The sequence below is a fragment of the Arachis stenosperma genome, chromosome 1 (assembly GCF_014773155.1).
Source record: "Arachis stenosperma cultivar V10309 chromosome 1, arast.V10309.gnm1.PFL2, whole genome shotgun sequence".
NCBI classification, from domain to species: Eukaryota; Viridiplantae; Streptophyta; class Magnoliopsida; order Fabales; family Fabaceae; genus Arachis; species Arachis stenosperma.
Window position 1 is genome coordinate 56,837,011 of NC_080377.1, and position 72,089 is coordinate 56,909,099.

Here is a 72,089-nt window from a genome sequence, read left to right on the forward strand (position 1 = left end):
CTTAAAAGTTTGCTCGTCCTCGAGCAAAAGAAGAAAGAAGAGAGTAGAAGAAGAAGAAATAAAGGAGATGGAGATGGCTTTGTAGTTCGGCCAAAGGGGGAGAAGTAGTGTTTAGGTTGTGTGAAAATGAAGGAGTGAAAATGGGTTTATATAGGGGTGGAGAGAGGGGTATGGTTCGGCCATTATGGGTAGGTTTGGGAGGGAAAGTGGTTTGAATTTGAATGGTGAGGTAGGTGGGGTTTTATGAAGGATGGATGTGAGTGGTGAAGAGAATAGTAGGATTTGATAGGTCAGGGGTTTTTGGGGAAGAGGTGTTGAGGTGATTGGTGAATGGGTGAAGAAGAGAGAGGGTGGTGGGGTAGGTAGGGATCCTGTGGGGTCCACAAATCCTGAGGTGTCAAGAAAAATTCATCCCTGCACCAAGTGGCGAGCAAAAATGCTCTTCATGCCAATTCTGGCGTTAAACGCCGGCCTGGTGCCCATTTCTGGCATTTAACGCTAACTTCTTGCCCTTTCCTGGCGTTTAACGCCAGTCTGGTGCCCCTTTCTGGCGTTAAACGCCCAGAATGGTGCCAGACTGGGCATTAAACGCCCATTTGCTGCCCTTATTGGCGTTTAAACGCCAGCAAGATCTTCCTCCAGGGTGTGCTATTTTTCTTTCTGTTTTTCATTCTATTTTTGCTTTTTCAATTGATTTTGTGACTTCCCATGATCATCAACCTACAGAAAACATAAAATAACAAAGGAAAATAGATTAAATATAACATTGGGTTGCCTCCCAACAAGTGCTTCTTTAATGTCAGTAGCTTGACAGTGGGCTCTCATGGAGCCTTACAGATACTCAGAGCAATGTTAGAACCTCCCAACACCAAACTTAGAGTTTGAATGTGGGGGTTCAACACCAAACTTAGAAGTTGGTTGTGGCCTCCCAACACCAAACTTAGAGTTTGACTGTGGGGGCTCTGTTTGACTCTATTTTGAGAGAAGCTCTTCATGCTTCCTCTCCATGGTAACAGAGGGATATCCTTGAGCCTTAAACACAAAGGATTCTTCATTCACTTGAATGATCAATTCTCCTCTGTCAACATCAATCACAGCCTTTGCTGTGGCTGCCAAGGATGATGGATTCATCCATGCACTTCCCAGTCTCTAGGACTATGAAATCAGTAGGGATGTAATGGTCTTCAATCTTTACCAGAACATCCTCTACAAGTCTATAAGCTTGTTTTCTTGAATTGTCTGCCATCTCTAGTGAGATTCTTGCAGCTTGTACCTCAAAGATCCCTAGCTTCTCCATTACAGAGAGAGGCATGAGGTTTATGCTTGACCCTATGTCACACAGAGCCTTCTTAAAGGTCATGGTGCCTATGGTACAAGGTATTGAGAACTTCCCAGGGTCCTGTCTCTTTTGAGGTAATTTCTGCCTAGACAAGTCATCCAGTTCTTTGGTGAGCAAAGGGGGTTCATCCTCCCAAGTCTCATTACCAAACAACTTGTCATTTAGCTTCATGATTGCTCCAAGGTATTTAGCAACTTGCTCTTCAGTGACATCTTCATCCTCTTCAGAGGAAGAATACTCATTAGAGCTCATGAATGGCAGAAGTAAATCCAATGGAATCTCTATGGTCTCATTATGAGCCCCAGATTCCCATGGTTCCTCATTAGGGAACTCATTGGAGGCCAGTGGGTGTCCATTGAGGTCTTCCTCAGTGGCGATCACTGCCTCTTCCTCCTCTCCAAGTTTGGCCATGTGGGTCATGTTAATGGCCTTGCATTCTCCTTTTGGATTCTCTTCTGTATTGCTTGGAAGAGTACTAGAAGGGAGTTCAGTAATTTTCTTGCTCAGTTGTCCCACTTGTGCCTCCACGTTTCTAATGGAGGACCTTGTTTCAGTCATGAAACTTTGAGTGGTTTTGATTAGATCAGAGACCATGGTTGCTAAGTCAGAGTGGCTCTGCTTAGAATTCTCTGTCTGTTGCTAAGAAGATGATGGAAAAGGCTTGCCATTGCTAAACCTGTTTCTTCCACCATTATTGTTGTTGAAACCTTGTTGAGGTCTCTGTTGATCCTTCCATGAGAGATTTGGATGATTTCTCCATGAAAAATTATAGGTGTTTTCATAGGGTTCTCCCATGTAATTCACCTCTTCCATTGAAGGGTTCTCAGGATCATAAGCTTCTTCTTCAGATGAAGCGTCCTTAGTACTGCCTGGTGCAGCTTGCATTCCAGACAGACTTTGAGAAATCATATTGACTTGCTGAGTCAATATTTTGTTCTGAGCCAATATGGCATTCAGAATATCAATCTCAAGAACTCCTTTCTTCTGATTTGTCCCATTGTTCACAGGATTCCTTTCAGAAGTGTACATGAATTGGTTATTTGCAACCATTTCAATGAGTTCTTGAGCTTCTGCAGGCGTCTTCTTCAGATGAAGAGCTCCTCCAACAGAGCTGTCCAGTGACATTTTGGATAGTTTAGACAGACCATCATAGAAGATACCTATGAGGCTCCATTCAGAAAGCATATCAGAGGGACACTTTCTGATCAATTGTTTGTATCTTTCCCAAGCTTCATAGAGGGATTCACCTTCCTTCTGTCTGAAGGTTTGGACTTCCACTCTAAGCTTACTCAATTTTTGAGGTGGAAAAAACTTTGCCAAGAAGGCATTGACTAGCTTTTCCCAAGAGTTCAGGCTTTTTTTAGGTTGTGAGTCCAACCATATTCTAGCTCTGTCTCTTATAGCAAAAGGGAATAGCATAAGTCTGTAGACTTCAGGGTCAACCCCATTAGTCTTGACAGTGTCACAGATTTGTAAGAACTCAGCTAAAAACTGATGAGGATCTTCCAATGGAAGTCCATGGAACTTGCAATTCTGTTGCATTAGAGAAACTAATTGAGGCTTAAGCTCAAAGTTGTTTGCTCCAATGGCAGGGATAGAGATGCTTCTCCCATAAAAGTCGGGAGTAGGTGCAGTAAAGTCACCCAGCTCCTTCCTTGCATTGTTGGCATTGTTGTTGTTTTCGGCTGCCATGGGTTCTTCTTCTTTGAAGATTTCTGTTAGGTCCTCTACAGAGAGTTGTGCCTTAGCTTCTCTTAGCTTTCGCTTCAAGGTCCTTTCAGGTTCATGGTCAGCCTCAACAAGAATGCTTTTGTCTTTGCTCCTGCTCATATGAAAGAGAAGAGAACAAGAAAATATGGAATTCTCTATGTCACAGTATAAAGATTCCTTGAGGTGTCAGAGGAAAAGAAAAATAGAAGGAAGTGGTAGAAGAATTCGAACTTATCAAGTATGATGGAGTTCGAATTGTGCATTGAGGAGGGGTGTTAGTCCATAAATAGAAGGATGTGAGAAAAAGGGAAGAAATTTTCGAAAATAAATTAAAAAGATTTAAAAAAACATTTTGAAAAATTGAAGAATGATTTTCGAAAAATATGATTGGGAAAGAAATAAATTGATTTTGAAAAAGATTTTGAAATTAGAAATCAAAAAGATATGATTGAAAACTATTTTAAAAATGATGTGATTAAAAGATATGATTGAGAAAATATGATTTGAAAAACAATTTAAAAAGATTTGATTTTAAAAACTAATGACTTGGCTAACAAGAAAGATATGATTCAGACATTAAACCTTTCTCAACAGAAAAGGCAACATACTCTGAGATGTTGAATCAAATCATTAATTGATAGCAAGTATTTTTGAAAATGGAAAGAAATTGATTTTGAAAAGATATGATTGAAAAGATATGATTTGAAAAAGATTTGATTTTGAAAAATTTTGAAAACTTGAAAAAAATTTGCATTAAAAACAAAATCTTCCCTCTTGTGCCATCCTGGCGTTAAACGCCCAGAATGGTATCCATTCTGGCGTTTAACGCCCAAAACACTACCCTTTTGGGCGTTAAACGCCCAACCAGGCACCCTGGCTGGCGTTTAAACGCCAGTTTGCCTTCTTCACTGGGCGTTTTGAACGCCCAGCTTTTTCTGTGTAATTCCTCTGCTGTATGTTCTGAATCTTCAATTCTCTGTATTATTGACTTGAAAAGACACAAATTAAAAATTTTTTTGGATTTTTAATGAGGTATAATCAAAATGCAACTAAGACCAAATAAACAATGCATGCAAGACACCAAACTTAGAAGTTTGTATACTACTGACACTAACAAATTGAGAATGCATATGAGACACAACAAAATACTCAAGACAAGAGAATTTAAAGATCAGAGCAAGGAAATCATCAAGAACATCTTGAAGATCAATGAAGACACATGAATGAATTCAAAAAATGCAAGAAGAAAAGAAACATGCAATTGACACCAAACTTAAAATGAGACACTAGACTCAACAGGAAACATAAAATATTTTTGGTTTTTATGATTTTATAATTTTTTTGGATTTTTTTTTCGAAAATTAAGTGAAAAAGAAAATAAGGATATCAAAATTCTTAATGAGAATTTCAGGAATCATGCAATGTTAGTCTAAAACTTCAGTCTAAAGAAATTAGACATGGCTAGCCAAGCTTCAGCAGGACATTACATTCAAGAGCTAAATTGATGAGAATCAATCAGCTTTGGTGATGATAAGAACATCACCTTGAAACACTAGAATTCATTCTTAAGAACTCTGGAGAAAAATACCTAAGCTAAGCAACAAGATGAACCGTCAGTTGTCCAAACTTGTACAATCCCCGGCAACGGCGCCAAAAACTTGGTGCACGAAATTGTGATCATCAATGGCGCCATCAACATGGTACGCTCAATTGCAATCTCAACTCTTTATCACAAATTTGCACAACTAACCAGCAAGTGCACTGGGTCGTCCAAGTAATAAACCTTACGCGAGTAAGGGTCGATCCCACGGAGATTGTGGTATGAAGCAAGCTATGGTCACCTTGTAAATCTCAGTCAGGCAGATTCAAATGGTTATGGATGATTTATGAATAAAGCATAAAATAAAGATAGAGATACTTATATAATTCATTGGTGAAAATTTCAGATAAGCGTATGGAGATGCTCTGTCCCTTCCGTCTCTCTGCTTTCCTACTGTCTTCATCCAATCCTTCTTACTCCTTTCCATGGCAAGCTGTATGTTGGGCATCACCGTTGTCAGTGGCTACAGTCCCGTCCTCTCAGTGAAAATATTCAACGCGCTCTGTCACAGCACGGCTAATCATCTGTCGGTTCTCAATCAGGTTGGAATAGAATCCAGTGATTCTTTTGCGTCTGTCACTAACGCCCAGCCTTCAGGAGTTTGAAGCTCGTCATAGTCATTCAATCATTGAATCCTACTCAGAATACCACAGACAAGGTTTAGACCTTCCGGATTCTCTTGAATGCCGCCATCAATTCTAGCTTATACCACAAAGATTCCGATTAAGGGATCCAAGATATATCCACTCAATCTAAGGTAGAACGGAGGTGGTTGTCAGGCACACGTTCATAGGTGAGAATGATGATGAGTGTCACGGATCATCACATTCATCAAGTTGAAGAACAAGTGATATCTTAGAACAAGAATAAGTTGAATTGAATAGAAGAACAATAGTAATTGCATTAATACTCGAGGTACAGCAGAGCTCCACACCTTAATCTATGGTGTGTAGAAACTCCACCGTTGAAAATACATAAGAACAAGGTCTAGGCATGGCCGAATGCCAGCCTCCCAATGATCTAAGATAGCATAAGACTACTCAAAGATGGCTACCCAGATCTGATCTAAGAACTAATTGTCCAAAGATGAAAATACAATAGCAAAAGGTCCTATTTGTAGAGAACTAGTAGCCTAGGGTTTACAGAAATGAGTAAATGACATAAAAATCCACTTCCGGGCCCACTTGGTGTGTGCTTGGGCTGAGCATTGAAGCTTTCATGTGTAGAGACTTTTCTTGGAGTTAAACGCCAGCTTTTGTGCCAGTTTGGGCGTTTAACTCCCATTCTTGTGCCAGTTCCGGCGTTTAACGCGGGGCAGTTTTGAGCTGATTTGGAACGCCGGTTTGAGCCATCAAATCTCGGATAAAGTATAGACTATTATATATTGCTGGAAAGCCCAGGATGTCTACTTTCCAACGCAATTAAGAGCGCGCTAATTGGGCTTCTGTAGCTCCAGAAAATCCACTTCGAGTTCAGAGAGGTCAGAATCCAACAGCATCTGCAGTCCTTTTCAGCCTCTGAATCAGATTTTTACTCAGGTCCCTCAATTTCAGCCAGAAAATACCTGAAATCACTGAAAAACACACAAACTCATAGTAAAGTCCAGAAAAGTGAATTTTAACTAAAAACTAATAAAAATATACTAAAAACTAACTAAAACATACTAAAAACATACTAAAAATAATGCCAAAAAGCGTATAAATTATCCGCTCATCAATAAACTATACTAATTAATCCACTTAATATATAACTAGTAAACTAAGGTGCAACTTAAGCTAAAATATCCAAGATCTATACAGCCCAAAGTACATAATGTAAAAGTACAACAAAAACAAAAGAGAGAAAAAATGTGCAAATAAAATACAGAAAATGGACAAAATAAGATAAGAGTCTCTATGGTTCACCAAAAGAAATAGATGCTAGAGATGGCGACCTCTCCACACTTAAAATAAAGCATCGTCCTCGATGCTCACTCAAGCCGGGTGTGAAGGAGTGTCACCACTGGAAGGATGGGCTGCTGGAGTCTTGGTGGTGGTCTGAGGATCTACAGACTGGATAAAGGTAGAAGGATCTGTCTGTTGTAGAGGAGGCTCTGACTGGATAGAAATCTCAGAATCTGCGGCCTGTATCTGGTGTGGCTCCTCAGGATTTGGTGCAGCCTGCTCCGGGTCTGTCTGCTCAGCCTGGGTGGGTGTCTCCTCCTCATGAGCGCTCGCCTCTGCCTCAGATGTGTCAGAAGGGGTGTCAGGCTCGGAGGGGATGTCGCCGTCGGACCGGATCATCAACTTGAGGTGCTCATAGCGTCACTTGTTGCGACGCTCCATACGATCCAAGTGGGCGAAGAGTCGATACACCAAATGGTAGATAGGCTCAGGAGCAGCTGGAGGTGTAGTGGGCGGGGCAGGTGCAGCAGTGGAAGAAGAGGGAGCAGCTGAAGGTGTGGCTGTCTCATCAGAAGCAGTAAGGAATGAAGGTCTGTAGCCTAAAGCCAGAAAATTCCTGCTATGAGGATTCAGATCTTCTTTCAGTCCACAGTAGGTGGCTTCTCATCAGCATCCTCCCAAGGCACGTCAGCTCGACGGCCTAGCTGGGTGACCAGATAAGGAAAGGGGTGGGTGCCTCTGATATAGACCCTGGCCATATAGTGTCGAATGAATCGTGGCAGGTACAGGTCCTTACCCTCCATCACACACCAGAGGAGGGTGATCATAGTAGCAGGCAGCTCTGTCTCATGAGTGCTCGGCATAATAAAGTTACTCAGGATCTGGTGCCAGAGCCGAGCCTCATCATTCAAGTATATTCGCTTGATTCCTTTAGGCATGGTGGTGTTCTTACCCATGACCCATGGGACAGTAGGGTCAAGGGCTATTCTCTCCTTGACAGCATCCCAGTCAAATCTCAGAAAGCGCATGTCTTCTTCAGCCTTTTGGTAACCGTCAGGCTGATCTGACTTAGGCTGAAGGCGCAGAATATCCTCAATGGCTTCTTCAGTGACCAGTATCTATTTCCCTCTGAGGTGCACTGCATCCAGGGAAGTCTTGAAATAATTGCAGTAAAACTCTCTTACCCAGGAAGCATTTACCTCAGTCAAGTTTCTCTCCAGGAAGAACTAGCCTCTTTGTTTGATCTGATCGGAGGTGTACTGCTGTAGTTCTTCTGAAATTTTCAAAGTCCTCTCCAGGTACAAATTTCTGGAGGTAGTAAACATTGGAAACTTCAGCTCACAGTATCGGTTTGCAAACTTAATTGGATCATTGGCAGGGAGGAGCTAGTCAGCCTTCTCCTATGCGGTAAAGTGCTTTTCCCGCCAGGATTCATCATGCAGAAGCTCCAGGAGAGACATAGAGGATTCACCTCTTTTCTATTTGCCAGTTGTTGCCTTTCCTTTTCCCTTTCGCTGAGAGTCAGACATCCTGAAAAAAAAAAAACAGAAATCTAAGATATAATAAAAGCAGAAAAACAAGTAGGCAAATAACAAGATAAGCACGAAGTGGCAAAGGAGCAATAGAAAATGAAATGAGTTAAATAAATGTATATTTTGGATTGTTTTGGAGTTGAAAAGCTGATATGAGAAATCACATTCCAAAATATGTTAGAAGTGAAAAGCCTGTGGTGCGGTGGTGGGGTTCCGGTCGTGGTGGGGGCTGGCCGCGGAGGGAGCAGCGGCGGTGGAGGGAAGAAGAGAAGAGAGAGAGAAGAAAGAGAGGGGAGGAAGAAGGGGGTGGTGTGGCGGCAGTCGCGGTGGTCTGGGGGGGTTGTAGGTGGTGGCTGGGGTGGTTGAGGGAAGAGGGAGAGTTGCAGAGGAGAGGAAGGGGGGTTGGGGTGTGGGGCACGATGGGATAGGGTTCGCGTGACTTGGGGTTAGTGATCGGGAATCCACACGAACGCATGGAGGACGCGATCGCGTGAATAGGGTGAAATAGGGTTGACGCAGATGCGTGGTCGACACAATCGCGTGGCTTGGGTAAAAAAAAAGATAGGTGACGCGGACGCGTGAAGCACGCGAATGCGTCACTGGAATTTGTGCTAGACGCACGCTTCCAGCGTCGTTTCAGCGCAACTCTCTATCTCCTTTTTGGGGGTTATGGTATCCATGCGATGCGATCGCGTCGCTTACGCTTTCGCGTGGGATGGGTGTTGGGCAAGTGACGCGTTCGCGTGATGGACGCGAACGCGTGGGATGTTTTGTGCTAAACGCACACCAGCCGCACGATTCCAGCCCAACTTTCTGGGCATTGGATCTTTACGCCGATATCTAGATCACGCGTTCGAGTGGGTGACGTGAACGCGTGGGAGGCATTTTCCACAATTGACGCAATCACGTGTGGCACGCGGTCACGTGAAACAATTTGTGCCCAAGGCACGCCTCCAGCCTTGTTTTAGCGCGACTTTCTGTTCACTTTCCTTTTCCTTTTAATGCACTTGTGACGCGGACGCGTCAGCGACGCTGTCGCATCGCGTGCTCTTTCTCTCTCCCTTTTTTTATGCAGTATGCAGAACTTAGAATGCAATGAATGTCATGTAAAAATTCCTGGTTCAAAGAAAATTAAAAAATAGAGTAGAATGGAGAAGGAACGATCATGCCATGGTGGATTGTCTCCCACCTAGCACTTTTAGTTAAAGTCCTTAAGTTGGACATTTGAGGAGCTTCCTGTTATGGTGGCTTGTGCTTGTATTCATCCAAAAATCTCCACCAATGTTTGGAATTCCAGTAGCCTTCGGGATCCCAAACAAGATATGTAAAACCTTTGAGCAGTTTCAAACAGGTTTCTAGGCTCCCGAGGTGTTGAATATCAGAAGAGATTCCAGGATTCCAAACTCTACTTTTACACCCATTTTTATCTTGATTAGCATTTTTCCAGCCGGGTGATAAGTAATATGAATCCTCACTGTAGTGACCAAACAGCTTCTGAGATCCGTTCGATTGAGCTTGACACCAATCCTTGCACCTCAAATTGAAGTGTGAAATCTCATTGAATCTCGCATACCAGCGTTGAGTGCGAGTCATTCGCCTTTTGCTCTTAAAGCCGCAAAGAGCTCTAAGCTGGCCATCTGTTTCAAGTAAACCATATTCAAGTGGAAAAGTAAAGATAAAAGCTAAGGATTTTACCCACTTGAAGTTTGTGTTGGGTGGTAATGGCCTTGGGATAGGTGTTTCCAGTGGTTCTGCAAGCTCTACTCCCTTGTGGTCTTCAGTGAATTCCTCCACATTTTTGCAAACTTCTTCAAATTCAACCATGTCTTGATCAAAGTCTTCGATATCTTCCTCATCACTCGAATCATAATTAGGAGGTTGAGAAAAGTCTACCTCTGCATCATCTTCGTATTCACTTGGGGAAGATTCTTCCATCTCAAAGAATTCACTTGCGGATGCAAGTTCATTACTAAGGGAACTTTACTTGTGATTATCAACATCAAGGAAACTTGTGTCTTGGGTTATTCCGTCCAATTCATCATAAAATGCCTGCTTTGGGGGTTGTGCACTATCCTCCTTAGCATCAATTGTAACGTCTTCGACGGAATTCTCCACAACTCTGGATTCTGGCGGAGGTTCGACGTCTCCTAAATCTTCAACCAACTCTTCTTCTTCTATAGTGACACCTTCCTCTACTTGTTCTAGTACGGGGTTATGCTCTATACTATCCACTGGAGTTTCTAGTGTCTCCTTCATGCTACGTTCTTCATTAGATTTTCCACATGAAGCTATGGGAGTTTGCTTAGTGTCCGAATGTCTGGAAGATAATTGATTTATTGCTTGCTCCAGTTGATGAAGGATTGCATGAAATTGATCTACTGATTCTTCGAAGCGAACCTGTGATTCTTGGCTTGATGGATATGGACATGGTGCATAGGGAAGTGGTATTTCTTGGGAGTAATTGGATTGGCATTGGGGCGGATAAGGATCATACGGTGGCGAATGGTGAAAAGAAGCTTGTGAGTGTGGTGGTTCGAAGCTATGTCGAGAGGATGGTCTCTGAGCATAGGGTGGGGCTTGTTGGTAGCTACAAGGGGGTCCACCATATCTATCAGTTTGGCATGCATTGTAGAATGGTCTCTGTCCATGATATCTTGGAGGGTGTTGTTGGCTCAGGGGTTGATCATATCCTTTTGGCTCCGTCCATCTTTGATTACTTAGACCGTGATGCATATTCCTGTTATAGCTTCCATTCCTTTCAACAAAATTAGAACCAAACTCAAAGCAAAAAGGGTGAGAATTCATAATAGCTATCAGAAATAAGAAGGGAAAACAAAAACAAATAAACAAGTAAAAGAAAAATATTTACAATAACCAATAATAAGGCACACGTTTGCAATTCCCCGGCAACGGCGCCATTTTGAAGAACTGAAGATTGATGGTTTAGAAGTTATAATAAATTCTCGTTGCAAGTATAGTTTCTAAACCAAGCAATCAACCTTTCTTACAAACGTTTTGGTTGTCACAAGTAACAAACTCAATAAAATTTATAAACCGAAGTATTCAAACCTCGGGTCGTCTTCTCAAGGAATTGCAGGGAAGTGTGTTTTACTATTGGTTAATGAAAACAGAGTTTTTGGGTTTTAAAAAGGTTTTGAACAAGAGAAATAGATTGCAAGAATTAATAAATTAATAACTAATAAAACTCTTGGCAAGGTATGAAAACTGGAAATCCTATCCTAGTTATCCTTATCAATGGTGATGAGAATTATACTTTTGCTCCCACTAAGTCAACCTCTAACTATGAAGGTCAGTTAAGTGGATAAACCAATTTAATACCTAAAGTCCTAGTCAACTCCCTAAGGAAAGACTAGAGTTATATGAATCTAAATTAATCAGCAAGAATAATAATTATCAATCACGATGAGTTTGACAACTCAAGAGTCACCAATTAATCAACCAAAGCCAATAGTAAATAATCTAAATTAAAAATAAGGAAAAGCAATCATGAGTCTGAAAATACCTCAAATTATATTTAAATAAAGATGTCAATTCTAACATGGACAAGTTCATAAATCAAATTGGAAAGACAAATAAAAAGGACATTGAACCTGTAATTCAAGAAGATGAAAATATTCCTAAGTCCTTTAAGAGGAATCCTAATCCTAATCCTAAGAGAGAGGAGAACCTCTCTCATTAAAAACTACATCTAAATCCTAAAAAGTGTGTATGAATCCAGTATTTAGTCTCTAATCTCCATCTCCTCCTGAATGGATGAATTCCTCCATTTATAATCTTTCAATCTGTGTTCTCTGGGCTTGGATCTGGGCCAAAAGGGGCCCAAAAATTGCTGAGGACGACTTCTGCAAATTCTGCAGATCGCGCATGTCATGCGTCCGCGTGGGTCACGCGGTCGCATCATCTGGAGTGTTGCTTTTCCACACGGTCACGTCAGTCATGCGCCCGCATCAGTTGTGTTTCGCAGGTCACGCGTTCGCCTCATCCATGCGCTCGCGTCGATTCTCTTTTGAGCGAACCACGCGTTCGCGTCGTCCATGCGGACGCGTCACTGTCAGTTTCTTCCAAGGACTCCAATTTGTGCTTTCCTTCCATTTTTGTATGTTTCCTTTCCATTATTTAAGTCATTCCTGCCCTATAAAACCTGAAAGTACTCAACACACAAATCATGGCATCGAATGGTAATAAAGGATAATTAAATTTGGTAATTTTAAAGCATAGGAAACATGTTTTCTCATATATCAAATTCCAAGGAAGGAATTGTAAAATCATGCATATTCATATGAATAAGTAGGTGAAGAGTTGATAAATCATTCAATTTAAGTACAAGATTTATCATAAAATAGTGGTTTATCATTGAGCAATTGGTGACACTTGAGTTATCAAACTCCTTTGTTGATTGATAATTGTTGTGTTTGCTAGTTGATTTGAATTCCAATAACTCTAGTCTTTTCTTGATAATTGACTAGGACTTCAGGAATCAAATTGATTTATTCACTTGACATACCTTCATAGTTAGAGGTTGACCAAGTGGGAGCAACGAACAATTCTCATCACAATTGATAAGGATAACTAGCATAGGACATCCGGTTCTCATACCTTGCCAAGAGCTTTTCTAGTTGCTAGTTTACTTCTTTTAACATTTACTTTCCTTGCTCCTTATTTCAAAAACCCCAAAAACACACTTTTCCATAACCAATTATAAGCACACTTCCCTGCAATTCCTTGAGAGACGACCTGAGGTTTAAATACTTCGGTTATCAATTTTATTAGGGGTTTGTTACTTGTGACAACCAAACTTTTGCACAAAAGGATTCCTTGCCGGTTTAGAAGCTATACTTTCAACGATACTTTATTTGTAAAATTCTTTACTAGCAAAAATACGTTCGTCAATCCTCCTTGAGAATTGTATTAAATACTTCAGAAATGAGTTGGATTGGGCCTAAAATTGGCCTGAAATCGCAACCCATGTGTTCACTTAAGCGAAATCACGTGCTGACAGTCATGCGTACGTATGAGGCATGCGTACGCGCAAATTGGTGAAATTCCAGGTCCATACGTACGCGCAAATTGGTGAAATTCCAGGTCATGCGTACGCATGAGGCATGTGCATGCGCAAATGCACAGATTTCTAAAACTTCATTTCTTCATGAATTCTCCACTTTTACATGCTTTTTCTTTACTTCTTCAAGCCATCCTTGCCTTCTAAGCCTGAAAGCACTCAACAAACACATCAAGATGTCGAATGGAATAAAAGTGAATTAAATTTAGCGATTAAGAGTCTAAAAAGCATGTTTTTAATCATTAAGCACAATTAGGAGAATTTCACAAAACCATGCTATTTCAGTGAATAAATACAAGATAAGTTGATAAAATTCACTCATTTCAATCCAAAATTTACCGTAAAATTGTGGTTTATTAATGTAGACAGCTCTGAAGTTATAAGATGAATTGGATTCAACACTCTCATATGTAGCTCTCTATCTTCTTTGATGTAGAAACACTGTCCAAAACATTAAGCAAGAACAGTAGAGAAGCTCTCAATGAAGCTCAAACTTTGGTTCACTCTCCTTGAACAAAACTGAAGTTGATTTTTCTTTTTGTAATAAGTTCTATTTCCACTACTAGGGCTTACTTCCCAAAGTCAGCTCCTTGAATCTTGAGCCAACTGAAGTCTCCCTTTCTTTTTCTTCCATCAAACCAAAAAATCAGGGATTAGATATGAAAGTTAAGCACAGCAAAGGAGAAATAAGCAGTAGCAACTTGCTTTCTTAATGAATTTTCCAAATCCAAACCCTTAATCATGTGCTTTGCTCCCAAGTTTCAATATTAGCCATTGATTCACAGCAAATTAAAGTAATGTCCACTTTCTTCATGTAATCCAAAATGGTTATGCAGACGAGAAGGTGAAATCAACAAGTAATTAACTTGCATGTTTCTGGAAACATTTTACCTTTTTCTTTTAATTTAGCTTGACTTGAACGTTGTGCTTTTGGCTCCAATTTTTATTTGACATAGCCACCAGAATTTTGCTTTTCCTTTCTTCCTCTTTGGTGGTTAATGAAAAAATGATCTTATCTTTCTTCTTTGTGCCATAACCAAATCATCATAGCACACCATCAACTATATGTTATTCTTTTCATGAAGGTAACAGGCTGGACTAGAGGCTTGGTCTGTCTCAGATACATGGTTTCATTGTTTGAGCTGCACAATGACATTTGGACCTACAATACTAAATAAATCATCAAACAAATTTTTGGACTATCAACCTAATCAAATTCATGTTTGTCATCACCAAAAATATTATTATTGTTTACTAAACTCAACAATCTTCTCTTTGACGACAAACATTATTTAAAGTGGAATTAAAGAGAACTAAATATATATTTTAGATTAGAAACTTTCCTTGATGATATTGATTGAAATGAGATTTGCTCCCCCTTTCTCTCATAAGTGATACTTCCCATTAATGTGAGCTTCTTCACAATCAACACACATGTCACATTGGCATACAACTGGAAGTTTAATAACGCATATAAGAGAATATCATTAAACATAGTCATATGCCCATATGTCTCTATTTATCCTAGTCATGACTACTCCCCTTTTTGTTATCAAAGAAAGAAAGGGTAACCAGGTCAAACCTACAAGAAATAGGTTAGACTCCAAAAATAACACAGCTAAAAAAGTAATTATCTAGTTAAGAGATATAGTTACCCATAATGCCAGCCTTAATCACTATTTTTTATGCTACCACAAAATTCACTTTCATAAATATTATAAAATACTATTTACAAAGACGTCTACGTACTATTAACCTGTATTTTTTTATTGAGAAGGGACCAAAAACCCAAAAACAAAAACTAACTAGACATTCACAATTCTAGCAAACACCATCTGTCTTTTATTAGCTTCAATTGTTAGCACCAGAAAAGGGAGAAGCGAGATAAATAGGTGGAAACTCGCCAGAAGATTGTGGGCATGCTTGGCTAGAACATCGGTACTGAAATTGGCTTCCCTCAAGACATGGTTCACTCGAAAGTCACCCGAATTTACTTGGAGCTCTTTAATTGCACGGATAAGGGAGGTGCTATCATGGAGGTCCATAGATACATACTGCAACATATTCAATGCACAGGTAGAATCTGTCTCTACCTGTACCTTTTGCATTCCCATATTAATTGCAATTTTTTAAGACCTGTATAGATTGCCCATATAGTTCTGCATTAATGATGGTTACCTTTCCAATGTTCATCATGAATCCTACCATAACTAGGCCGTTTGAATCTCTGAGAATGCCACCACACGAGCCAAAATTTGAAGCTTGGAGGATGGTGCCATCAACGTTAAGTTTGCTCTAGCCAGCTTCTGGTGGCTTCCAACCAATTAGGATCAAATTTGTTACTCTGAAGGTTTTTATGCTTCTCTCTGTATGTTCTAAAATTTCTTTATAGTTTCTGGTCATCCCTTTAATTTCTAGAATCACTCTTTGAAAAGAGATATTATCTTTATTGAAAATTAATTCATTTCTCTTTCGCCAGATGATATTGCATCAAGTGAAAAAGAAAGTGGGCCATGAAGTCTAACAGTTAGTGCGAGAGGTCCTGGACAGGTTATTGTGGAGCCAGTCTTGGAGAGTCTTGGAGATTCTGGCTGAAGAAAGGGTCCTACAGGTCGTTGTTTGAGTTGCTCATCCAAATTCCTTGGACGTACAATTCCTCAGCACATGGAGGAAACTCTCTTCAAGATTCAGACATCTTGGATAGCATCCAATATCAATAAGTCCCCGAACTCTTCTTTTTAAATTAATTAGAAGCACGTTATGGCTTAGGAGCGAAGCAAAAGTTCTCAGTCTTTGGAGAATTCTGGGGTTTCAATAAATCCTGTAAATCTAGTCTGGATTCCTATCTTTAAAATAATAGTTTTTGTAGGCTGATTTGATAGAGAAACTGCCTTGAAATTTTGGTAGTCATCCTAAGAAATCAGGTCTAAGGGCGTGGTGGGAAACTTTAAAAATACGAATCATATCTATAATCTCCTCTGGAAGTAGTTGGGCTAACCTCACCAAATCCCAACATCCTTCTGCTGTAGCATAGCTTGCTAAATCCTCGTCAGCTCTGTCTTCTTCGAGTTGTTCCAGTGATAATTTGTTCAGTTCTAAAATACCAAAAATCCAATGAGCTTTCCAAAATCTAATGCTCTTTCTATTTTCAATCCTCCACATTAAGTTGCTTAAAATTAGTTCCAAATTTTAACAATACCTTTCTAAACATTAAAACACTTTGCTTTCTAACAACTTTTGAAATAAAACTGTCCCGACAATCATACTTCATCTTCATTACTTTCACCCAAAGAGCTTGATCATTAACATATATAATTGTCCGTGTGATACTGTATATGTAGTTATTGTGGATTTATACTATTACTATTCACGAATATTGTTTTTTATCAAATTTATTTCTCTATCATTGAGGTTAATTTTTGATGGAAAATGGAGTTGGTACTTCCAATACGCATAATTTAGACTCTATTTCCCCCCTAATTTATGTTGTTAATGAGCTTTAAATAGAAAATAGTTAGCCGGGCAGAAGGTTTCCTTTTACCAAATAAAAGTATAGAAGGTTAATTACACGTGATGAAGTTGTAGAGGTTACATGATTGAGTGACGTTAAGTTCGTTCATGAAATTATTTATTTATTTGTCTACATACCCCAACAAATTGCCCAAGGTCTTTTATTCAGTATAAGCAATAATTCAAGTGCATATTGCTGATATTGCATTTTGATCACACTCATAAGGCATTATATACTAACATAATTTATTATTTTTAATTATTAATTAATTAATGATATTTAAAAGTATTAGATAAAAATAAGATGTTAAACTTTTGGATTAAAAATATTGGATTGCTTATAAATTTAAATCATTAGTCTTTGAGTTTTTCTTTTTTATAATTAGTATATAAATCAAATCAAACTAACTTCGCTTGATCAGTTAGCTCACTTGTCCACTCAAGTGTTGAGAATTTGAATTTTATTTTGTATATACAGTAATTTATTAGTTAACGACAAACTATTAAATGAAATTTAAATTTACGACAAATTAATTATTAATTTACCAGACTGAAAAATATAATTGACAACAAAAACAAATTATATAAATCAAATCGCTAACCCACACAACCTTTATTTTTCAGCAAAGAACAAAATCCTAGTTACCTGCTGATGATAGCACTGAATATGATCCTCCTCCTTAAAAAACGACAACTCCCAAGTCCCACCCATCACGAAACTCATGCACTCACCTTCTAGCAAATATCATGAACTAACACAATTACGTAATAAAATTGGATACTATAGGCATGCACATATCATCCAAAAACCATTATATCAGCAAAAATGTCACTGGGGGAAGACGACCAAACCATAACCGATAAGGTTAACCAACCACATGTACTGTCACATCCCTCCTCACCACCTCCACAACATCCTCTTGTCAAGATGGTGCTCGCGGAGCTTCGAGCTCAGCGTGGAATAGCCCTCCCTCTAGTGGCCATGAACTTGTCTTGGTTTGCCAAGGCAACCATTACTACAGCCTTTTTAAGCCGCCTCGGCGAGCTTAACCTGGCAGCCGGAGCCCTCGGCTTGTCTTTCACTAATGTCACCGGATTATCCGTGTTGAATGGTCTATGTGGCGCCATGGAACCTCTTTGCGGACAAGCTCATGGAGCTAAGAACATTAAGCTCCTTCACAAGACCCTTCCTATGACAACTCTTTTGTTGCTAATGGTAACAATTCCTATATCTTTCTTGTGGCTTAACATTGATAAGATCTTGATTCTCCTTGGCCAGCAACAAGAAATAGCAATTGTCGCCAAATCGTATGTTAGCTATCTCTTACCTAACTTGGTTGTCACCTCATTACTCTGTCCCTTGAGAGCATACTTGAGCTCTCAGTGCATTACCCTGCCTACCTTGTTCTGCTCCGCTATATCGCTCGCTTTTCATGTACCGGTTAACATACTACTCTCCAAGGCCATGGGGCTCCGAGGAGTCGCGATGGCAGTTTGGATAACCGATTTGGTGGTTGTTATTCTGCTGGCTACTTATGTTTGGATTCTTGAATGTAGTAAAAGAAATGGAAGCAGGTGGAAGGAGGGAGGGTGGTGGGATCAGAATATCATCGACTGGATTGTGCTTCTCAAGCTTTGTGGGTCATGCTGCCTCAACACATGCCTTGAGTGGTGGTGCTATGAGATTCTTGTCTTACTTGCCGGGCACTTGTCGAATGCGAAGCAATCGCTTGGAGTTTTAGCCATAGTGCTCAACTTTGATTACTTGCTTTACTCAGTGATGTTGTCTCTAGGCACCTCTGTATCCACCCGTGTCTCAAACGAGCTTGGTGCAAACCAACCCGGCCAAGCTTACCGATCAGCATGCGTGTCCATGGCAATTGCCATCGTCACAGGAAGCATCGGCAGCTTGGTAATGGTTGCTGCAAGGGGAACTTGGGGTGCAGTGTTCAGCCACGACGCCAGCATTATAAAGGGAGTGAAGAAGATGATGTTGCTGATGGCTTTCGTGGAAGTGTTCAATTTTCCATTGAATATTTGTGGTGGCATAGTCCGAGGAACAGCGAGACCCTGGCTTGGCATGTATGCAAATCTTTGTGGATTCTATTTCATAGCACTTCCTTTGGATTTGGTTTTTGCGTTTAAGCTTCACCTAGGTCTTGCTGGATTGTTCGTAGGGCTCTTGATTGGTGTTGTTAGCTGCTTTACTTTTTTATTAACATTCATTGCAAGAATAAATTGGATGGATGAAGCTGCCAAAGCTCAAATATTGGTTTGTGCACAGGTGCAGGAAGTTCCAAGACATGACGTAAATCATGTCCATGAAGAAGTTTAGAAGTATATTCTAACATCCTTATCACCCATTTAATGCATGTATATCTCCAAATATTTGGTGTGGGGCTGAGAGCAAATTTGAAACGTCTCAAACACCCCATGTGTTTCTTTGATCTAGGATTTTCTTGTATAAAAAACTAACTTTTTCCTCACCATTTCTTGGGCAAAAAACCAACTTTTCTCAACAATTAGATCAGGTGTAGAACCTACCTCATCCAATCAACTTGGTATCCAATGAAAATGAGAAACAACACATTGTTTTTTCCCTAAAAACTATTGAAAAAGGTGAATCCTCCAAAAGTTATCAGTGGATACAGTGAGTGGGACTTCATCTTTGGAAACTAGTAAATTAACCAACAGGGCATAAAAAGCCCGTTTATCCAACTATTATACAATTACATCAAATTAATTATCACAATACACTCAAATCAAATTTATTTTTTCATAGATCTAAAAGCTCAACATCAATCATCCTTGAAACCGGGTTTAGAAATTAATGATTGCAGCTCTTTAGCTATTTCATCATTAAAGCCAAGGATGGACAATATCTTATGACCAGGGGATTCCACTTCAGACCAAACCCCAAGAAGTATATGGGCTGTGGTTATTTCACCACCATCACCTGCAAGTCAAAGATGGATTTAGGAAATATGTTATTTAATGTCTTATAGCTTTGTGGATAGAACAGTAGATGGGAATCATATCATTTGATGAATCCCAATTATTGGCAAATAAGAAAATATTGCAAAAGGATATTATCCTTGAAAATGTATACAAAAGCACTATATACCTGTAATGGAAGTTGTTTTCTAGAAATATTGAATAATTTGTTACTTGTATCCAACATAGCAATGAAATACAAAACATGTGGACAAGTAACTAAAAGCAAACACGTGCATTCTTTTCTTTTCTTTTTAGCAAAAAAAGGAATATGATTAAGACCATCATCACATTATAACAAGACTTTTCTAATAAGCAAACACCGTCTACAGTTAACCGTAAATATGATGCAAAAAAAATGTGTCAGCACTTTAGGGAATCAAAAATGGTTTTTGGTTAACCATTAGAAAGATACGCAATTCTAAATATAAGTTAAAATCAAACGAAATCATTCTTAAATTCATCAAGACTCCAAAGGGGATTTACACTGGTTTTAATCAAAGATCATGATTGTATTGTGGTCTCATTTATTATTAAAGTCAGAAAGACAATTTATAAACTAAATAAATTATCAGTGAACTGCAAAAGAAAATTTTGACAGCTATTACAAACAAATCTGTCATTTCATAGAAAATAACTGAATGAACTAGAATCATGGGCAATACCTCTGATGGAGGAAACATAAAAATGTACCAGGCAAACTCAACTATTACCACATTCTGTTCTCTTGTGAATTTTATCTATGTAATTTACTTAGATCCTAAACCCCAAAAGTGAACATTTTTACACAAATCATAAATATAAAATGAGCAAGCAGGGCCTAAAAGTATCAGGTTCCATACACAGCATGGGTTACTGGTTAGTGCAATGTCATGTTGATCCTACATCAGACATCTCTCCTTATAATAATAATTGGGAAACAGAACAAACTACCAAACTAAATGTTGGAGAGAGAGAGACAGAGAGACAGAGACAGAGACAGAGACAGAGACAGAGACAGAGACAAAGACAGAGAGTGAAACAAAACAAACTATCAAACTAAACAAAATTTAAACCTCAAGCAACTTATATTTCAAATACAAAACTAGGAATGCATAAATTATATTGGGAACACAAGAAGCATTCAAAAAATAACAACGGATAAGAAAAGGGTGAGAACTAACCAGATTTTAATTTTTCATCAACCGCCCAATCAAGGGCCCTCTGGGCTTCTTCAGTCAATGGAGGATGCTCAGGGCTGAAGAAAAACCTATCAGCTTTCCCGAGCAACTTCACAGTTTCATCACGCACTTTAAAAAGTGTAATCCCATTCGCTCGCAAAAATTTAGCAGCTACATTAGTTCCTACAGCCCGGAAAAAGATCTGTCACTTTGGCATCTAAAGATAAAATTGAAAGACATAGTAACATTGCAAGGGATGCAAATAACTAGAATACACTGAAACATAAGAAATGCCATAAAGGCATAAACACAAGAGAATGTATGTTGTGGGGTGCATATATAAATGAGTGCCTTTAGATGGGACGTACATTGCAACTTGCAACAGTGGGATTTTCCAGCTCAAATGAAGTCACTCAGACAGATAAAGTATCTTTGATCCCTTGAATTTGTTTGGGGAGGGAATTAACTCCATAAGTGTTTTGAATACAAACTAAGTAGATGACTTTCCAACTATAGTTGTCAGATAAGATTCTAATTCTATCAAAGAGAACAGGCAGTGAAAAAAGTGAGAAAGGAGGAAAATAGAAGCACAAGAAATTAGATGGCTAAATGGTAAAATAAATCGAAAATTAAATTATAGAACCTGACATGATTAGCACAATTTAACAATACTCTCCTATTTCAGGACTAACATGACTAAACCAAGCTGTTATCCAAAATTTCAAGGCCCTGCACATTTATCTATCTCAATTTTCATCTAGTGGAGGAATAACGTTGTATCCCAAAACGATACCCTAAACCAAGAATCGATTTTAAATTGCAGCTGCAGTCACAGGTGCAGTTCTCTTATGATATGAAAAATTGTACCAAATGCAGCTGCAACTGCCGCCGTGCAATATTGTGGCAGCGATTATGGTAACAAGCCCTTGAATGCAACAGAAGATAAGCAAATATTATGAGGAATGGTATATGAAAATGCAATCAAAAAAGGGAAATTGGAGAGAAGGAAATGATATTATTACCTTCAATGAGAATTCCCATTATAAGGGCTTCGGTCCCCGTAGTGGGATACTTCAATTTCCTAGCCTCCAACTCTCCCATCGCGAATGACTTTATAGCCTTCCCAGACCATCTCCTCTCATCAAAACACAACCAACCAAACAATGCCAATCAAAATAAATATAAAAATAATAGTGGGTTATATTTGGAGATACTCACTTGGGAACGTTGTCAACCGAAGAAACTCGCTCTGGATTTCTGCACAACAAATCTGAACAACTCGATAACTTGGAGAATTGGGGAGAACCGAAGAGAAGAAAGAGAGAAAGGGCTTACGCGGTGGGGAGGCTGAAGGAGATGGCGGTGGAAGCGAGAGGGTGGCGCCGGCGATTGGTGTTGCAACAAGACACGAATTGAGGTGTTAGGGTGCAAGGCTGAACGCAGAATAGCTTGGCGCCGAGAAACGAGCGCTTGAGTGGTCTCGGCGTAATCGCCTGAGCTGAAAGTTCTCTGTAATGGAGTTTATTCTGACGTGGTAGATTGGTTGCCAGAACTTTCGAGAAGGAGTGCGCAGTAGCATTAGCAGCAGCAGCAGCCGCCATTTCTTCTATTTCAGTTGCTGCGAACACTCACCTTGATGATAGATAGAAAGTTGAATTCTTTTTTCTTTTTGGCAGTTGAAAATAGAAACACTACACAACCCCTCATACGGCGTCGTATATAGAAACATCAACTCAGACAGTCAAACCTCACCCTTTCTTCTTATTTTTTTGGAGACTTCCTGTGTATGGAAATTGGGCTAAAATATGGCCATAAAGACAGAAGGGTACTGGGGCCCGTGAGTAACCTAAATCGTTCCTGACATACCCAATGTACTCAAAGTGCTACTGCTATCGATATATGACGTTACAGCGTGTCCAAAAAAAAAAATTATAATCTTACAAAATCCCTAATCTCTCAATTACCAATAGAAAAAAGACTTAACCTAAACATTATGGTAAACAATGAACAAAAAAGGTCCAACATACAGTGAAAGAAATCAAGACCAAAACCACAAAAAAAAAAGTGAAAGATATCCGCACACCTCGTCAATGAAATTCCGGTAATAAATAAACATGTTTTTAATCAATTTGGATGAGTCGAGTAGTCAGTTCATTCGTCTGCTTAAACAAGTGTTAGGGGTTCGAATTCCGCCTTGTGCATGCAGCAACTCATTGGCTAGCGACAGACCCTTAAACGGAACTTAAATCCGCGACGGATTAATTTTTGACCTATCGGATTGGGAGATGTCATAGGTAACCAAAAAAAATAAACAAATGAATAAACATGTTTCTCGGCTTACATCCCGTTTGTTAATTCCAAAAATAGAAGACTAAATATGTTTCAATTTGGTACCTACGACCAAAAATAAGGAATCGTTTATGGTGAGGAAAGTAATGTGGTCCTATAAAGACCTTGTGAGAATATGCAAAAGTGAGAGAAACTCTGTATAGGAGAATTTGCCGTAAAAACTTTTTATATTTGCAATTCATACTAATCGGATTAGATAAATGAGCGACGAGTTTGCTCTTCTTAGTTGTAAATTGTAACACCCTAATTACCCTAAACCTTACTTCACGTCGTAAAGCAAAGGCTAATCAAAGGTTACGACAATTCTAAAGCTAGTACACACACACACACAAACACACACATGGTCCTATAAAGACCCTGTGAGAATATGCAAAAGTGAGAGAAACTCTGTATAGGAGAATTTGCCGCAAAAACTTTTTATATTTGCAATTCATACTAATCGGATTAGATAAATGAGCGACGAGTTTGCTCTTCTTAGTTGTAAATTGTAACACCCTAATTACCCTAAACCTTACTTCACGTCGTAAAGCAAAGGCTAATCAAAGGTTACGACAATTCTAAAGCTAGTACACACACACACACACACACACACACACACACACACACACACACACACAAAGAAATATTAATTCTAGAAGCTCGACGAAGAATTAAGCTCAAAAACAGAGTTTGAAAAGCGCAAAGCGTTCACACGAAGCTACAAACTTAAGGCACACGATATACATACAAATATCAAGACATATACAGATAAATAGGAGTTTAATAATCATAAGGATCTAGCCGCAGCTCGCGGAATTTAAACCGACTAGTTATATATAGACAATACAGAGTTTTTGAAAGCAAAACAGTTTATACAATATTTCTCTCAAAGTAAGCCTCGAAGGCATAGATAAATACAAAGTGAGAGATCTACACAAAATAAACCAAAAGACTTCCAAAACATAGCAAGGATCCTCTGCTCTGTCACCATCAGGCAACTCACCAAGGTGGGTTGCGACTTGCATCTGAAAAACTACAACAGAGTACGGAATGAAAATCAGATGCTCTAGTATGGTAACAGTGCCCAATGGTGTAAGATATAAGACTCCGGGACGCCAGAGGCAATCCTAGAACTTCATATCCATCACAAGATTCAAGCTTAAACCATAAGTAAATTTAAAATATTAACTTTAAAACCACAATGAAAAAGGGTAAACTAACTTAGTGGATTCCTAATCTAATAATTCTCCGTTGTCCCACAGCCTTTGCCAGCCTAACTGCCATGCTATCCCATCGCTACCTCTTTCCGAACCTCCTCAATCCTAGTAGAATACACAGATAATAACAATGCAAGTAAAGCACAAGTATAAGCATGTATATCAAGTAATTCAATAAGCATTTAGGCATGTTAAACACTTAGGCAAACAATACAAGTCAGCAAAGCAAACTAACAGATAGAATATGCACATGATGAATGCCTGTGCTATTTGGTTGTGATATCAAATTATCGGTTCAACTGCCAACCCGACACATCTCCAAGGAGATGTCGCCTTTCGGTCACGAATAAAAAGTGGAATCCCCCCACGGATATAGTGTCGGGCACACTACCCACGGATATAGTGTCGGGCACACTCTTGTGATCCAAAAGGATGTGAGCGGGATACTCTGCCTCAGACCTCACATCTCAACGTAAGCGGGATAAACCAACTGTCTTTACGCCACCGCCGCGACCACGACAAGCGGGATTAACCAACCGTCCTTGCTAGGCGCATGGCGTCTTATCAATCTCAGTATAAACAGTAATTCAATGGTTTTCAGAAACTAGTTTAGTCAGTACTCATTAGTTCACCACTTCCACAATTCGTATCATTAACTGTCACTACAATGCTTCACCATCTTACTCAACTAATTCAGTCCTTAGTACTCAAGAAACCTAAGCCTCCATTTTCTAATTTCACTTAAAATTCACTATTTAAGTCATCCTATTCTATTGGCCCTTATGTCCATCTACAAGATATTACTCTTAAACGGAAACTTAAGAAGTTTGGAAGGTAGGAGAACCTTTGAAAATAGAGAAAAATCATGTTTTAGGAAGACAGGGGTCTCGCGTATGCAAGCCCCTGCCTCACGTACGCATGCTGGTGAAAAAGGGGTGGTCGCGTACGCAATTACCTACTCACGTACGCGAGTGTCCCAACACAAATGGGTTGCTCGCGTCGTGTGTTAAGATTTGCGTATGCAAAGGCTTCACTTTTGATAGCTCGCGTACGCATGCAGTGCCTCGCGTACGTGAGTGGCCCAACCCGAATGGTTTGGTCGCGTCACGTGCACTGTGTCGCGTACGCAAGGGTTGAAAATCTGTTAGCTCGCATACGCAGGCAGTTTTTGCATACGCGAGTTACCCAACCCGAATGGGTTGGTCGCGTCGTGTGGCCCCTGTCGCATATGCAGCCCACACTAGACTTAGAAAAATTTCAAATGTTGCAGAATTCAGTTTTTGGCACTAAACTTCAAACAGTCATAACTTCCTCTATAAAAATCTATTTTCTTTAAACTTTATATCAATTTAAAGATCTCAAAGCAATCTTTAATTTAAAACAAATTTCATTCAATTTCAAGCTTTGAGGCTCAAGTTATGATCTGTGAAAGTTCAACAAAAACTAGTTTTTACCAAAAATAACAAGGTTCTCAACTTTCCAAAATTCACAACCAAAACGCAATCAAAACCAAATATCCTACACCCAAAATAGTTTCAAATTGACTAAATGTTACTCATGCACCTTCTATGTCATTCTTTATCATACCAGCATACAATTTCACTCATTTCATCCACAAATTCTCACTCAATGCATCATTCCACTATCCTCAACTTTCACCAACATAATTAAGCATCAAAATTTACTATAAACACTCCAAATCATCAAATTCAAGCCTCATTTTAATAATGAATAATAATATCAAGGTGAAACATCATAATTCATTAAATCAACAACACCATCATACATTATCGAATCCAACAATCTATTCAATCCAAACTTATCCTATGGGTCACTCCAGAAATATTACATTTTAAATAGAGAAAATCGAAACTATACCTTGGCCGATTTTTATTATGCACAAAATCACCAATTGGTCACACCAAGCTCAAACCAAGCCACCAATTCAACTCCAAATGCTCCCAATTATCACAATTTATCAAGCTATGCACAATTAATTCATAAAATCAATACCTAGGGTTTCTAAATACACAATTTCACAAGAGATAAGAGAAAGCTTACCTTTTTCGATGGTGTTTGGAGTACAAACCACTAATAGCCCAACCTTAGACACCACCTAAACAATTAAAAACACAAAATCTAAAGCCTAGATTTTTGAATTTTCGGAAGGAAAGGCTAAGAGGGAAATCAAGATTTTCTCTTTGTGGTGATCCTGTGGCCGCAATTGGTGCGGCGATCGGAGCTCCGTAACTCAAGTTATGAGCTTGGAAAGTTTGAGGTGAATATTGTCAATAGAGGGTTTCTCTCCTTCTTCCCATTTCAGCTGCATGTGTTGTGTTTTGTGGCTGAGTCAAGTTCATTAATTGGGTTATATGTGTTGGGCTCGGGCCCAACTTGGGCCCAGTCCAACCTGTTAGCGTTTTTGGCCCAATTTCTGGCCAAACCTTTAAAATTAATGCCCGGTTTTCAATTCTAAATGTTTTTCTAAGGTTTTCTATTGTTTTTATTATTCTCGCATAGTACCAGACCGATTTAAACCGGTACTGCCGGTTAATTTAACGGCTCGCATTTTTGTGCGATTTTTTGTAATTTTCTAACTCAGAAAAATCTATTGAGTTCGAATATCATATTTAAACTTCCTAATTAATATTCTAAATTTTTGGATCCTATTTTGGGTAGTTAATTTAAATTAAATTAAGCGATTAATTAGTCGTGATTCTTACATTTCCCCACTAAATAAGAAATTTTATCTCCAAAATTTAGTGATTACCTGAGAATAACCCACGATAATCCTTCCGCATCTCGGATAGGAGTGTTCAGATCCAAACCGGTCCAAAAAAAACCGTAAAACTCAGACCGATCCAAAACCGAAAACTGAATTAAACTGCTTTATTTTGGATATTTTTTGGATTTTGGATCGGTTTTATTGCGGTTCGGTTCGGTTTGCGGTTCCACTCTGCACAATCGAACCGAACCGCATATATTACAAATAATAATAATAATAATAATACCCTTACCGTAGCACACTAGGTCACTAGCGCTGCTTCCCCAAATGTTTGAAACCCTAATCTAAAGAAAGAAACCCCTCTGCCCTCTCTCGCTCTCTTAGTCTTCGTTCTTCATTCTCACCATTACAGTATCACTCACTCTCACCATCACAGCATCACTCACTCTCAGTCACTCTCATTGACACACACCGACGCCGTCCGCCGCTCCTCTTCTGAATGATGCCATTCATCGCCTCTTCTTCTGACGCGCTCCTCCTCCTCTTTGCCGCTGCCTCTTCTTCAAGGTATTTTTCTTTTTTATTTTTTTTTTTGTTTTTAAGATTTTGTTTATTTTTTTTTTTCAAGTTATTTTTTAATTTTAATTTTTACTTGATAAACTGTTCAAGGTATATTTTTACTTGCTTTTATTTATTTTGTTTTGTTCTATTGTTCTAAGATTTTGTTTAATTTCAATTTTGTATTAAATTAGGTATTTTGTTCTTGTTGATTGAAATTGAATTCTATTTTTTTATCTTCTGCAGATTTTATATTTGTTCGGTTGATTTTAGCTTTCAATTCGAAGGTCAACAATGTCAGCTTTATATTCTGAGGTAATTTTTTTCTTGTGTAATGTGTATGTTAGTAACAACTCAATATGTTAATTAATTGAGAAAAATATTAAAATAACATAAACTGATTAATTATTCTTTGTTATCACAGGATGTTCAAAGTAGCGACCAAGGATTTACCAGTGCTACTCCATCCACTTTTGAATCAGTCAGATCTTCAGGACAGTCAGAGTCAATACCGCCTCTACAACAGCAATCGCAGCCACAAACTCAGACGTAGACGCAATCACCATCGCTGCCGCCACTGCCGCCGCACAGTGATCAGAACAATGAAGGAACTAGATCTAAGAAGAGGAGAGGATGTTCAAAGTAGCGACCAAGGATTTACCAGTGCTACTCCATCCACTTTTGAATCAGTCAGATCTTCAGGACAGTCAGAGTCAATACCGCCTCTACAACAGCAATCGCAGCCACAAACTCAGACGTAGACGCAATCACCATCGCTGCCGCCACTGCCGGCGCACAGTGATCAGAACAATGAAGGAACTAGATCTAAGAAGAGGAGAGGCAAAGCAAATGTTGCTGATGAGTCACCTAATCCTGGTCAGTCTGAGGAATAAGGTACATGTAACACTAAAAAACCTGTTAGACCTAGATCTTGGACTTGGGAGCATTTTAAAAAAGATGATAGTGGTCCCAAACCTAGGGCTATATGTAAGTGGTGTGGAGCATCTTATGCGACTAATTCACATAAAAATGGTACTAGCAATCTTAAAAGTCACTTGTTGAGTTAGTGTAGAAAATTTCCAAAAGATTCACTTGATCCCACAAAACAAACACTTGTTATGCAGCAACTTAAAAAAGAAGAAAATAGGCTGGGTAATTGTTTGACTGCTTTATCATTTGATCCTGATTTATGTAGACAAGCTCTAACTAGAATGATAATCATAGATGAGTTGCCTTTTAGATTTGTCGAAGAGGAAGGATTTCATTATTTCATGAGTGTTTTACAGCCAAAACTCCATATTCCGAGCAGAATTTCAGTTGCTATGGATTGTTAGAACTTGTGTATGAATGAAAAATATAAGTTGAATAGTGTCTTTATAAACTCAAATCAAAGTGTGTATTTGACCACTAATTGTTGGACTTTTGTACAAAATCTAAACTATCTTTGCCTCACTGCACATTTTATTGATCAAGATTGGAAGTTGCAAAAGAGAATTCTTAACTTTTGTCTCATTAAGAATCATAAAGGTGAAACAATTGGTAGGAAGATAGAAAAATGTCTTTTGAATTGGGAAATAAGTAGAGTCTTTAGCATCGCAGTTGATAATGCTAGTTCAAATGATGTTGCCATTTGTTACTTGAAAGGTAGAACAGAAGATTAGAATTCACATCCTTTAAAAGGTGAACATTTGCATGTTAGGTGTTGTACTCATATCTTGAACTTGGTGGTGAATGATGGTTTGAAGGATATGCATTCTTCAATTAGTAAAATTAGAAATGTTGTTAGATATGTCCGTACTTCTCCTAGTCGTATGGATAGGTTTAAAAGTTGCATTAAAGAGGCTAGGATCCAAGACTGCTCTTGTGTGCAATTAGATGTCCCCACTAGGTGGAATTCCACTTACATAATGCTTGATAGTGCTTTAAAATTCCAAAAGGCTTTCAAGAGGTTAAGTGAGAGGGATGCTGAGTTTGTAATGATGCAAGGGGGCATTCCAAAGAATGAAGATTGGGATAATGCAAGATGTTTTATGAGGTTTTTGAAGATTTTTTCCGATGTAACAAAAAAAGTGTCAGGTTCTACATTTGTGACTACTTCTTCATATTTTCATCACTTTTGTTCAATTCTTAGTTCTTTGAAGACTTGGGCTGATAGTAATGACATATTACTGAAGGGTATGGCTACAAAAATGAAGGCTAAACATGATAAATATTGGGGTAACTTGAGAAACATGAATATGATGATTTTTGTTGCTGTCGTACTTGACCTTAGATACAAGATTAAGTTTGTTGAGTGGAGTTTTCAAAGGTTGTTTGAGAAGGAGGATGTTGATTTCTTATGTGGTAAGGTGAAGGAAGTATTCAATGACTTGTTTAACAGCTATAGGGTTGCTCTCAATAGTGATCAAGCACACCAATCTACACAACATAGCCAAGATGTGGATATGGATGATAGTGCCTTTGATGATGTTCGCTTTGCGGCAGCATTTGAAAATGATGTACAAGCAAGTGAGAGTGTCAACACAAATGAAGTGGATTTATATCTCATGGGATCATTGGAGAAACCAATTGATCCAAGTAGTTTTGATATTTTAACTTGGTGGAAAGTGACCTCTAACAATTACAAATATCCTGTTCTAAGTCAAATTGCGATGGATATTCTAGCTATGCCGGTGTCAACGGTTGCTTCTGAATCCGCCTTTAGCACTGGAGGTAGAATGCTTAATCAATATAGGAGCTCTCTTACTCCAAAAATTGTTGAAGCTTTGATTTGTGCACAAAATTGGTTTCGAGCCAATTCATTGCCAATTGACCTTGAGGAGTCTTTTGAAGAATTTGAAAAACTTGAGAAAGGTAATGTTCTTTAATATTATGTTTTATTTTATCTTCACATAGTGATTAACTTTACTATTTGATAATATGTTTAACTTACTAATATTTATTTTATTATATTTTATTGTAGAACTTGAGCCAATTCCTCAACAAATAGATGAAGAAGACTTTGGTGATGAATCTGATTAGTGATTAGTGCTTCAGCTTTCAGTTTGGAGTTTTTTATGTTATGTTTTTATTAAGACTTTGCTATGTTACTTGATTTTGTGTTGTTGAGATTTGGTTAGTTGTTTTGATGCTGAAGAATTATTATTTTATCAAGACTTGTTGAATATGTTTGAGTGTTGGACAATTGGACATGTTGGTTTATAATGTTTTATGGAGATTTTGTTTTATTATTATGTTGGATTGTGTTTTATTATTATGATGGATTGTTGGACAGGTTATATAACTTTATAAATTAAGTTATTATTTTGTATTTAAAAAACCGCAGATCCAAACCGATCCAAACCGCTTGTAATCAGATCGAATCGGATCGGATTTTCAAAAAAAGTTCATTCAATCCAAACCGCACTGCACATAAATTAAGCATTCAGATCGGATAACTTTTTCCTTCAAAACCAAACCAAACCGTACCGTGAACACCCCTAATCTCGGACTCCAATTCCCAAGTATGTTCTTCAACTCTTACTCATTTCCAAGCCACTTTCACCAATTGAACTTCCTTTCCTCGCATTTTCTTCACACTAGTGTCGTCAATACGCACCGGTGTTACTTGAAACGTCAAGTTCTCCCTCAACTCGACCGACTCGGGCTCTAACACATGAGCCACATCTGACTTGTACTTACGGAATTGTGACACGTGGAATACGTCATGCAAGTTAGACAAGTGAGGCGGCAAGGCTACTTGATATGCCACCGGCTCGAATTGCTTCAAAATCTCAAACGGTCTAATGAATCTTGGATTCAGCTTCTTGGTCTTAATTGCTATTCCAATCCCAGTTGTCGGAGTAATCCTCAAAAATACATGCTCTCCCACTTCAAATTCCAACAGTTTCCTTCTCTGATCCGCATAACTCTTCTGTCGGCTCTGTGCAGTTAAAATCCTTGCTCGAATCTTTTTAATCTTCTCAGTAGTCTCTTCTACCAAATCAGGACCCAAAACACTTGCTTCACCAGTTTCATACCAGCACAATGGAGATTGGCACTTCCGTCCATACAAAACCTTATACGGAGCCATTCCAATGCTCGCATGAAAGCTGTTGTTGTACGCAAACTCCACCAATGGCATGTAACAATCCCAACTTTTCAGTTGATCCAAAACACACGCTCTTAGCATATCCTCCAACGTCTGACTAGCCCATTCCAAATGTCCATCCATTTGCGAATGATATGCCATGCTGAGACATAGTCTCGTACCGAAAGCTCTTTGGGAAGCTCCCAAAAAACCTTGATGTGAATCGAGGATCACGGTCCGACATTCTGCTCGATGGCAGACCGTGCAACCTGACAATCTCCTTTATGTACAATCTCACTAATTCCTCCATAGAATAGTTCACTCAGACAGGCAGGAAATGAACGGACTTGGTTAAATGATCCACAATCACCCAAAATGTATCAAATCCCAACCTAGTCCTCGGTAAACCGGTCACAAAATCCATTGCAATTTCTTCCCACTTCCATTGAAGAATCTCAAGTGGCTGTAATATTTCCGATGGTCTCTGGTGCTCTATCTTCACCTTCTGACACGTCAAACACTTAGATACAATTGTATCTACGTCATTCTTCATCCCAGGCCACAAGAACATCTTCTTTAAATTATAGTACATCTTCGTACTCCTTGGATGAATAGAAAACCTGCTGTTGTGAGCTTCCGACAACAACTTTTGTCTCAAACTTCTGACATCTGGCACACAAATTCTCCCCTTATACCTCCACAACCCTTCATCGTCCTTTGTAAATTTTCCATGCCTCTTCTTGCCAACCGGTTGAAATAATTGCTGAAGTTCTTGCTCAATTTGCTGAGCCCTGTGAATCTCTGACTTAAAGGTACTTGAAATTTGCAATTGATTCAGACAAGCTCTTCCGGAAATTCTACTAATATCCAACTTTAGTTCCGCAAACTTATCTACTAACTCCTCTTCTTTGATCCTCATCCAAGCAATCGCCAAGGACTTATGACTCAATGCATCTGCCACCAGGTTCGCCTTTCCAGGGTGATAACTTAGTTTAAAATCATAATCCTTTAAAAGCTCCATCCACCTCCTTTGACGCATATTGAGTTCTTTCTGATCAAAGATGTACTTGAGACTCTTATGATAAGAAAAGACGCTAAACCTCACTCCGTACAAGTGGTGCCTCCAAATCTTCAATGCAAACACAATCGCCGCTAATTCCAAGTCATGTGTTGGGTAATTTACCTCATGTGGTCTCAGCTGATGCGATGTGTAAGCCACCACGTTTCACTGTTGCATCAACACGCAACTCAAACCCTTCAATGAAACATCACAGTAAACTTCAAATGGTTTGTGCGGTTCCAGTAAAATCAAAACAGGTGCTGACGTTAATTTCTCTTTCAAAGTCTAAAAACTTTCTTCACACTCCGACGTCCACAAACAGTACCTCCTTCCGAGTTAACTTAGTCATCGGTAATGCAATCCGGAAAAATCCCTCAATGAATCTTCGGTAGTATCCGACCAAGCCCAAGAAACTTCTAACCTCCGTCACCGTAGTTGGTCTCTCCCATTCCATCACTGCCTCTACTTTCAAAGGATCTACGACTATTCCTCTTTTTCTCACCACATGAGCTAAGAACTTCACTTCCACCTTCCAGAACTCGCATTTGGACAACTTAGCATACAATTTTCGTTCCTTCAAGATTTGCAACACAATTCTTAAGTGCTCTTCATGTTCTTCCGTCGTCTTTGAGTAAACTAAAATATCGTCTATGAATACCACCCAGAATTTGTCCAAAAAGGGACGAAAAACTTTGTTCATATAATCTATGAACACAGTAGGTGCATTCGTCAACCCAAAGGCCATCATCGCAAACTCGTAATGTCCATAGCGCATCCTAAACACAGTTTTTGGAATGTCATCCTCCTTCACCCTTATCTGGTGGTAACCAAATCTCAGATCAATCTTGGAAAGCACCCTAGCTCCTTGCAACTAATCCATTAAGTCTTCTATCCTCGGCAACAGATACTTGTTCTTCACGGTCACTTTATTCAACTATCGGTAGTCCACGCAAAGTCATATTCCCCCATCCTTCTTCTTCACCAATAAAAATGGCGCTCCCCACAGAGATACACTCGGTCAAATGAACCTCTTATTCAGAAGCTCTTCCAACTAAGTCTTTAATTCTGCCAGCTCTATCAGAGCCATTCTATACGGCGCAATCGACACTGCTCCGGCTCTCGGCACCAAGTCAATTGCGAATTCAATTTTTCTTTGAGGTGAAAATTCAAGAATATCTTCCGGGAATACTTCTGAAAACTCCCTAACTACTTGAATTTGATCTATCCTCTGATCATCACCTAACGCATTTGTAGCCAACAACATATAACCCCGACACTATTCCTTACTACAGTTCACCACTACAGAGTTCAGGTAATAACCCTCAGCTACCATTGCTCCACTTTCTCCTTCCGGTATAAACCGAATCGATCGCTCAAACCAATCCAACAAAACTCGATTCTTTGACATCCAATCCCAAAATCATCTCCAACCCAACCATTGGCAAACAGATTAAGTCGTGAACAAATTCTCTATTCTCAAGCTTGAAACCTACTTGCCTATAGCCTGACTTAGTCACAATTGTCTATACGAGGTCTGCACATGCAAATCGAATGCTAACTTTCACACTTTCAATCCTAGTTCCTCAACCTTATCAAAAGCGATAAATGAATGTAAAGCTCCAGTATCTTATAATGCAATCAACATTTTACCACCAATTAAACATATACCTCTCATCAACGGATCTGCCTTAGTAGCACCCTGGGCGTTCACAGCAAATACCTGCCCTTGGTGTTGATTCTGATCCGTATTCGGGTTCCTCCTACAAGAGCAATCCTTCGCCATATGTCCAGGTAGTCTACATGTGAAGCATCCACCTATACCCAACTTGCACGAGTCATTCGGATGAAAATGTCCTCAATGATCACACATTAAATCCAGAGATGTCTTATTCTGATTACCTCTACCTCTTACCTGATGGTACTGATCATAAGTATTTTGCCTAAAGCCCATTTACCTTGAGGTGCATGTCCTCCTCTCTTGAAGCTCTGAGCTCTAGGTTGAAAATATTTTCCTCGCCTACGGTTGTTGTTTCCCACATAAGTGTCCCTTGATGAAGCAAATTTCTTTGCATTCTCTTCCACAACCCTCGCCTTGTTCACAAGCTCGGAAAAGATCCAAATGTCCAAAGGAGCCATAGCAGTCATAATGGTATCCTTCAAGCCTCCTTAGTACTTAATGCACTTCCAGCTCTCATAGGACTCTGGGGCACCTTGACACACCCTAGAGAACCTACAGAGCTCCTCGAACCAACTAGTGTAATCCGCCACAGACAAAGAGCCTTGCTTCAACTGCACAAGCTCTAACTCCTTTACTTCTCTCATCGACTCCAAGAAATATTTCCTATAGAACAATATTTGAAACACGTCCCAAGGAATCTCAGCATTCGAAAATTGTAGCACCTGGCACTCTCCTTTCCACCAATGTTGTGCCACACCTAACAGTTGATAGGCCCCAAATTCCACGTATTGGTTAGCTGGGACATGTTGAGTCTGTAGTGTATGCTCCATAGCTTGGAACCAATTGTCTGCTTCAGTTGAGTTGGTCGAGCCTCTAAAAGTCGGTGGATGAACCTTGAGAAATGAAGCCAAGGTCATTGGAGCACCTCCCAAGTCATTACCATTTCCTTCCCCATTATTATTCCCGTTTCCATTACTATTTTCGTTTCCCGCTGGTTGACCTAACCTCGGCATAGCTTGCAAAGTCGCAGCAGCATTTGCCTCAATGGTATTAGCAAAATTGGTCATCGCCACCATAAACGTGGCATGGTTATTGGCAGGTTGTTCATTTCCACTCTCTCCTCGTGAACACGTCCGACCTCGTCCGCAGTAGCCATTAGGGCTCCTATCTACACCAAATAATCGATGAAGCACAATTGGTCCATCTCTCAGGCTCATGAGAAAAAACCGCTCTGATACCACTAAATGTAACACTCTAATTACCATAAGCCTTACTTCGCGTCGTAAAGCAAAGGCTAATCAATGGTTACGATAATTCTAAACCTAGTACATGTCTATATATATGTATATAGAAAGAAATAATAATTTTAGAAGCCCGATGAAGAATTAAGCTCAAAAACAGAGTGTGAAAAGCGCAAAGCGTTCACACGAAGCTACAAACTTAAGGCACAAGATATACATAAAAATATCTAGACATATATAGATATAGGAGTATAATAATCATAAGTATCTAGCCGCAACTCACGAAGTTTAAGCTGGCTAGTTATATACAGACAATACAGAGCTTTTGAAAGTAAAGCAGTTTATACAATATTTCTCTCAAAGTAAGCCTCGAAGGCATAGATAAATACAAAAATGAGAGATCTACACAAAATAAACCAAAAGACTTTCAAAACATAGCAGGATCCTCCGCTCTGTCACCATCAGGCAACTCACTAAGGTTGGTTGTGACCTGCATCTGAAAAATAATAACAGAGTATGGAATGAGAGCTGGAGGTTCTCAGTATGGTAACAGTGCCCATTGATGTAAGATATAAGACTCCGGGATGCTAGAGGCAATCTTAAAACTTCATATCCATCACAAGATTCAAGCTTAAACCATAAGTAAATTTAAAACATTAACTTTAAAACCACGATGAAAAAGGGCAATCTAACTTAGTGGATTCCAAATCAAATAATTCTCCGCTGTCCCATAGCCTTCGCCAGCCAAACCGCCATGCGATCCCATCGCCACCTCCTTCCGAACCTCTTCAATTCTAGTAGAATACACAGATAATAACAATGCAAGTAAAGCACAAGTATAAGCATGTATATCAAGTAATTCAATAAGCATTTAGGCATGTTAAACACCTAGGCAAACAATACAAGTCGGCAAAGCAAACAAATAGATAGAATATGCACATGATGAATGACTGTCCTGTTTGGTTGTGATATCACATTGTCGGTTCAACTGCCAACCCGACACATCTCCATGGAGATGCCACCTTTTAGTTACAAATAGAAAGTGGGATCCCCCCACGGATATAGTGCCGGGCACACTACCCACGGATATAGTGTCGGACACACTCTTGTGATCTAAAAGGATGCGAGTGGGATACTTGATAAACCCCATTTTTAGGGTTCATCTTGTGTGGAATTTAGGGGTTTTATCAATATTCTTTCACACTTATTCATACATAATGCATGGTTTTGTGTTTCCTTTCTAATTTTTCTTCATGATTGAAAATATGCTTCTTTGGCCTCAATTATGCCACATTTTAATCCCCTTCTATTATCATTCGATGTCATGATTTGTGTGTTAAGTGATTTTTGAAGTTACATGGCAAGAATGTACTAGAAGAGAGGAAGGAAGCATGCATAAGCAAAAGGAACATGGAAATTGGAGCTTTGGAGCTTTAGCATCGACACGCACGCGTGGCTCGTGCGCACGCGTGGATGCGTGTTGCTGGATTGGCACATAAGCAATTGGCACGTTGGCATGGCTGAACAAAATCTCCATCGACGCGTACGCATGTCTCGCGCGTACGTGTAGATCGCAAAATGAAAAGGACGCGTACACGTGATGCTTGGCACGTGACATTTTAAGTGAATTCGTGGCTGGCGATTTCACGTGACCTTCAGGGCCCAATCTGAAACAATTTTGGCGCCAAAAGACTTAAGAGGACAAAGGGATTGAGGGCATTCTCATCATTAGACATTTTTTAGATATTTTTGGTAGTTACTTTTGGAGGTTTCTAGAGAGAAAAACTCTAACTTCTCTCTAGGTTTTGGCTTTCTCAATTCCAATTTCACTTGGATCCTTTGGCTTAGATCTGAATTCAATTTCAATTCTACATTGTTCTAGTTTGTAGATCTCACTCCTCTACTCTTAATTTAGTGTTTTTGTTACTCTAGCATTGTAGATCTTGGATTTGTATCTTGTTACTTTGATTTCTATTAATGCATTGAGGAATTTCATGTTCATTGTTGTTGATTGCTTGATTGTTGTTAATTTCTTGAATTAGATAGCTTGAATTCAAATTCTCTTCTCAATTTCACAATGTCTTTCATTATTGCTCACCAAATATTTGAGAAAATGTCAACTATAGCTATGGAGTAGAATTTCCACTCTTGGCTTAGGGGTTGGATGATTGGAGACACTTGAATTATCAAGGCCTTTTGTTGATTGGTAATTGGAAATTGCTAATTGACTTGAATGACACTAACTCTAATCTCTCCTTAGGACTTGACAAGGACTTGTGGACTCAATTTGATTATTTTCACTTGACTTTCCTTCATAGTTAGAGGTTAACTAAATGGAGCAATAACTAATTCTTATCACAATTGTTGGAGACAATGACGATAGAAATTCCAATTCTCAATCCTAGCCAAGGCCTTAACATTGATTGAGTGTCACTCACCTTTGTTTTGTTCAATTTCTTGTGTCATTTAGCCTATTTGTTATTTGTTCATTGCTTTTATGCAAGCTTGTTTACATTTCTCGTATTCAACCTCAAACACCAAGAGAACTCCTAACCAATGATGTACATCTTAGGGCAACTCCTAGGGAGACGACTCGGGACTAATACTCTCGGTTATTAATTTGAATTATGGATACACACTTTCTTTGATTGATGCGTTATAGTTTGTTGGTTTAGACTATACTCACGACACAATTCTATTGGAAAATTCTATGCCGACAAAATATAGCTCATCAATACTCTGCCTCAGACCTCACATCTCAATGTAAGTAGTATAAACCAACCGTCCTTATGCCGCCGCCGTGACCTCGACAAGCGGGATTAACCAACTGTCCTTGCCAGGCGCATAGCATCTCATCAATCTCAGTATAAATAGTAATTCAATAGTTTTCGGAAATCAATTTAGTTAGTACTCAGTAGTTCACCACTTCCACAACTCGTATCATTAACTGTCATTACAATGCTTCGCCATCTTACTCAATAAATTCAGTCCTCAGTACTCCAGAAACATAAGCCTCCATTTTCTAATTTCACTTAAAATTCACCTATTTAAGTCACTAGTCCTATTATATTAGCCCTTATGTCCATCTACAAGATATTACTCTTAAACTACAACTTAAGGAAGTTTGGAAGGTAGGAGAACCTTTGAAAACAGAGAAAAATCATGTTTCAAGAAAACAGGGGTCTCGCGTACGCATGGTGGTGAAAAAAGGGTGGTCGCGTACGCAATCACCTGCTCACGTACGCGAGTGTCCCAAACCAAATGGGTTGTTCGTGTCGCGTGTTAAGATTCATGTACGCAAAGGCTTCACTTTTGATAGCTCACGTACGCATGCAGTGCCTCGCGTACGCGAGTGGCTGACAAAGGATTTACGTCGGTAATGAATTTCTCAATAAAGTCGCGTTGCAAGTATAGTTCTAAACTGACATACAATCCCCAGTCAACGTTTAATTTATTTGTCACAAGTATAAACCCCAATAAAAATATCTAAAGTATTTAAACCTCGAGTCATCTCTCAAGAAATTGCAGGGAAGTGTTTATGTTATTTGTTATGATAAAATATTTTTGGGATTTTTGAATGATGAACAAGGAATGTAAATAGCAAAAAAATAAACTAACAACTAAGAAAAATCCTAGCAAGGGTTGAGAATTGGAATTCCTATCCTCATTATCATCGTCAATTGTGATGGTAATTGCCTTTTGCTCTCACTTAGTTAACCTCTAAAAATTGAAGGAAATTCTGAGTGGCTAGGACTTATGGATTGGGTTGATGAAGCTTGACGAGTGGATAAATGTCGGTCAAGATTACCAAAAATTTTTCTTCCAAACCAATGTCGCAAGTATAGTCTTAACCAACGAGATTTTTGCTGGTCAGAGTTAACAAGTGTGTCACAATTAAATTCAAAAACCGGGAGTAGAATCCCGAGTCGTTTCCCTAGGAGTTGACACAAGGTGCAAATTTTTTGTTATGATTTTCCTGGATATTTTTGAAGTTGAGAACAAGAAAAATAAATAACTAGAAAATTAGAGCAACAGTTAACTAGCAAGAGTTGGTAATTAATCAATATAAAAAGGCCTTGGTTCGGGGTGAGAATCAGAATTTCTTTCCTTATTGTATTGCCCAAGTGTGATGGTAAAAGCTCATTACTCTCCCTTAGTTATCCTCTAGCTCACAAGTCCTAGTCACTTCATAAAGAAGAACTAGAGTTGGTGGGTTTCAAGCTAATTGGCAATCTTCATTTACCAATCAACACTTGAATATAACAATTCAAGTGGCTCCAATTGCTCAACCCCAAACCAACCAAGGAAATCTACTCCATGATATTGGATGAAATTTCTTCAAATACTTGGTGAGCAAAGATAAAAGACATGATAAAGATTAGGAAATAATCCAATTCAAATTACCACTGAAAATAATTAACAAGAACAAAATAAGCAATAACAAATATGGAAATAACTCAATGCATTAACAAAATTCAATAATAACCAGATCCAAACATGAATTGAAGTAACCAAATAGAAAAGAGTACTAAAGGAGTTAGAGAAGAAAACTATAAGGAAAATGACTAGAAAATGAAAGTAACAGCAATTTCTCTCAAGATCCAAGTGAAAGTAAAACTAAGAATACCAAAAACCATAGAGAGAAGTAGGAGTTTCTCTCACTAGAATTCAAAACTCAAAAACTAAGCTAAAGTAAAAAGTGCGTTTAGTCACAGCTCCATCCTAGCCTCTAGTATGCATTTTCGGGTTTGAAACTGGGCCAAAATCAGCCCAAAAATCGCCCCCAACGTATTTCTTTAATTGCAACACGTGACGCTCGTCATGCATACGCATCAGTCACGCGTACGCGTCGGTGGGCTCTACACAAGGTCACATGTACGCATCAATCATGCATACGCATCAGTGGTCGATGCTCCTGGTCACGTGTACGCATCAGTCACGCGTACGCGTCGCTTGGAAAATGGCTTGATCACGCGTACGCTTCAGCCATGCGTGCGCGTCGATTCCAACTTCTCAAATCTTCAAATTCTTGTGTTCATTCCACTTTAGCATGCTTCCTCTTCATCCTCTATGCCGTTATTGCTCTATAATTCCTGTAATCACTTAACGCACATATGAGGGCATCGAATGATAATAACAGAGGATTAAAAATTAGTGATTTAAAGACCTAAGAAGCATGTTTTCAACTACAGCACAAAATGAGGAAGGAAACTTCAAAACATGCAATTTACATGAATAAGTATGAAAATAGTTGACAAAACCTACTCAATTCAATCCAAAATATACCATAAAATAGTGGTTTATCAAATCTCCCCAAATTTAAACATTAGCATGTCCTCATGCTAAGCTCAAGGGAACCAAAAGAGCAAAGGAAAAATGGTGAGACTTATGCAATGCAACTTATCTATATGAATGCAACTACATGCTAAATGCTTCTACCTACATAGTTAAAAATAAATAAATCTTCCAAGAACAAATATAAACTGGATTCTACTAAATCAAATCTCAAAATGAAGTACAATTAGACTTGCAAGAGGAAAGCTTGTGAAAGTCGGGAACAAAGAATCGATCGTCGAACCCTCACTGGAAGTGTATACACTCTAATCACTCGAGTGTTTGAGGGTCGATTCTCTCAGTTCTCTACTAATCTTGCTTTCTAAGGCTTGCTCTTCTTCTAACAATCAACAAAAATTTAATGTACGAATACACATATCAACAGGTCTTTTCAAGGGTTGTAATGGGGTTAAGGTCAAGGTAGGAATGTATTTGGTTAAGTGGGCTAAAATCCGAATCCTTAATTAACCTAAACTTCCCACCTAACCTAAGGCACTCCCTGTAATTACAATGCAAATCCTAACTACCCATTAACTATCTTTACACACATTCATGCCCCTTGATATTTTTGAATACAAATCATATGCATTGATATCATTATTTACCTTGGGGCATTTTGTCCCCTTTTTATTGCTTTCTCTTTTTCTTTTCTTTTTCTCTTCTTTTTTTCTTTTTTGTTTTTTTTTATATATATATATATATATATATATATACACAATGAGTTAATGCATATGATCAAAGTGTTGGATACATGAACAAGTGCCCAAACTATTTTCACATTTTCATATAAGAATATTAAATACCGAATTTCCAAATCAAGTATTTTCCAAACCCAAATTTTCCACACTTACATATATACTCTCACTAGTCTAAGCTAACCAAGGATTCAAATTAGGGATATTTATTGTTTTCTGCTTAGAGTTAGTGATATGCTAAAATAAAGAACAAATGAGGTAACATAGGCTCAACATTAGGTTGCAAAGGGTAATGAAAGGGTAAGGTCATATGGGTATGTAAGCTATAGTGAAACAAAGGCCTCAATCACATAAGTGTATGTATACATCAAACAATGAAAATATAGAATCAAGCAAGCCAAAGATCATAATTTTAGAGAGAACAACACACACCAAAACAAAACATTGGTTGATAAGATGCAACCAATCAAATAGGTTCAAAAAGCTCACTAGGCTTGTGTGTTCGAGCTCTAAAACCATGTTCCAAATCAATTTCTTCAAGTAAATTTAACAAAAATTTTAATTCAAATTAGTGAAATGTCATAAAATAGTTTCTTGGAAAAGAATTCATCACTTCAACCAAGTAGTACCTAAATGCAAGCAACTAACTATATATGCAAGTTATCCTAGCTAACACAAGAAAATTAAAATATTAGTGTTGAGAGAAAAGATAGTTGTTACCTTCAGGAGTCAGTTACCGACTTCCCCACACTTAAAACTTGGCACGGTCCTTCGTGCCATCAGTGATGAGCAACGTGGGGTTGGAATCATCACTTCCACTATCCGGCTTGTAATTGCTTTCCATGCTATGATCTGAAGTGGATTCCAGAGTGTTAGGCTCCTCTGGAATGATAAGAATAATATAAATAAGATAATTTAAATGGTAAATAATATATATATATATATATATATATATACCTTTTTTTAAAACTTAGTTTATAAAACCTTATTTTTAAATTTTTATTAATCACTTTCTAAATCACAAACTTTTTAATATTTTATTTTTAACCTTAATATTTTATAAAATTATATTTGAGCCCTCACTTATTTTCATATTTATAAAAATAATCCTAAACTTTTATAAAAGCTCAATTTGCCCTTGAACTTTACTTATTACCAAAAATACCCGAAAACTTATATAATTATAAATTTAACTTAATCTTCTATAAAATTATATTTTTCACCTTAAAAAAATAAAAGATCTTTCCTGTTCTCTTTACCCAAAAAAATGAAACCCTCCCTTTGTTTCTTTAAAAACTTCACTTGATATATAACTCCATTTTCAAGTTTTTTGGTTACCGATTCTTTATAACTTTTAATCTTTTCTCTCGGCCATCAGTCCTCACCAAATTTATCTCAAAATATCACCCAAAACAGCTCTAAATTTACCAAAACACCCCAACTGACTGTTCATACATGACCGATACAAAATCTCAAGCAAACAACAATAATTCAACATAAACTTAATGACACTCAAATAGTAATCAATCAAACTAACATTCACTCATCCAATTTATATTTAATTATTATAAAATTATCAAACCTTACCTCTGTGCGAAATCAAAATACTCAAAACTCTAGAGAAACTTTTCGATTGAACTGCTGAAAAAAAAACGTCAAAAATTAGTTGTGCCTCCTAAAAGTCCAATTGACTGAACTCAAAAGAAAGAAGAGTTGCGACATCGTCAACTTCTACCGAACAAAATTGACAGCAACACGTAGAAAAAGAAAATACAAATATTTTTATTAGATTAAATTTTTTTATTAAAATTACAAATCTTAAGAAATCAAAGCTAGAAAATCAAAGGAACCCGGTTCCCTCCCTCACCCACAGTCTCTCTTTCTTTCCTTTCTTTCCTTATGATTCGGTGATTCAATGGAAGGAATGCAAAATGATGATAGTAATTAAGGATAAGTGAATATGTGTCATGTTTATATAAATATATATATGCATACATAATAGCCACGTTTGGCTTTCTTTATCTTTTTGTTTCTCTTAAATCTTAATGGTTTCGACCACTTCTTTTTTTTCTTCTTTTTTTTTTCTTTTGAATAATAATAATAATTAAATTTTTTTTATATTTTTTTCGATATCTCATTATAATAAAAATTATTTAAAAAGTCTAATAAATTTTAAATTCAAAGTATCATAAAATTTAATTTAATTACTTATAATAAAATAATTTTTAAAATAAAGAACTCTAAAATTATAACTTATTTATATTTATATTTTTAAAATTATGGATCGTTACATATTTCATGTCTTATCTTTATCTGTTTATCAGTTTACGTTTTTGAGTGTGATGCACTTTTTTTGTGGATTTTGTTTAAACTTTTCTTTAAGACTCTTAAATACAAATTTCTTCAACTATATCTATACATATATTTTATTTTAGAGGTCGTAATACCTCACCACTTCTGTTTTACAAACTTAAGCATAAAACTCTATGTAATGAAGTATTACAGATTACACTTGCCGAAAACTTCCAATTATACCATTTAAGAAGTAGTTTACCTATCTGCATCTGAATAACTCTCGTTGCCGAAAACAAGCCCAACAACCTCCTATAGCAATTCAAATTAATCGAATTAAACAAATAATTAATTTTTAAATAAGCACAAATTCACCATAAATTCAAAGCTAACCGACTATAAAAAAAATGCACAGATATAACTTCTAAAAAACTATATGATTTTCTTCTTTCTTTTTATTTTGTTATAAAAATACAAACAAAAAATTGAAATTGAGCTGAAATATTACTTTGTAACAGGATATTAAATCCATCTTCATGGACCACATAGTTCACCAGAAACTAATTCAATACACAATGATGATTGAGGATTGAGGATTTATCAAAATCCTAGAAGAATTTTATTTTGTTCATGCTCATGGAGCACACACATACTTATGCAAGCATCTCGAGTGTAAATAAAAAATTAGAGAGTAGAAGCTGAAGCTCATTATATCTGATAGGTTTTGGATTTATTGATGGCTATAATCTCAACAAATTTGAATTTGTCATGTAATTCAACCTTTAGCGACTCCAGCAATAATCGCCGAAAATGCCACACTAGCAAAAATATGAATAAAAATTAAGTAGAAAGTCTATGGTTAATGCCAGAAGTAGTAGCACTTTGATTTAGCAGATTTGGCATCTCAGATAAATACTTTCTTTCTGATATAAGCACATTACATTCACAGAAACATGAACTAGAAGAGTAGAGAATTTCAACGAATAGTGAAGCATCAACTCAGGTCAGAAGCATTACTAATAAGATGAGTGTTTTATAGCATGAATACATAAATATATTACAATTAAGAGAATAGATGAGAATTAGAATCATTGATGATGTGAAATAAATGAGTACAAGGCTTATATACTAGTATAAAACAATAATTACTTATATAGCTTTGAAGCTAAAACGAACCTAACAAGTAAGATGCAAAATCAGAAAGCAAATTCAAACAAAGCAAGCAACATAAACTTGAAAAATTAAAAAAACTCCAAAAATAAAACCCCAATACCCCACCCTCCAAAATTCACAGAACCAGTTAAAAATCCATACACACCTTATGCTAATATCTTAGTTCACCATGGCAGTTCATCATCGATATATCATTCTTCTTTGTTCTTCGTCACTGAAAACAGAGAGAGCAAGTAGGACAGAGTGAGATAAAGAGAACAAGCGAGAAAGAGTATGTTGAATGCAGAATCAACAAACCCTAACAAATCTCAAATAAGATTTATTACTAAGAGAAAACTTCAATTTCAACTTGATCTACCAGATTCATTTGGATCAAGCAAGCAAATAGAGCAAAAGTAATCACACAGAGAGAGAATCACAAGCTTCTGAATATTCAAACCAAAATCGAAAAAATAAAGGGAGAATACCTACCGGCGACGATAATCTTGTGCATCTACATGCTAGAACGGCGGCGGTGTAAGCGGCAGACGTTTGGTGTTACGACAAGAGTAGCAACGATGGCTAGAAGATCTTGGCGGTGTAGATCTGAGATGAACAAATGATGACAACGATGCAGATCTGAGGCGGATAGGATGGAAACAAAGTCTAAAGAGTAGGATGATGGACAGCAGTAGTCGGCGATGGCAACAGTTACGGCAGTGGTGATCGGCGATGGAGGGATTACACGAATTAACTAGTGGCAATATTTTTCTTTTTTTTCACTTTTTCTCTCTTTCCATTTTTCAATTTAATTTAGGAGATAAAAAATAAAAAAGAGTGATAATAAAAGTTTAGCGGCAATAATGGTAATAGCTACTATAATAATTTAGAAAAATTAAAATTGAAAGTGAAAAAGGATAATAATTTTCTAGTAATAGTAATAATGGCCACTATAACATATAATATTAATGACAAATATATAATTGCTTCAAAAACATAATTTAAATTAAGGAATTAATGGCCGTTATGTTATTGGCACTAAAAATTTGTCGCTAAAACATATTTTTCTTGTAGTGAAGATACCAAGTCAATTATTGACTCAACAACATAAATATTAATTAATTTACAAAGATATATTTTGAGTTGGATAAAATAGATATTAATTTTTTCAATGTAAAAAAAATAATATTTACACATTATATAATATTCTCTAAAATTTAAAACTTTGATTATACGTATAAATCATACATCCTAATATCTCATTAAATAAAATAATTTTATAATAGCTAGGATAGACAAATATAATGTATAAAAACAATGTTAAAGGTAAATAAGTAATATTAAGGGTTCACTAAAAACAACAAATATGTATAATTGAATTTATACCCTAATGCCTAAATCTTTAACCCTACTCTTGAATTAGTTCTTGATACAAACCTATCCTTCATTGCTATTAACGTATGTAAAAATTAGGTTTTATTTGATAAAATACTAATTATCTTTTAAATATTGTGGCTGGTCCATAAAAAATGGAAACCAAATTCATTTCGTATGCATTTTGTACGGATTGAATCTGTACACTTGTGTCTACCCTTTTTTCTTATTTCTATAAATAAAAAAGCCCAGTATACATGTTGATACCTTTTGTCATTGTTCGTAAAGTATACATTTACACTACAACAAATACGGAGGATGACGGCAGAAAATTGGCGGCCGTTCACAAACCCGCTGCAGATTGGCAGGATAGCAGCGGTTGTCGTAGCGGTTTGACAACTACACCAAAATTAAATAGCACAGCGGCGGTGACACGTTCCAACCGCTGGAAAGCAACACAGTAATATATATAACAAATCAACATAGCGCGTTCATAGAGAATCTTTTTCACGTGAAGTCAATTGTGCAGGGACGCGAACCACTTCTCTGGGAGTCCTTGCCGCCGTGGTGCTTCCCTCAGCCAATTCCAGTAGTCTTCTCCTTTCCATTGCTGTGTCGTTCATCGAGCCGCTTTTCCTCCCTCTAACACTGGTCCGAAACCTAGGTTTGCTAAACCCTCTTTCAATTTGGTTGAGTTTTCTTTTTTGTTTCACTTTTTAATTTGGCTTAGATTGATCTTGTTCTTCTTTATTTGGGTTTATACAATCAAGAATCAGATTCGCACTTTTCAATTTGGCTTAGATTGTGCTTATAAAGAAATCATTTGATCTATATCTTATTTTCAAATTTTCAGATCAAGCATTAGTACTTAATAATGGGTTTATAAGCGCCTAATTGCTTAACAATTGATGCTTGATACTTGCAGATAATGTGTTTGATTGGATTGTCATAACTTCCCCAGAAGCTGGTTCAGTCTTTCTAGAGGCATGGAGGTAAGATTTTAGATCTTGTTTAAGTACTTTATGCGGAACTATTGGAATATTTTAAATGATTTTGAAAAAAATTTGCTCAAACATTAGGATAATATTTTTTCATTAATTCTCTTTATTGACTTGTATCGTTTGTTTTCCCTAACGAAATTTTTATACCCCTTGCCTTCTGTTGTAACTTAGTCCTATGGCCGGAATACTTGAAATGCAATTTTGTTATGTTAAATGTGAACCAAATGTCTATATGATCTCTAATCTAGTTTGTGCCTGAGTTGTCATACTTGCAAATGTGAAATTGTCGCAAGATTTTTTCTTATATAAAACTGTTTGATGCATTTCGTAGTTGTACAGATAAATTATTATAGACAAAATAGCACAAGAAACAAAGGTTTCCTTTTATGTCATTCTTTACAGTATTATTCTTTTTATTTGCAATTTTACATCATTTTCTTTTGGTACTTTGTTTCTTAAATACTTTATTTTTTAACAAATGATTCTCCTAGCCTTATTTGTTGTCCTTAGAGCTGCTGGGATGCCTCATGTCAAAATAGGCATTGCTGGCACCGGCACTACAAGCATTTTCAAGGAAGCTATGTAGTCTTCGAAGGAATTGCTTGATGTTGCCTTCGCACCATCAAAAGGTATCCGTGTGTATTCATGTAGGCTGAATTTGTATTATGCTCCCCATTTTTGCTTCTTTATCAAGCTGGATAACTGATTTAAGAAATATAAAGTAATATCTCAAAACTCGCAAGTATTTTGGGGTATTAGAGGAAAATGTGGGTAGTCCCAAGATATGCATCTTGATAGGGCAGGGCAGGAGATTGCTTTGCTTTGGTTCTGTGCTTCAGTGGTTCTTAGTGAAAGTGAATTGGGAGTCTAACCACACAGTAGATTAACATATTGTTGTTTAGTGTGAATATGGAAATTTAAGCCGAGTCTTTTGGAAGTGAAGCTTAATATGGATTTGATGATTTTCAGCAACAGGAAATGTTTTGGCTACAAAACTTCCAAAGATTGGAAATAAAACAACTGTTCTATACCCTGCTTCTGAAAAGGCCAGCAATGAGATTGGTAATAGAGTTATTATTTTGCACCTTTCAAACTTGGGTTTTGTATAACATTCGCTATTTTGAAGCTAATTGATATGCTAATCGTCTATGTGATATTTATATAAGCAGAGGAAGGACTTTCCAAGCGTGGATTTGAGGTTATTAGGATGAATACATACACAACGGTAAAAGATTTTAGCTTTACTGCTGGTTTCTTTTTTTCTAAAAGTATATACGATCCAATACTTAAGTACTTCCTTGCAAGCACCACATGTTGACTGTGTGTTTTATGTCATTAATTAGATTTAATTATTATAAATGTAATATTTACTAATGTTAAAGTGATCTATTTCATAGTCTTCTTTGAAATTTATGACAGTTTGATTCTCGCTTATTTGATAGGTGCCAGTTCAAAATGTAGACCAAATGGTTCTTAAGCAGGCATTTGCTTCCCCTGTTGTTACTGTAGCTTCACCATCTGCTATTCGGTTAGCCTTTGGTTTCTTCTTCTTTCTCTTTTTTTATTGTGAATTTTGATTCTTGAATTTAAAAAAATTTCATATTTACTTCAAATCTAGGAAATGATTTATTATTATGTTTGGATTTGGTATTTCGGTTCTTTGCTTATGGGATATATTTATTGAACACGATGAATCCAATAAACTATTTCAACATCCTAACTGGGTGCTGTCTTTGTCCCTTACTAGTTAAGCATAATACTATCATATTACAAGAATCCTGGAGTACTTGGCAAGTTGGTCGTCTTATTACAAGTATAATTTTGTTCTTAGCAAGTTCAATCTTATTTATTTAGCACTTCACTCAGTTATTTTTCATTCTTCCTTATATATATATATAGAAAAGTTCAACTCAATTATGTTTGTAATCATGGTGCATGTGAATGGAAATTAACTTATTATAACTCTTTTGCATAATCATTCTCATACAACAGAAATGATGCTTATGCAAAAATTATAATGACATTTTGCCATTCTTTTTTATAATTTTGTCATCTACAAATTCATTATGCTTTTACATGATATAGTGCAGAAACTGGAGAAGGAAAGACAAAATGTAATTTTGAGGTCCCAACATAAGACGCTTAAGCCGGAATGGGTGTGTTTATGTAGCTGTGTCTCAGATTTTGGTCTAATGAAGAGAAACAATAAAGGAAGGGTGATTTCATTCAGTGAGAAGCCTAAACAATAAGACCTGAAAGCAATGGTAAAAAGCACAACTCATGCTTGTTAATATCAGTTTTCAGGATTTGGTTCCTGCTAATGCTGCTACATAATTTAGCAAGTAGATACGACACTCTTGGAACTTTCACGGGAAGAGGCTGAAAAGAAACCATACATTGCTTCCATGGGAGTGTATGTGTTCAAGAAGGACTTACTTCTTAATCTACTAAGGTACTGCTAATTTTAACCTATATCTTGTAATGTGAAGTTCAATAATGACATATAACATGACAATAAATTGCTTGTTTCATAGATAGCAAGCTAATTAATTTTAACAAAATTTATTTCATTCAGATGGCGCTTTCCAACTGCAGATGACTTTGGATCAAAAGTCATTCTTGCTTATGCTAGTGAGTTTTGCATTAAGGTATGTTTGAAAATTTATTATTGCTTATGGTTTTACTATTTGTAATAAAGTATTATGCACATGGTTCCCCTGCTTTTCCATCTATGTACCATGAACCTAATTAATTGAATTATCTCCAAATAAAATACTCATAATCTAATCATAGAAAATAATAAATGCATACCAAAAACCAATCGTGAACCTAACTTTCTAGTAACTATGATTAGACAACTCTTCATTAGATAGAGCCAAAATGTGCATGTCTCTATTCTAATGTTACAAATCATTGGTAGTATTTTATAACTAAGTATCAAAAGTCATATATATCTTTGGTTTAAGTGTGTGTTCGATTGTTTAATTAGACTAAAACATCGATATTTATCCTTATGCAGATTGTTGACTCAATAGTATCGCATGGATGAATTCCGTGGAAGGACAGAGTAAAAAATAGAATCCTAGGATTGGACTTATTTCGGTTTAAGCAAACATTTTTTTGAATTTGATTATGCAATTCTTAACAAGAGATTTACTATGTTGATATTTTTATAAATATATTATTTTATTTTCCAGTAAATTTTGTTATTTTTGCCATAAGTTTAGATTCAATAGATGAAAAATATTAAGATTTATAGTATTAAAAAGTCCAAAAAAGGCCAAAAAATGTATCTTTAAAATCAAACAAAAAAATCAGCGTTTTTTAAAAGGAAAATCCAATTTTTTTTAATTTGTATTGAAAATAGCGGCGGTTTTATAACCGCCGCAAATAGTCATAAGCAAAAACGCAAAACATTGCGACGGTTCATAACCGCCGGTAAAGAAGGGACTAAATCCTAATACTTGTATATTGCGGCGGTTTAAAACCGTCGCTAAATTAGTTGCCACAAAATACTAATTCAACGGCAGTTATGCCAACGGTTGCTGGAAACCGCCACAAAATCTAATCCCGACGCCTATAACTAGGGCGGTCCACTGAACCGCCGGCCTTTGATTTGCGGCGGTTTAAAATTGCCGCTAAATGGAGAAAAAACCGCCGCTAAGCACCGCCTATGTTGTAGTGTTAGTGACAAGCTATTTGTTTAATGTTATATATTTGACAAGGACAAAGTTCAAAAACAAAAGGTTTATTTTATATGTGAATAAATTATTATTTTTTACCATAAACTAAGTATTTCATCCCCAATAATTCTAACCGTAGACACCTAGTAAAAGATGAGTTAGTTTTAAAAATTTAACCAAAATGGATAATTCATTTCATAATTTTGTTGCATGTTTTGAAAAAAGATAAAAGTATTATTCTAGTCTTAAATATTTGAATTCAGTTTTAATTTTATCTCTAATTTTTAAACGTATAACTTATTTTAGTCTCAAAAAATTTTAAATATAATATTTCATTCTCAAAAAATTTTGAACGGATTTAACGTTGTTCCATCGTTAAATTTAACACGAACAACTAACATCTTGAAGGGCTAATAACATTTGATTTCAGTACATAAGTAAAATCGATCCACTAACAATCACTAGTGTAAAAATTATTTCTCTTCTTCTGGTTGATAATTGATTGCTAAGATTTGGAATTATTTTACAAGAAGGAGATCAAGAAAAGAAAGCGTGACAAAAAAGTTTTTGTTATATTTTTCTAACACATAAAAGAAGATATGACTTAACAATAATGTTGTAAACATCCACGTCACTCATTCCATTAACTATTTTGTGTCAAATTTAATAATAGGACAACATTGTACTGAACCCATTTAAAACTTTTTAGGATAGAAAAAGGACATTTAAACATTAGAGATCAAATGAGAATTTTTGATCAAATGTTGGGACTAAAATAATATTTTACCCTTGAATATAAGTTGTCACTATTTGAATTTTTCAAAAATATTTTTTGTACACCAAAATCAACACTTAAATAAACAACCATGTATTTATGTAAGCGACCATTAGGCTTTCCAAGTAGACTTTTCTCCCCATTCGGTGATTGGGTCGAGGTTATAACTTAATTATCGAAAACAAATGTATTCATGTATAGGATTAACCACCAAAAACGTGTTCAAATTATACAAATACTGACAATAATGACTCCACTTTTATTATTGACCAAAAAATCTTTAATAATTTAAAAGCATTTACAAAATATTCATCCGGAAAGAGAAATGTACTCCGTTAACAAAAATGTATGTTGTGACAAATAGAAAAACATATGTGGCTACTATTGTAGCCATCCCCAAAATTGTTAACCCTAAACTCCTAAATCTCTATCCTCTCCTTCTCCTCCCGATACCATAACCACTATTGTAGCTTCGTCTTCTTCTCTTCCCAATGGCAGAAGCTCCAACACAACCATAAACTACACCCAGAACTACAAAGCGAGCATAATCGGAATCAAAAGGCAAGCGCGACAATCAAAACTGGAAAGCGAGCGCTACAACTGGAACGAGAAGGCGAGCACAGCAAGATCTAGAGGGAGAGCACGATTGGATTTGTAAGGCGAGCGTGATGGGATGGGAGTTGGCTCCGCCTCAATTCTCCTTCCTTGATCATTCACCATCGTGACAAAAACCTCTGCCTCCTCTATTATTTTTTTCTCACTGTCGTTGACTTGTTCACCATCCACTTCTGATTTTGTTTCTATTCTTAAATCTGTTATTGAAATCAAAGTGAGTTGTTATTGGCATTGTTGTTGTTGTTATTAGTGGTGATGGAATATGAGAGTGGGGAGATTTTTCAAAGGGGTAACGATGAGTAAGGAGTGATAGCAGAGATATGGTGACGGCAAAATAAGTGAAATTTGTAGGTTAGTTGAGTCTTAGATGAAGGTGAGAGGGTTCATGTGGTGTTACGACAAGTATATATGAAAAAAGGGCAACCATGTGATGGTGGCAAGATGTGATGGGGTGGGCTTGGGAGAGAAAGTGACAGAGAGAGACGTATATTTCTCCATTTGTTACATCAGACATTTTTGTTAATTGAGTATGTCTCTTTTGGCGGATGGGCATGTCATTCATGTTTATACATTATTAAAGGTTATTTTTGTCGATAATAAAAGTAGAGGCCATGGCAGTCATCGTTGGAATAATTCGAAAATATTTTTAGTAGTTAATCATTATGTATAAATACATGTGTTGTTTAACACATTTTTAATGTATATTTTATTTTTTCATATATATTTTATATTAATAATTAATCTAATAATTAATTTTAGTGTATATTTAGTATTGTTACTAAATTTTTTTATAATAATAATCAAATTCACAGAATAAAAGGGGAAAATCCATGATGAGGAAGCTCTGCTATAATGAAATGACTTGAACCAGTCCATGATGTGAAATTGTGCACAACTATCAGACACGAATGTTAATTCTAGCTAGATCCCGAAACGGAAAGAGTATCTTTTATGAAATTTGAGTAATATTACGTATTTAAAAGAATTTAATTTTATTTAGTATTTAGTTAACTCTAAATATTAAAAATTAAATTTTAAATTTTAAATTTTAAATTCTAATGGTATAAAATAAGATGTTAGTTTAAAATATTAACTAATATTTATAAAAAGTATTCACTTCTTAATATTTTTCGTCAAATTTAATTTCCTTATTATAATAATACACTTGATATATGATCTTTAAAAGGAACGTGATTAACGCAACGCAATGCACGCACTCGACCATTATTTTCTGCCTCAACACTTTTTCTGATTCTTACTCAAATTCCATTAGTTGAATTTAAAACTCTAACTACACGTACATTCCAGGTAAATTCACGTGGCAAAATCGTTTGGGACTTTAATAGCGTAACAGCTAGACTCTAATGTGTCTTTCATTTAAAAGCATGCTTTTTAGGTGACGAAAAGCAGTAGCTACAATTCAATAAACGACGGGTTAAGTCTAATTTCATGTTATTCAAGTCGGGTGGTTGCAGAAGATTTTTCAGTTGAGAACGACATGAAGGCGGTCATTGAAACGAAAACCAAATTAATTAAAACGAATCATTCAATTAACCCAAGACCTTATATAATAAGGCAATTATTTTGGTATTATTAAGATTTAAGAAAGAGTCTCAGTAATGTAGAAAATGAATATTCTCTCTATTTTAATAGTGTTTACTTTTTTTGACTTTATAAAAATATACAGTGTAAAAAAAGTCATATTTAATAGGGTGTTCAAAACCGATTCAATTCAAACAAAACTGAACAATCGAACTAAAAAAATCAATAATCGAACAAATCGAAAATTGAAAAAACTGAAAAAATGAAATTTTGCAATTCTTTTTTCGGTTCTAACACCAAAAATTTGAACCAAACCGATAAAAAAAAAAAATATATATATATATATATATATATATATATATATATATATATATATCAATTTTATACCTGCCCTAAACTTAATATAACCCTAATACTCATTCTCTCCCTCTTTCCCACTCATTCACGCCATACACATACATTGGCACTACCACTCTCCTCTCTTGTCACAGCTTAGCAATCGTCGTTCTCAGTCTCTCTCCACATTTTTCTCAGTCTCTCTCTCCGCTTTGTTCTCATTCTTTCTCTCCACGGCTCACTAGCTCATTGCTTCTCTCAACGTCGTCGTTCTCAGTCTCTGTGCGTCGTTCTCTCTGCCATTGCCGTGGTGCACCCGCTTTGTGCCGTCGTAGTGCTCCGTCTCTCCCCTTTATTGCTGCATCTTCCAACTTCCAATGGAGCCTTAGCCTCAAGTATGAATATGATTCATTGATTTCAATTTTATTTTTGTTCGATTTTATTTTTGCTTTATATTTGTTGTTCTATTTTTTAAGATTTTTATTTCAATTCTGTTTTGAATCTTTGTTTCTATTATTCTAATTCTTGATGTTCTATTTGTAAGTTTGTTATGATTTTGATTTTTTAATTTTTATTTTTATGGTTTGTTATCATTCTGAGATTTGAAGATTTTTATGATTCTGTTATAATTTTACTATTTTGAATGGATTTTCTTTTTCGGAGCTTGGAATCACCTAGCAAGAAGGAGGAAAAAGGTGGAAGAAATACAACAGCTAGAATCAACTAGCACTTTTGATTATGTTGATTCTGATTTTGTTGAATTTATTATATTCTGATTTGTTTTATTCTAATTTTATTTGTTCTTTCTAATTTAATTCGGTTGTATTTTTTATTCACTTGGGTTCTGTTTCTGATTTGTCTCTTGCTTTTTTTTGCTTCTTTATTTTTTTTAGTAAGGTTGACTATTATTCTATCAGCTTATGCTTTTTTTTGCAAAATTATTAATAATTTTAATTTGTTGTGTTTCTGCTATTTTGTTAGTGATTTCTGCAAATTTGGTAGTGATTTCTGAGTCATGTTGATTATTGTGAGTGACTATGAAATAGTATACCAGGTTTTTGTTTGAATTAATTAAACAAATCGAACAAACCGAACCAAACCAAACCGATTTCAATGGGTTTGGTTTGATTTGGATAATTTTGACAAAAAATTCGAGCAAAACCGAACCGCAGTTTTAATAAACGATTAGATCGGATGACTTTTTTGTAAATAACGGAACCAAACTGTATCGCAAACACCCCTAATATTTAGATTGACATTATTAAAAATGAGAGTAAAATTATTATTTTCTATAATAATAATGTGTTCTTTTTATCAGGAACGGGACTAAGTCCCAAAAATAGTAAAAAAATTAAACTAAGATATTTCTAGTAAAAATAACTCCAGGTTGATTTTCTCTAATCCGTCAAACCACCATGGGAAGAGCTTCCTCAAACCTTGTTATCCCTTTTTCCAAGCTGTGTCTATCCCTTGCGAAGGCATCCATGCATTGATTCGCCTCCCTGAAGATGTACCGCATCACCATTTTTTGCGGTTTTGTCATCAGCTCCTTCGTTGCATGGACCAGTGGCACCACCACATGCATTTTTGCCGCAGCATTTTGGACTAGGTTGAGTGCACAGTTCGAATCTGACTCCACCTCCAGGTAAGGGATATTCAACTGAACAACAATCTTCATTCCAACAAAAATACCCAAAGCCCAGCTAGTGTTATTGTGCATTTGCCCAGATTTATACTAAATCTGACAACGATCTGTCCTTTGAAGTCGTGGATGATGCCCCCACTTTCTCCTTTACTACCCGGTTGGAACATTGAGCTTGGCCCAGCCTTCTTCAGAAGGTTTCCATCCCATCGAGATGGTTCTAGAACTTCTGAGCGCTATGCTACTTTGCTCCATTATGTTGAGAAGGTGATTATAGTTATCTGCTAGAGTAGTAATTATATGCTCGATGTGGGTATTTTAGTGATTTTGATTATTAAAAACTAGCTCATTTTTGTATCTCCAGGCACTGTTGCAAGTTATGACAAAGGTGATGGTCTACAGTATACCATTCTGATTTGGAGTGTTCCTACACAAATTTCCTCGAGCCACTCTGTATAAGCTTAGTTGAAGAAATCTTGTTGTAGTTCACTGTTGATAATGCTTGTCCAATGCTGCAGATGAACAAGCAATCATGCAACGTGTAGAGCAAAGTCTCTTTCTCTCCTTGGCATCTTGGGTAACTCTCGTCTTCTGTAAGCCCTCTTATTTTCCTATTAAATTTTATTAAAAGAGCTTCGTGAGTGAGCAACCAACTGAATGATTTAAGCCTTTGAGGAAGCTTAGCTTTCCAAATATTCTTGAAAATTTTGTTCGCTTCCTGTTCTTCTGTATAGAATAACTCGTACGATGACTTGATAGAAAATAAGCCATTTGGACTTGCTGACCAGTAGATAACATCATCTCCCATGTTAGGATTTGGAGCTTTAATAGTATGTAGAATGTCAATGATCTCTTCAGGTAAAACCAAGTTTAGAGCATCCCAATCCCATTCTCTATTTTCATTAATGTAGTATGCTACTTTTTCCTTAAGCTTTTTTTCGTCTAACTCAACCAAAGATGCTTCCTTTATATGATTATAACTGAGAATCCACTGATCTTGCCAAAATAAGATCTTGTTCGCATCTCCGAGCCTCCAAATGAGGTTGTTTTTTTACCTTGCTCCATACCTTATTAATACCTAGCTATGCGTTTGAATTATTAGCTCTTCGTTGAACCTTCGGCAAATTATTGTCTCCACATCCATACTTGGCAAGGATGACTTTAACCCAAAGCTTTTCCTTGTCATGTATTAAGCCCCAAGCCAATTTCATGAGGAAAAGAAAGTTGGTTTCTTGCGCCTTTTGTAGACCTACCAAGCCACCCTTCTCCTTTGGTTTACAAATATAATCCCAGTTGAGTAGGTAGATTTTTTTTCTTCCTTGCTGCTTCCTAATAAAAAATCTCTACAAATTTTGTCTATCCTGTTGCATACTATGGTCAGAATCTTCATTGTTTGCATAGAGTAGCTCAGGATGGTTGCAAGAACCGACTGGATAAGAGTACATCTCCCCGCAAGCAACATCGTCTTTTGATTCCAACTGCAGAGTTTGCTTTGCATCTTGTCGATGATAAATTGAAAGTGTTGTGGACCGTATTTTTCATGTATGAGAGGGACACCCCAATACTTTGCCAAATTAGCTATTAGGTTGATCTCTAGTTCTTGACTAAGCTATTGTCTGGTACCGTAATTGACGTTGCTAGAGAAGAAAGCATACGACTTTCTGAGACTGATTTTCTATCACGAGCAGTCATAAAAGACTTATTTCTGTTCGCTTTAGCAGAAGGAACTAGGTCATCTGCAAAATAGAGGTGAAAGATCTTAGGTCCTTGATGAGGGATAATCGTCGTTTTAAAATTTTCTCAAAAAGAATTGCTTCGTCAATAGTATAGTTTTAAACCAACAAATGACCCTAATCAAAGTTTAAAAGGTTGTCATAATACAAATCAAAATAACCGAAAGTAGAATCTTGGGTCGTTCTCCCTAGGAATTGCAATCGAGTGTGCAATTATTGGCTATGAGATATCGGGAGTTTTTTATTAAAAAATGAAAATAACAAATTAAGATAATTAAGGAAATTAACTAAGAAAGATCTTGGCAAAGGTTGATAGTTAAGGATAACTATCCCTGTAACCATAACATGATAATTACAAAGAGCAATCTCACTTCATCATTCCAAACATCGGAGAAAAGTGAAAAGGGCTTAATTAATCCTAATCCATAAGTCCTAATCAACCTTCTAATTGAATTAGCAAAAGATTATCGTCAATGAAACAAGATTAATTAGAATCTCTAAATTATCAATCAACTTGGACATTTATAACTCAAGGTTACCCAAGTTACCAACCCAAGTCAAGAATGCAAAAATCTACTCTAAAACTAATTCAAGTATTTTTATCAAACACCTAGAGTGTATAAATATAGAACTTCATAAATTGCAAGAATTCTTAAAATCTATAACTACCCAAGACAAAAGATCAATGGTAATAACTCAAATAAGAATAAATAAAACATAAAACATCAAATGCATTAAAGAAAATCTAAAATTCACAAGGCTCATAAACTAACAAAACCAAATAAGATAACTACCACTAAATTCTAAGAGAATTAGGATGCAAGAATATGAAATTAAGTATCAAAATTATAATTAAACAAAGCTAAAACCTAAAACTAACAAGAAAATTAAGTAAAAACCTAGGGATTCTAGAGAGAAGTTGGAGCTTCTCTCCCTAGAATCTTACTAAAACCTAAGAAGCAAATGTAAAAAATGTGAATATGGTAGTGTGTGTTGATCCCTCCCCCACCCCCTTCATCCTCCACTTGAGTAGCATCAGAAATGAGTTGGATTGGGCCCAAAAGGCTCCGGAAATTTCCCCTTACGTGTTTCTTTAATGAGACACGCTCTTGGTATCTCTCGTACACGACAGGTGTATGCGTACGTGAGATTGTCAAAATTCAGGGGATGAGATTGTCAAGACTTCCAAACTCAAATAACTCAAATTGTTCATGATTCCTCATTTTTGCATGCTCTCTTCTTCACTTCTTCAAGCCATCCTTGCCTTCTAAGCCTGAAATCACTCAACAAATACATCAAGGTAATAGAAGCAAATTAAATTTAACAATTTAAGGATCTAAAACGCATGTTTTTAATCATTAAGCACTATTAGGAGAAGTTCACAAAACTATGCTATTTCAATGAATATATGCAAGGTAATTTGATAAAATTCACTCATTTTAATCCAAAATTTACCATAAAATAATGATTTATCAGTCCTCCTCTTGAAAGAGTTATAGGTTCCCATTCCTTGTTATGAACTACATTATTTATTAACTACGATAAATGCTCAATACAAAGAACAAAAAGATAGGTGGAGAGGGGACTGAAAGAATCTGATGGAGAGCCATTCACAAAAGAGGTTCATGGAAGGTGTCGAGATACAAAAGCTGACAACTCTTATCATGTTTTCTGGTATCCTTACATCTCTGAGAGTATCTATCACAAAGGCCCAATTGATTCTATCATAGGCCTTTTCCAGGTCTATTTTGATCGCCATAAGACCCTTCCCTTGCCTTTTGTTCCTCATGGTATGCACAACCTCTTGGGCAACTAAAATATTATCTGAGCTGACCCTGCCAGGCACAAAACTAGATTGAATGTTAGAAATTAAAGTAGGCATAAATATTTTCAATCTAGAAGCAATAATTTTAGTTATAAATTTATAGAAAACATTACAAAGGCTAATAGGCCTAAAATGCCCAAAATTTTCCAGTAAAGTAATTTTTGGGATAATGACTATTAACATTTTGTTAACATCCATAATAGTCTCAGGCTGTCTAAAAACTCCCTTCACCTAAGTTGTAAGTGATGGTGCTACCATATCCCAAGCTTGTTGATAAAATTTGGTCGGAAGGCCATCATTACCGGAGGTCTTCCAACTTCCCATTGAGAAAACACCATCTTTAATTTCATCATTTGACACTTCCTTGTTTAAGGCTTCATAATCAAATTCTTGTAACCTGAAAAAAAGATTGGAAATAGAAAAAGAGTTATAACTCAAATTAGAACAATGAGATTCTTGAAAAAATTAACACCCCAAACTTTAACAATGTCGACATTATCCACCCAATCTCCTTCCTCGTTTTTAAATGATGTTATTTTATTTCTCTTCCTTCTCCCATTACCCTTCAGTTCACTTGTCCACTTAAGTAAGTTGTCGAGAATTTGAGCCTAACTTTTTGCATACAGCAATTCATTGGTCAGCGATAAACTTTTAATAAAGTCTCAATTTGTGATAAACTAGTCTTCAATTGTCTTGTCAGATTAAAAGATACAATGAAAAAAATTATAATGGTGTAAATATATTACTACTATAAGTTTGTAAGTAGAACATGAATTTTAATTATGTTTAAAAGAAAATGAATTTCTTTCAAAGTTTTTTGATATATTCTTAGCAACAATAAAATTTGAAATAATTAATGTCTCATGTATTTTAATTAAATTCTTTATCGTTAAATTATTCCTATTTTTTAAATGAAATTTTAATTCACAATAGATTAATCCGATAAAATTAGAGGAAACGGTGAAAAACTAAAATAATATATTGTGCTTTCCATATATATCCTTTTCTCAGAGAGGCGGAGTTAAAAATATAATGGTTGTTCTTGTGGAGGTTGGCCGTTTTATAGCTCGTCCACCGATGAGTGTCTGTAAGCTTTCCGTCGGGATGAGTTATACGTCGACAATGAGAGAACAAGGGGATGGGTACCTGCAAAAGGCACTACAACGCTCAAGTTAGTAAGTGAATAATAGGCTTTATAAATTGCATTAATCTGAATAACATTCTTACCCTTTCTTCTATATTTGAAATGGAATATAATGTTTGAGTCTCCGAGTAATTTTGCCATTAAATGGGGAGTAATAGCGCATTTGACCATTTTGATATCTGCCTTGATATCTGTCATTGGCAACTAATCTATAACCTTTATGGATGAGTTATATCATGTAACCGAGTTATAACGGCCACATCATAGCCCCAAGCTTGGCCTAGTGATATTTTGATAAAGCAGGTTGAGGTTTTTAAGTTATAACTCGTCGGTGTGAATTATAGATATGGAGCTCCCAGATCAACTGACTTTATTAAAATAAAATAAAATCATTTGAAAAAATATAGGTGATTGATGTGAACATGTATGGGGAAGTATAGTAGTCTTTTAATTAACTGTTTTGTTGCTTTTATTAATGCAATCTGAATCATTAATTGCCAATAGAAGTAATGGTTGGGGGTTTAATGGAATTGAAGGGGTTTCATTAAGTATAGTGTTTATTTTTGGAATCCTGAAGGGATTCATGATGGGGCGAATTGATGATATTGCCAATTGCTTGGGTTTGGATTTTTCACACTAAAAGAGGATTCACGTTGCAAGCATAGACCAAACCAAACAATCGGTCACCGATCAAATTGGAAATTCACAGGATGTGTCACAACTCAAAACTAATTTAAAACCAAGAGTATTTGACTCCCGGGTCGTCTCCCAAGGAATCACTTGAGGGCAACGAGTGTGCAAATTCCGGTTGTAATAATCAAGGGGTTGTCAATGAAAAATAAACATATAAAGCAATAAAAGAACATGCAAAATTGTAACAATTGAACTAATAAAGAAATTAAAGAATCGACTATGTAATATAAACAAGTAAAGTATAAAAGAGATTAACATAGCAATGTATGAAAGATTGAAAGCATAAAAAAGGGGTATTGGCTTGGAGTGAGCTAAGGATCTTTTCCTTGTTGGAACCACAACTATGACAATTATGATGAATTAGTCTCACTTGATCAACCCTCACATCGGAAGGTAAGTTAAATGAGCATAAGTGTTCTTAACCCACAAATCCTAAATTTCTTGCTAATTGCCTTAGCAACAAATTAGCGTTAGTGGGAACAAGAACAATTAACAATCCAAGAATTAACACTAAATGTTGGACATTCCAACTCTAGGAACCCAATGGCTCACTTTACCCAAGCCAAGAGACAAAAATTTAGCCTAAAACCATGTTTGACATTTTGTCAAACACTTGGTGGGCAAAAAGATTAAACATGAGAGAAATAAGAAAAGACTTGAAATTAAAAGCAACAATTGATCTCAATCAACAAGAATAACATAAGAAAGCATAGAACAAAATCAAATACCAACTTCATCAACAAGAAAATGAAATTGCAAGGGAGAAGTGAAATTGAACTATAACTTGAAATAGAAGAAAGAGTTATGACAATGTAACTATAAAGAGTAATAACAAGAGAATACTTACAATGAGATTAGCAAAATCCAAGATAAAAAATGGAAATGGCACTTTGAATGTAAAACCCTAATAGAAACCCTAGTAGAGATGATGAAAATCTTAGAGAAAACTAAAACTAAAAACCTTCTACTCCTACTCCTAAACTATACTAATGATATGCTATGTTATGTCCTTCATTCCCCCTCCAATATGAGTTAAGAGACTTCAGAAATGGGCCTCCAAAACTCTCAAATCGCGAGTCACATGCTTTCTTAATGAAGTCATGCGCGGACACCTGTGCGGACGCACAGGCGTGTGCGTCCGCACACCTTGCGAAAATCCCATCCTGTGCGTACACACAAGTACCTGTGCGCACGCACACTAGGCGATGATTGCCTAGACACGCGACGCGCTCGAAATGATCCACGCGCTCTACTTGGGCTCCTGTGCATACGCACGAGAGACTGTGCGCACGCACACATCTCTGAACTTATCTCCTTTGATTCTTCATGTTTCCTTCACTTTGCATGGAAGGCAAATGGAATAAAATATATTAAATTGGGCACAAAAGAACATGTTTTCATAATCAAGCACAATTTGGGAGGAAAGTTCAGAAGTATACTATTCAAGGAAATAAGTGCAAGTTTATGTGATGAAATATGTTCAATTCTAACCAAAAATCATCATCAAATACGGATTCATCAATTCATAAAGGTAACGGTTGTTTTGTTTGAAAGGTTTGAGAAGTGAAAAAACCATGAGTAAAAGAGGTTAGTTTTCTACTTGCCTTTTTTTGTTCTTGTCTATTTTTGCTTTTCTCAAAAATCCATGGGTGAGAAGAAAGGGAAGGAAAAATATAAGTATGAAGATGACGGTTCTTACAACTGGGTAAGTGGGGACGTGAGGATTCGACATTCACTGTCTGTTGAAGAGGGTAGTGTCAGTGAGATTGATGTGTCAAAGATAGTTAGGAAAGGTTCTGGAGTGAGGGTTGAGTTATTGCCATGCACCAGGGCTGATTGCGTCTTTCGTACGAACTAACGTATTACTTGTCACATCCAGAAATTGCTCATCGTATAAACAAGCTCAAGCTTAATCAAAGGAATACAAAACAAAGGAAGATTTTGAGAATTATGCATTACGTCAAAACAAATTCAATATCAGATTGAAGAGTAAAGAATTTATGAAGAAGTGTACAAATAATGATAGAGATGGATAATCAGATCTGGTTTCGAAAAGAATTGAAACAAGGGACAAAAGAGATGAAACATAAATGAATCAAGGGACAAAAGAGATGAAACATAAATGAATAAACAGTGAAAAAAAAAGATGACACCAAGTCACATAGCACGAATAAAGAGTATACGTTGAGACGAATCCAACCCTTAGAACGCAACTAATCAATAGACAATCATGCATCTGGAACTCAAATTCTTGTAAGTAGAACAAGTCTTACTGCACGATAGACACTCAGTGTATGCAGCGAAACATAGTCAATCCATTCCCAAGGCTCTAATAGGAACGAACTGCTCTGATACCATAATGTAACACCCTAACTTTTAGCACCTCATGATCACACCAAAAGCTCAGGCGTTACTTACTTCTAAACCTTTTTATTATATACTATATTTATTTAATATTGAGCCTTTTCAAATACGAACCGAAACTTTAATTAAGAAAATAAGAGGAGACTTTACTTTAAATCACTTAATCACAAAAGTATATATATTCACATAGCTTTATATACATAGACTTATTCAAAGAACCTCAATTACAAGTCATACCCCTCTAAAAAAACCAAAATAATAAATGACGAGCGAAAAATAAATTCTAACAACTCAACTCATCAATATAATCTTCTATGCTCCTGTAGCTCTGGACTAAATCTTCGCACCTGTAGCTGAAAGGGATGGAAATAGGGGGTAAGAATTGGAGAGTTCTTAGTAGGATCGGGGTGTATAGCTATACTCATTTGAATACCATAGCTAACAGCAACGGGCAATAGAATACATTTAGACTTAACAAATAAAGGACACAGAAATCAAGCAATCATATAGCACACCCACAATCACAAGAAACACACTCACAAACAAATATGCACAAATAAGTATGATGCATGTCTATCCCTAGTGCAGGTAATGAGTTCTATTGCATCACACTCATTTGGGTATACATAGGAGAATATATAAGATCGAACGGAAAGGATAATATATTAAAACCAGAATTGCAAAAGATACAAATAACAAACTCTAGACTCCACCTGCGAAGCAAAGGCCGGCCAGAGTGTGTGTATATATATATATGTGTATATATATATATATAATGTGGAGAACCTATATACATATATACATATATACAGCACAAACACAAACCCCTGAGGTAGATCTTCGCTTCAGCGGAGCCTCCAGCATGCTCAGCGAGGTGCCTCGCGTTTTGCATCTGAAAACAACAATATATGTATGGAATGAGAACTAAGGGTTCTTAGTATGGTAAAGGTTCTCGCATAGATAATAAATAATGTCCCAAAAAGCCAGAGGCATTCCAAAACTCCAAATACCCAAATCAAACTTAAAGATTATACTAAACGAGAAATTTCGGTAATCTATCCAAGGAATTCTAGTCTTAATCCATCTCTTTATTGTTAATCTTCTGCAAACCTCCCAAACTCCAAGAGAAACAACCCTCAACACTCCTCCACCACTGAGGGATCTCTCAAAAACAAGCACAGGCAAAACAGACAAGAAAAGCACACGTATAGATAGCAGTTACAGCAAACATATCAAATAGCAGTTAATCACAAATAAGCTATTAGGCAAGCTAAAACAAATACATACTCAAACAATTCATACAAATGCATATGATGCATTCTTATCCTACTGGCCATGAGCTCACGTTTCGATTATTTTGCCAGAACCTGACACACCCAGTAGCTAACCCGGATATCGTCTCTCTGACATGCATCTACACTCTTGGAATATAGTGCCTGCCACACTCTTAGGATATAGTACCCGCCACACTCTTGGGATATAGTACCCGCTGCATTTTCTGGGTTAAAGTGTTTCCACACTCTTGGGATATAGTGTCCGCCACAGTCTTTAGATAAAGTGCCCGTCACACTCACAGGATAGTACCCGACACACTTTCAGGGGTAAAATGCTCCCACACTCTTGGGATATAGTACTCCCCCACACTCTTGGGATATAGTGTCCGACACACATTACAAATAGAGAGAATATGATACATCAAAAGCAGAACAGATTATGCGCAACCAATCTCACAAGTAGAATCGCAAGTTAACATGATCATTCCTCAATCCACCACATTATAGTCACAGTCACCATCTATCAAGGATATAGTGCCCAGCACACTCTTGGGATATAGTGTCCATAATACTTTTCAATCATAATCATTATCCTCATAATCACATTCAAACATTCTCATCAAACTCATCTTTAACATACATCGGATCAAGCATGTTCAAGATCAAAAACAAAATCACAACTCAAAATACTCATCCAATCACAATTCCACACCTCATATTAATTCAATTATCCACTTCACAAATATCTTCAATTTCACCTTAACTCATTCAATAGGTTCACTCCCTTTTCAAAGCCTAAAAGCTAGCTATTGTAACTTAGATAGGAGTTACAGAAGTTTACAAGCTTGTCGAGAAAGTTAAATAGTTAAAAATAAAGTTTATGTGAAAAACAGGACTCGTGTGTATGCATCATTGCTGTGCATACACACGGACTAGACGAATTTCCCAGCCTGTGCATATGCATCATAGTGTGCATACGCACAACTTATAAAACTTCCAGGGTGTGCGTGCGCACACCCCTCATGTGTATGCACGAGTCACATCATATGCCCTAGACCGTGCATGCATACGGTAGTGTGCGTAGACACATAAACCAGAATTTCTGGTTTTCTGCAACATTATAGAGTTTAGTTTTTTTTACCTAATTTCCGATGTTAATAAATTTCTCTATTAAAATTCATTTTCCCTCATCTTTACATTGTTTTAAAGGCAATTTAATTGTCTTTAATTTGAGATAAACTCCCCTCAGATCTGAACTCTGAGCACCATGTTAGGTCCCATCGAAGTTGGTTAAAAGTCACTTTTCTAAAAATTCTACATTATCTCAATACATGCTAAATTCTCAACTCCTATCCTTTAAACCAAGCCAAAGCACATTCTAAGCCTTTTCAATGTTCTCATCATTCTCAATCATTCCATATGCATTCTATGCCTATAATGTCATTTCCCTAGTGATTAGTCATTATCCAAAATTCAATTATTCATCAATGCTATTCAATTCTCTATAATTTTATCCAATTTGCAATATTCCCACATATACCAACCAATTCAATTTCACACATCCCAATTCCAATCAACTTGCCAAAATTTACCTCGTTTCGGCCTCCGGCCCAATTTCACACTAATCATCATCATATTTCATAATTCCATCGAATTCACACACACGTCTCAAAATCAAATGCACACATATACACATTTAATCCACCTAAAATCAAGATTTCAAAACATTCAGGCCTATCGTATGGCAACTAGCCTAAATGTTTACGCAACATTATATATTGTCTACGAAAAACTAAAATTATACCTTGGTTGATTCCTTCCTAAGCCAAAAACACCTCAAACCCTCTACTCCTCATAATCTTCCAAAGGTTCCAAAGCTTCCATTCAGCTAGTCCAGCCATAAATACTCCAAATCAAGCATTCACGACCTTCAATTTGACTTCAATTCTCAAGCATACAATCTAATTTCATACATTACCACTATAGTCAATACAAGGGTTTGCTAACTCAATAATTCACAAAATTTTAGTGGTTTCTTACCTTACCCACTCAAAATTAGGGTTAAACCCACTTATAATTCATACTAGAGTTCCCCTAAACAATCAAAATCACAATAATTCGACATTCTTAAAACCAAAAATGCAAAATTATAGGGAAAGGAGAATTGGGCATGAATTTCGAGATTTCTTACCAAATCATTCGAATATAGAAGAGGACTTCAAGACGAACGCGTAGCCACAAACAGCTCGTCAATTAGAGCTTCGAATTGATAGTTATGGAAGATTAAAATTAGAGGAGATTTAAGGTTAGGTTTTCCTCATCTCACTGTTCTTCACTCTCTCTTACCCAAGGGGAACAAATGTGTGCTAAAAGCACAAGGGAATGGTGAGTTAAATGATTAGGCTTGGGCCTAACATGAGCTCAGTTCATCCGGTTTAGTTCGTTGACCTAACTTCGGGTCAAAATCTTTAAAATTAGTGTTTTAATTCTTATTCTAAATATTTTCACTTCTCTAAATTATAAAATTTAATTTTTTTAATTTTTTTGACTCATAATTAATTTATTAACTAATTATTTATTAACTTGTGGGAATTTACAACAAATGTACAAACTACAAAGCTAAAAATAAAAAAACATGCTAACAATTTCAATAATAGAATTTTATTCTCTAGTTTTCCAACTTGTTCATTCAGCTTCATTTTAAAACTAACATCACAAGAGAAATTTCCAGCCAGTACATCTTTCAAAATCTTGGATACTTTGACATTGATTAAACGGGATTATCCATCTAAACCACACTCACAAAAATGTTCTCCCATTACATTAGAACTGTTGCTACTATCAAAACCAGTTATTGATCTTCTATTTCTAGATGCCATTATGAAATAAACTGTTGTACCTATGAGAGTTGACAAAACTCAGAACTGCATTCAGAAAAGAATAATATAAACAGATTTTAACTATTGATTTATGATTTTCTTAACCCAAAGAATATGTTTTGCAATAAGTCACAACCAACATGTGGTAGTGCACAACAAACTCTAACTCAAATCTATTCTAAATATAGAGATTCCATTCTTGAATTCCTTTTAGTCCAAATACACACTGAATACTAGCATTCCATTCAACTAATCCTGGCACAAACTTAATTATCAAAATTTGTTAAGTATACTACCATGATATCAAATCTGTTATCGTTACTTTAATTCCATACAAATCTTCACTCCAATCAAACATATGAAGTTGAAAAACATTGCATGAAATAAGACAGATTGTTCTTCTACTTTTAATTCCATTGAAATTTGTTCGAATAACTTTAATTTCATTCAAATCTTCACTCTGACAAACACTTTCATAAACTATTTCCAAAAACTCAAATAAAACACACGTATATCACTTATTCTTCGAAAAAGCAAGTCGAATTCTTAGTAGTTCACAATATATAACTATGATCTCTAAAACAAAAGAATTCACCTGCAAGATTCTACCTCTACTTAATCACTAAAATAGATGCGGATATTAGCGGCAGTTTTTTTTTTGGATGTTTAAAACTACTTTCCAACGGTTCCCCAACCGTCATCCTTTAGCATGCAAGGTTTAAGTATTATGGCGATTTTCAGCAACTATTGGTATAACTGCCGCAAATCATATAATTAATTTTCAGCAAGCGCTGGTATTTTCTTTACTAGCTTTTGAAAAAAATTGTGTCGATTTCTAACTGCTGCAATTTTTATGTGGATTTTTTTAAAAAAAAATACGATGGTGTGAAACAGCCGCAATTTTTACATTAGATTTTTTTTAAAAGAAAGGTGAGAAACATATGGTAAATCCCTTAGACCACCTATTTTTTTTATCTGCCCTTACCTTTGCATGTCTGAATCAATTCATCACAAAATTTGCATTAATACAAATTGATTCAGGTACACACTCAAGTTAAAGTATTTCTTACATCATGTTAAATGTAAGTCATGGACTCTACTGTAAGTCATTCTACTAAATTTAAAAAGATAAATATTAATAAAATTGGCCTTATTTATCCTAATGAGCTTGCACCGTTTAACTGCTCCTACACTTGAAAAAAGCTCTTGAAGAAGGAATTTCTTAAACCTAAGGATGGATGAATGTTTCCTACATGGCTGCATTTCTTCAAATTTGATTAACGATTACCAAATTAAAGCATAATATAAATCAAAGAGATTGACCTTAACAAAATCATCTACTATTTTATTCTCCTCACACACATACATATCTCATTTAATTCCAAAACAAATTTTAATAGCTTCACCTTGACAAAATATATGAAAATACATCAAAATATGTAAGGAAGTGCATGCGAAAAAAGTTATAGGAAACCGTTCATAATTATGCAGAATTTCAAAAAAATTAAACAATCTTCAATTTTTTGAGGTTGTTGACAAAACTCAAAGTTGAAAAATCAAAGAAAAATAGTATGCAAATATACACATGATTTGGTGTATATCAACTACAAGTTGACACCAAAGTTCGGTACATGACTGCAGTTATAAACAACTTTTGCATAATTGATTAAAGAAAAATGAGAAGAAAGCAAAAAATCTTACCCAAAAGTATATATCAAAGTTCTTCATCTGCCTAGAAAAAAAAATGTTTACATATCTCTAAAATGATGCTTTCTTTCCATGTTGATGATGCGAAACCTAAAACAAAAATAGGAAATTTCAGTAACAACATAGTAAAATCATAACGAAACCAAAACACATAACAATAGCAGCTCAAAACATATAACAATGAAACCAAGCAAAGGCAACCCCTAAAAGCTAGCAGCCCAAAAATGAATGAGCACTAAAAGATATTATCATCTATAAATTACAATCCAGATTAAACAAATCCTAGCCTAAATAACTATAAACGTATAAAATAAAATGAAACGCCCAATGCCAGAGTTATCATCCTCTACAAGAAACAACACAATAAAAATCAACAACCAATCAAAGAAATGTGTCATGCTCAATTGCATTTTACACAATTCGTAAAACAAAAACTAATTGTGTCCAATTCTAATCTCCATAATAAATAATAGATAGTAAGAAGCCATAGATAAAAGACTTGAAAGTTTGTGCAATGTCATTGACACGAGTAAAGGAAACATGATATGAAGTTGAGGAACACAAAATTGAAAATATATGGAGCAATCACTATGAGATTCTAACCCATAATTCAGGTTATTGGCAATCGTAATTGTCCACTCAGAATATGCAATGATAACTAACATAATATCAAAGTACAAGGAATTAGTATGACATTCTAATACATAATTCAGGTTATTGGAAATCTTAATTGTCTACTCACAATCTCCAATAATTACTAACATTTTAAAAATATGTAAACATGTATATGAAATTAGGACTTATTAGTGAAACTAAAACTCAAACTGTCAACCTTATCTAGGTGATCTTCATTAAACTCTAGTAGCATGTCCCTAAACGAAGAACTACTCAATTATTCTATACTTCTTCTTTGCCTCTAACAAGAATGATGAGTGCTGTCATAAACACCAAAAAAGAGTAATCAAGAAAGCAAGAGTGATAGAGAGAATGCTAAACAAGAAAGAAGAAATCAATTTTAACAGCGAACACAGAGAGATAACAAACAATAAAGAAGAAGGCATACTGGAGATGAAGCATAACAAGATCAGCTGCGATTACTTGGAAAGAATAACAAGAGTAGCAATGTTTTTGTTCGGGATTTGGAGGTCTGGAGGTAGCAGCAACGAGAAGGCAATGCAAGATTGATAGATAGAAGAGAGGCTTCTGCTCTTGCTCTTACTAGAAATCAAAGCTCTTGCTCTGCCTGCAAAAAATATTATCCATATTCCAGAAGGGTGCTTCTTTCAACATTATAAATACTAAACCTGAACGTAATTTTAATTAAAAACAACAAAAGTTGACTTCATTAATTTTGTCAGATTTAAAAGTTGAAACAGAATAGGAAATTTCAATAATGGCATAGCAAAATTACACAAATGCTAAGATAGAGAACTTCAATCACAGAATAATCTAAGTTCATCTCATGACAAGGATGAAATTGCCACACAATGCTAAATGAAACTTCTAAATTATAGAAACAAAATCCGTATTCTATTAGAATTTATCTCAATAACATAATAGTTAATTGAATTGAAGGAAAAATCTTTGATCTAAAATGGAAATGAACTGAATTTAAAAAAATAAGGGAACATGGTGATAATCTTCGGAAGGGACAACTATAGTATCAAGAAAGTATCAAGAAAGGGAGAATAAAAATACATCAAAGACCTCAAAGTAGAGAGTATGTTTGCTACTTTCTTTTCCCTTGTTTAATTTTCTAAATTACAGTTTAGATTAGCCTTTAAAATAAGTTTAGCTCACATAAGGAAAAGGAAGAACATGTGATTTGTGGTGGAGGCGATGAGGGGCAGCGACAGAGGTCGGAAAAGATAGTGACAAATTCAAACCATGCACAACGTATGAGGAGATTGCGCTCAAATCTGGTTGAAGAGATGAAACAAAGGAGCATGTCATCACAAATCGTAGAAGCAATGTTGACGAAGCTCGGGAAAGGAAGTTTAGGGTTAGCAGGGTTTAAAGGCTTTTTTTGAAGTGGGAAAATAGGATAAAGGTGCATATAACAAGGCTGACAGCAACAAAGGTTCATAAGATGGTAGAGGAAAATATGGCCAAGAACAATGCAAGAGAACTTAGGGAGGAGAAACAAAGATGGTGACGGAGGCTTATGAAAGCGGAAAAACAATATGAAGATTGAGCGGGAAGAAGCTAGTCGAACCCTAAGGGTAAAGTTAAAGGCAAGCAGATTTAGCATCGGTTCTTATCCCAACCGCAGACAAATTGAGGCATATAGCTGCTTTTTTTTTAACGCTGTCGCCAAATTACGGTCAAACTGCCACAAAATTGGC

General features: G+C 36.4%; 3 protein-coding genes and 1 non-coding gene across 5 annotated transcripts; 2 read left to right on the forward strand and 2 right to left on the reverse strand.

The window, feature by feature from the left end:
* The first annotated feature begins 2,518 nt into the window (after positions 1-2,518).
* LOC130948258 (small nucleolar RNA R71) lies at positions 2,519-2,626 on the forward strand. Its single transcript, XR_009072993.1, has one exon. It is a non-coding gene; the product is annotated as a small nucleolar RNA R71 (small nucleolar RNA).
* A 14,874-nt stretch (positions 2,627-17,500) lies between these two features.
* On the forward strand, positions 17,501-19,009 carry LOC130970237 (protein DETOXIFICATION 56-like). Its single transcript, XM_057896287.1, has one exon. The coding sequence runs from the start codon at positions 17,583-17,585 to the stop codon at positions 18,987-18,989; it is 1,407 nt and encodes a 468-aa protein (XP_057752270.1). The 5' UTR covers positions 17,501-17,582; the 3' UTR covers positions 18,990-19,009.
* Positions 19,010-19,164: 155 nt separating this feature from the next.
* On the reverse strand, positions 19,165-22,495 carry LOC130970317 (ATP-dependent Clp protease ATP-binding subunit CLPT2, chloroplastic-like). Of its 2 annotated transcripts, none has more exons than XM_057896483.1 (5): positions 22,144-22,495; positions 22,027-22,065; positions 21,831-21,940; positions 20,812-20,991; positions 19,165-19,610 (listed from the first exon to the last, which is right to left on the reverse strand). In XM_057896483.1, the coding sequence occupies exons 1-5, from the start codon at positions 22,407-22,409 to the stop codon at positions 19,453-19,455; spliced, it is 753 nt and encodes a 250-aa protein (XP_057752466.1). In that variant the 5' UTR covers positions 22,410-22,495; the 3' UTR covers positions 19,165-19,452. The 2 variants fall into 2 exon arrangements, with proteins under 2 accessions (XP_057752466.1, XP_057752390.1); XM_057896407.1 differs by having other exon boundaries at positions 21,831-21,943.
* Positions 22,496-34,931: 12,436 nt separating this feature from the next.
* On the reverse strand, positions 34,932-35,660 carry LOC130980012 (uncharacterized). Its single transcript, XM_057903603.1, has one exon. The coding sequence runs from the start codon at positions 35,658-35,660 to the stop codon at positions 34,932-34,934; it is 729 nt and encodes a 242-aa protein (XP_057759586.1).
* Positions 35,661-72,089: the final 36,429 nt, after the last annotated feature.

What these genes read in the sequence shown, in the direction of transcription:
- LOC130970237 (XM_057896287.1), top strand. Translation starts at nt 17,583, where the DNA reads ATGGTGCTCGCGGAGCTTCGAGCTCAGCGTGGAATAGCCCTCCCTCTA.
- LOC130970317 (XM_057896407.1), bottom strand. Translation starts at nt 22,409, where the DNA reads ATGGCGGCTGCTGCTGCTGCTAATGCTACTGCGCACTCCTTCTCGAAA. An exon ending in TCCTTCAGCCTCCCCACCGC is followed by an intron (nt 22,066 to 22,143) that starts GTAAGCCCTTTC and finishes TTTGTTGTGCAG; the next exon opens with AAATCCAGAGCGAGTTTCTT. An exon ending in AATGGGAATTCTCATTGAAG is followed by an intron (nt 20,992 to 21,830) that starts GTAATAATATCA and finishes TCCGGGCTGTAG; the next exon opens with GAACTAATGTAGCTGCTAAA.
- LOC130980012 (XM_057903603.1), bottom strand. Translation starts at nt 35,660, where the DNA reads ATGAGCCTGAGAGATGGACCAATTGTGCTTCATCGATTATTTGGTGTA.